This window comes from Cetorhinus maximus, chromosome 14 (genome assembly GCF_964194155.1).
Source record: "Cetorhinus maximus chromosome 14, sCetMax3.hap1.1, whole genome shotgun sequence".
Lineage (NCBI taxonomy): Eukaryota > Metazoa > Chordata > Chondrichthyes > Lamniformes > Cetorhinidae > Cetorhinus > Cetorhinus maximus.
This window is the reverse complement of record NC_135892.1, coordinates 53,517,640-53,589,728: the sequence shown is the minus strand read 5'-3', so window position 1 is coordinate 53,589,728 and position 72,089 is coordinate 53,517,640.

Here is a 72,089-nt window from a genome sequence, read left to right as displayed (position 1 = left end):
TTATATAGCACTTGTCACAACCACCGGACATCTCAAAGCGTTTTACAGCCAATGAAGTACTTTTTGAAGTGTAGTTGCTGTTGTAATGTAGGAAATGTGGCAGCTAATTTGCACACTCCCACAAACAGCAGCGTGATAATGACCTAACAATCTGTTTTTTTGTGATGTTGATTGAGGGGTAAATATTGGCCAGGACACCAGCAATAACTCCACTGCTCTTCTTCAAAATAATGCCACGGGATCTTTTATATCCAGTCAAGCAGACGGGGCTGCAGTTAAACATCTCATCTGAAAGACAGCTCATCCAACAGTGCAATGATCCCTCAATACTTAGGTACTATTCAGTACTGCGCTGGAGTGTCAACTTTGATTGTTGTGTTCAAGCCCTGGAATGGGACTTGAGCCCGGAACTTTGTGACTCAGAGGCAAGTGTGCTACCAAATGATCTGTGGCTAACATCTAAGCAAAGGTAACGGCGCTATTTAATTGCGGCTCGAAGCAAGCGCAATGGCCTCACTGCTGACTGGAAAATCTGGGCCATTAGCTTGAAAATGATTAATTGCTATGAAGGGAATATAAGGAATTGTGTAACACTGGAATGCACAACGGTAAATTTAAATTTACCACTGGAGTATAAAACTGGCATTGTGGGCTGGATGCCTGTTATAGAAACTGTGTGATTTTCCTTTCTCTTGCAGTCGTTCCACCTGGACCACAGAAGCATAGCTTCTACACTTCTAAATTACAACCAATTATGAATAAAGACCAGCATCCCATCAGCCTTTTTAATTACCTTTTGTATCTCTGGACAGGCTTTTAGTGGTTTGCGTACCTGGACACCCAAATTCCTTTGCTCCATCACAGTTTCAAGTCTTTTGCCATTAAGAATTTAGCATTCTCAGATCCAAAGTTGGTGATCCCACGCTGCCCCCATTGAACTCCAGCTTCCATAATTTTGCCCATTATCTTCGTCAATCTATGTCCTCTTTTAATTTCTTGTAAAAACGATTTTTAAGACAGAGATTGATATGTTTTAATTTGGTAAAGTTATTAAGTGACATGGAGCAACAGCAGATAAATGAAGTTGAGCTACAGATCAGACATGAACTAATTGAATCTGATTAATTGGAAGAGGCTCGATGGGCTAAATGGCCTATTCTTGTTCCTATGTTCCTACTTGCAAAGTTATAAGATCATAAGATCTTAAGAAATAAGAACAGAAGTATGCCATTTGGCCCATCAAGCCTGGTCTGCCATTCAAAAATTCATGGTTGATCTGATTGTGGCCTTACTTCCACTTTTTTGCCTGTTCCCCATATCCCTTGACTCCCTTATCAGTTAAAACTCTGTCTAACTCAGCCTTGAACATATTCAATGACCCAGCCTCCTCTGCTCTCTAGGGAAGAGAATTCCAAAGACTAATGGCCCTTTGAGAGAAGAAATTCCTCTTCATTTCCATGTTAAATGGTAGACCCTTTATTTTTACACTCCACCCCCAGTTTTAGATTCCTCCATGAGAGGAAGCATCCTCTCGGCATCTACCCTGACAAGACCCTTCAGGATATTATATGTTTCAATAAGATCACCTCTCATTCTTCTAAGCTGCAATGAGTATATGCCCAACTTACTCAACTTTCCTCATAAGACAATCCTTTCATCCTAGGAATCAGCCACTATCTACAAGGTACAAGTCAGAAGTATGATAGAATATTCTTCACTTGCCTGGATGAGTGCACCTCCAACAGCACTCAAGAAGTTTGACACTATACAGGACAAGGCAGCCCACTTGATTGGCACCCCACCCACAAACATTCACTTCCTCGACCACTGACGCACAGTAGCAACAGTGTGTACCATCCACAAGATACACTGCAGAAATTCATAAAACCTCCTTAGGCAGCACCTTCCAAAACCACGATCACAACCATCTAGAAGGACAAGGGCAGCGAACACATGGGAACACCACCACCTGGAATTTCCTTTCCAAGCCACTTACCATACTGATTTGGAAATATATTGTTGTTCCTTCACTGTTGCTGGATCAAAATCCTGGAATTCCCTCCCTAACAGCACTTTGGGAGTACCTATACCATATAGACTGCAGCGGTTCAAGAAGGCAGCCCACCACCACCTTCTCAAGGGCAAATAGGGATGGGCAATAAAACTGGCCTAGCCAGCGATGCATACATCCCATAAATGAATAATAAAAAAGAAATGGCTGAAGGCACTGGATACAGGAAAGGCTATGGACCCTGACAACATCCTGGCAGTAGTACTGAAGAATTATGCTCAAGAACTAAACATAACTGTAGTCAAATTGTTCCAGTACAGCAACAACACTGTCATCTACATGACAATGTGGAAAATTGCCCAGTGCTCTTGAGCAGCACTTACACAACTCACTGTTGCTCAGTTTGGGTTTTGCTAGGACCAATCAGCTCTAGGGCTCATTACAGACTTGGTACAAACATGGACAAAAGAACTGAACTCAAGAGGTGAGGTAAAAATGACTGTTCTTGACATCAAGGCAGCATTTGATCAAGTGTAACATCAAGGAGCCTTAGAAAAGTTGAAGTCAATGGGAATCAGGGAGATAGCACTCCACTGGTTGGAGTCATACTTAGCACAAAGGAAGACGGTTGTGTTTATTAGAGGTCAATCATCTCAACTTCAGGACATCGCTGCGGGAGTTAGTGTCCTAGGCCCAACCATCTTCAGCTAGTTCATCAATGACATTCCCTCCATCACAAGGTCAGGAGTGCGGTTGTTTGCTGATGATTGCACAATGTTCAGCACCATTCGCAACTCCTCAGGTACTGAAGCAGTCCATTCCTGCATGCAATAAAACCTGGATAACATTTAGGCTTGGGCTGATAAGTGGTAAGTAACATGCATGCCACACAAGTGCCAAGCAATGACCATTTCCAACAAGAGAGTGTTAGGGAAGAAAACAATTAAAGAAGTTCAATTGCTAATTATTAGGTTGTTTAACTATGTACCTATTTGGTTATATAAAAGGGATAACAGCTGAGACTAGTACTATATGTGGAGAGTTTTGTGACAAGCAATAAAAATCTGTTTTGATTTTGGTCTTCATTTCTAAACAACTATTGGAACTTAACAGTGGTAGCAGAGGATGGTTGCTGCTTGTAAGTAAAAGATTGGAAACTATGTTTTCTTCAGACAAAAGACTGTATGCGGATTTAACTTTAAGAGCGGAGTGGTTTGGAGTCACTCAAAGAGAAAAAGAAAATGGCTGAACCAAAATGTAGAGTTTTGGGATATGATTACCCTCCAATGTTTTCTGAGAGTGGACCCTATGAGCAACGGAAGAATGAAATAACTATGTGGACACTGGTTATATCCTTGCCAAAGTAAAAACAGGGATTGGCCTTTGCACTTTTGTTACCATACAAAAGCAAAATAAGATGCTCAGTATTTTCGGAGTTGAAGCCTGAGCATATGGAAACAGATAAAGGTTTGGAAACATCATTAGATTTTATGGATAAGGTCTATCAAAAAGGTGATTTATTAAGTGCTTACAAAGCAAGGTCCAATTTTGACAAATTTAGAAAGTTGGAAGAAAATTCCATAGAAGATTACATAATGGCAAAGAAGATTACTAAATGCAAGATTGCATAAGTTCTATCCTCAGAGATTCCTCAATCGGTGCTGGTGTTCAAGTTACTAGACTGTGCTAAGGTATCGAATATGGACAGGCTTCTAGTTCTAACTGGAGTTACATTTGCAGAAAGACACACACAGCTAGAACAGACATCAGAAGTTCTTAAAAAAATTCCTTGGAAAACATTCCTTTCCAGCAGTGTTCATGGCACAAATGAGCCATTCAGCAGCAAGAGGATACAATGTTAATGGAATGGCGAGATAGTTTAGAAACAGGATGCAGGCATCACTACGAAAGGATATTTTTAACTAGAAACAATGGGGATTGTAACGTCTTGGACAATTATGGCAGGAGAAGAATTAAGGATTTATGACAAAAGAATAAGCCCCAAAAATGTCCAGGGTGTGGTCAATCGGTGTTTTAGATGCGATTCAAAATACCATTATGCAATGAACTGTCCTAAACGATATAATAAGGTGTTTGACATTAAAAATGAGACAGAAGACTCAGAGGATGGAAATATTGACCAAAGAGAGGGCACTGTATTAGTTACAAGAAGTTTCAGCCTGGTGATGAATGTCTTGGTGGCAGAGTCCTTCAACTGTGCGGCCCTAGATAGCAGATGTTCGACTACAGTCTGGAATAGTGGTTTAAATGCCACTGGAATCCTTAAATGACAAGGGCCAGAATAAGGTTAAAGAATTTGAGAATTCCACCAGTTTTAGATTTGGCGATGATAATACCTTAAATCTTTAAAAAGGATAGTGATTGGCTGTAAGATAGCTGGAGTCAATCATTTCATCAGCACGGATGTAGTGTCTAGCAAAATGCCATAACTGTTGAGCAGAGCATCAATGAAAGTGCAAATGAAGCTGGATATGGAAAATGACAAGGCCATTGTATTTGGAAAACCTGTGGATTTACAATTTACGCAACCTGGACACTACTGTATTTCTTTAATGAAACCTACCTTTTCTACTAAGAAGATTAAAGAAGTTTTATTAGCGTCAGGGGATAGGAGTTTAGAAGACACAAAGCTAATTGTGTTAAAGTTGCATCGGCAGTTTGCACACCCTTCTTCACAAAGGTTAAAAATTTTGCTAAGAGATGCAGGAATAAGGGATGGAGAGTACACTAAGCTTATACAGGAGATAAGTGATAGATGTGATATATGTAAGAAATACAGAAGGACACCGTCATGCCTGATTGTGAGTCTACCTTTAGTGAGGGATTTCAATTAAGTTGTGGCGATGGAACTAAAGAAAAGAACATTTTTATTTTACATTTTGGTAGATTTGGCAACAAGGTTTAGCCAGTTGACAATCATATACAGTAAAGAGAAGAAAATAATTGTGGATCAGGTAATGGAGAAGTGGATAGGGACTGGATTGGGACCACCAGTGAAATTCCTCACTGATATTGGGGGGGAGTTTGCTGATGATGAGTTTAGGGATAGGCGCAAAAACATGAATATAATAGTTATGAATACTGCAGCTGAAAGCCCCTTTAGTAATGGAGTGTGTGAGGAATCATGAGGTTATAGATGAGATACTTCATTAAAATATTGGCGGATAGACCAAGCTGTAAATTAACATCAGCTATAGCATGGGCTGCCCATGCCAAGAATTCACAGCAGATGGTTGGGGGCTATAGTCCATATCAGTTAGTTTTTGGTAGAAACCCAAAAATTCCTTCAGTCCCAACTTGAGAGGGAACTACGATTAGCTTTACCTTTTCTGAGCATTTTAATGCACTACACACAGGTAGAAGAGTGTCCCTTAAAGCCGAAGTTTCAAAGAATTTAGCGAGCTCTAAGACACAATGTACATCCATTGGAAACTATTTTCAATCAGGGAGTCATGCTATACTATATACGAGTAGAAAGGCCTGGGAAATATTATAGGTAAAGATGGTGAAATAGTCATTTTACGGCATGGGAACCAGGCCATTCGGGTACACATCAAGGTTAGTTGGCGTGGACTGCAAATTTGCGGGTTGTAGGAAGGGACGAGGGACCAGGCAATCCTCATACCCATATGTTGCATGATTGTGAGACCAGGTAGTTGAAGTTGACAGGGCAACTGAAGTAATTCGGATGAAGAAGATGGGGCAATTTGTCCCAGAGGACAACTGCCGAAAGCTAGCACTAAAGTTACGTACTTGACAGAAGGAGCCAGTCAATGCTGGGAAGTGACAATTGTAGGTAGAGCAGGGAAGGCCACTGGAAAATATAAAAACTGGTTAAATGTATGAGATAAAGGACAGGAGGTTAGGCCTATGGATTGGAAACATGAAGTACAAAAATGGAAGGCAGTATCAGTTCAGACAGTGGGTCTGGGAGTGAACATCTCTCTAGGAAGAGATCGTTAACTGTTGAAAGAATCTATAAATGGGAGAGGGAACTGCAAAAGCCTGGAGTGTGATAGAAGGGAGAATAGAGGACGTAGCTTAACAAGGTCAAGGAATGTGGCACAGACTGGTAATGCTACAAGGAGCAGAAACCCATGTGATCGAGAAGTCTTAGTAGCTTCAAACAAATTAGACGATACATTAATAAAGGATGCCAAACAGCAGAAACTACATAGTTGGAAAGAATTTGGGGTATACACAAGAGATGCCGGATAGGAGACAACCAGCTCTGTCTCATAGATGGAAATGCACGGAAAGCATGCTTCCTGATGGAACTTATAAAGCTAAAGCCAGGCTAGTAGCATGAGGGTTTGAAGAAAAATTGAGTGACTGATTGGGATATAAGAGTAGATTCACCTATGGCAGGAAAGTTATGCTGAAGATCTTTTTGGCTCTATTAGATACAAATGCTTAGGAATGTGAGTCCATGATATTTAAAGCTACTTTTTTGAGGGACACCAACTCAAAGGGAAGTTTTTCTCTGTCCACCAAAAGAGGCGCCAAACGCAGAAGAGACTCTCTGGAAGCTAAATAAATGCGTATATTGTTTAAATGAGGTCTACAGAGTTTGGTATTGCTCCTTGAGGTCTGTTTGTTAAAGTTGGGCTGTCTTCAGTTGGAAGTAGACCTGGTGATGTTTTATTGGCACCATGGAGGGAAACTTGTGGGCATCTTTATGGTGCATGTAGATGTTGTTTTTTTTTGTGGGGTGGTAGTAGTGAATTTGAAACAGTTGCCATTAATGGGTTCAGAACAGAATTTAAAATTGGAAGTCTGGCTTCTGGTGTGTTTAAGTACATTGGATTGGAAATCAGGCAGAGTGGATCACATGTCCTTTTACATCAGCAATCCTACTTGGAGAATGTTAATCCCATTGCAATTAGTTGTGGTAGGGCCTCCCAGAAATACAATGGCTTCTGAAATGGAAAAAGTGTAACTCGGAAGTCTAATTGGGCAACTCAGTTGGTGAGGCAAACAGCAAGGCCAGGTCTGAAGAAGAGTCACATGGACTTGAAATGTTAACTATCTTTCTCTCCACAGATGCTGTCAGACCTGCTGAGTTTCTGCAGCATTTTTTGTTTTTGTTTCAGATTTCCAGCATCTGCAGTATTTTGCCCTTAAACAAGGCCAGACGTCAGCTTTGACGTTTTGGAATTGAGCACTAAAATGAACAATCCCAAGGTTGAAATCATTCGGGCAAACAAAACATTGACAAAACTAAAAATGGAGCAGTGTGTTTTGAAATTCCCATCTTTGGGTGATGTTAGAAAAATGAAACTGATGCATCATATGCAAATCTATGTGATGGATTTTCTAGTGCAGAAGGATTTCTAATATTTCTTATGGGGTGGGGGGAAAGGCAAATGCTGCCCTTTGGCATGGGAATCTAAAGATATGAAGAGTTGTAAAAAGTACATTAGCAATGGAGACTCTCATCCTTGTTGAGAAGGTAGATATGGCATTCTTTATATCAAAGATACAGCCAGAAGTTGTAAATGGTAAAGGGTATTCAGGAATGGTACCTATTGAATGTCTTGTAGATAATAAGTAACTTTGGGAAAATGCTCACTCTATGAAGCGTGTTAACAAGAAGAGATTACAAATTGACATTGCAATCTTAAAACAGATGCTTGAGAATAAGGAGATTGCCAAGATCAAATGGATTGATAGCAGCTACCAATTATCTGACTGCTTCACCAAAAGAGGAGTGAGCTCCAAGAAGTTATTCGAGATCCTCAAAGAGGATAAGAAAAAAAAACTCCTTTGTGTGGACATATCTATACGTGTGTTTTTTTTTAAAGAGGGGAATAAAGTGAATTTATTGCATTGAAGAAAAATATATATTGAGGTTTGTTATTACCACTTTTTTGTATGATTATATAAAATTAATTGTTACTTTGCTTTTAAGAAGAAGGGAATCTATTAGGGAAGGAAACAGTTAAGAAGTTCAATTGCTAATTATTAGGTTATTTAACTAAGTACCTATCTGGTTGTGTAAAAAACCAGCTGAGACTAGTTCTTTCTGCAGAGAGTTTCATGACAAACAATAAAACTCTGTCTGAAGGAGTCAGTCTTGGTTTCGGTCTTCATTTCTAAACAACTATTGGAATTTAACAGGGAATCTAACCATCGCCCCTTGACATTCGATGGCATTACCATCACTGAATCCCCCATGTGCAACATCCTGGGTGGTTACCATTGACCAGAAACTGAGCTGGATTAGCCATATAAATACTGTGGGTACAATAGCAGGTCAGAGGCTAGGAATCCTGCAGCGAGACATTCACCTCCTGACGCCCCAAAATCTGTCTACCATCTACAAGGCACAATTCAGGAGTGTGATGGAATACTCCCCACTTGCCTGGATGAGCGTGGCTCGAACAATACTCAGGAGGCTTGACACCATCCAGGACAAAGCAGCCCACTTGATCGACATCCCATCCACCACCTTAAACATTCATTCCTTCCACCGCCAATGCACAGTGGCAACAGTGTGTACCATGTATAAGATGCACTGTAGGAACTTTCCAAATCTTCTTTGACAGCATCTTCTAAACCCATGACAAGGGCAGCAGACACACAGGAACACTACCGCTTGCAACTTCCCCTGCAAGCTGCACATCTTCCTGACTTGGAACTATATAACGGTTCCATCAATGTCGTCGGGTTAAAATTCTGGAACTCCCTTCTTACCAGCACTGTAGGTGTACTTACACCAGGTAAACTGCAGTAGTTCAAGAAGGTGGCTCAGCCTTCTTGAGCAATTAAGGATGAGCAACAAAGGCCACATGGGGTATCATGGACCTGAGGCTTTAGAGGGGTTGGGTGGAATCAAAGGCCTCAAATGGGAGATTTTGGGTGAGCTGGGGTTGTCCGATCATGGGGGATTGGCGGCACAAGTATGCTAGACCCAGTGAGTAAGTGGAAAGGCACTCACCTCCTGGGTCTAGCAGTTCTCACTTCCCTTTAGCTTCCAGGTTCCCCAAGGCTCAGGAAACCCAGCTGTCCAGAGATAAATGTAATATTGGTGGTTATTTATGAAGCATGCAGCCTCATTTGTGTATTCAAATTGACAACCTGCCACCTGCAAGTGGATTGGCTGCCCATCCTCACCCTGCCTCTGTTAAGACTGAAACTGGGTGGGATTCAGATTTTTATCGCTTTAACCTCCCACCCAACCCACACCCACCATTTTTGGGGAGTTACAATTCCCCCCCAATATCTCAATGCCAAAGAGGCAGGTTTGTAACTGACATACTTTTAAAAGTTCTCTTTTAGATAACAGTAATAGCTAGTTTGAAAATTAACTGTAAAATAATTACACCTGTTGTAATATATAGTTTGCAAACTGAGTATATATCGATTAGCTAGTTCAGTGTGCATTGTGTATATCGTGTAAATGAATATAAAGTAAATAATGTATGAAGTTGTACATTGTATTCTAACTAGGAATATATACATTCCATTAGTGATTACTGAATCTGACTTTAGGTTAGATATTACCAACAATTCATCAAAAGCTTTACATGTGTTATTTTCCATCAAAATTTGACACAGTTATCCAGGAGCCTTGTTAATCCATCAGTGTCTACCTTTGGTAATGTAGCTGATTTATTTATTCACTACTGTGATAGATCATGGAAGAAGAATGTTTATGGTGTTTGATGCAATGGACCAATAATTAAACCAGAACCAAGTATTTGCATTTTACTTGCCCATAAGCATACTTAGAAAATCAATTTAAATGTCTGCGTTGATAGAAATTTCTGTTACGAAAGGCAAAACAGTAAATACAGTTTAGCTTCTTGGCAATTCAAGGTCAAATTGGATCCAGTTGTTTGGTTTCCAAAATATGGATATTTCCAAACAGAAAAAGCAATGTTTTTTTTCGTACTCATCAGTTGCCCTTTTTTTTGACTTTTTTTGACCTGTTATCAGGTACTTCAATGACAGAAGTCGTATAAGATTGAAGGTGCCCCTGCTTTGCTTCAACAATGCAACTAAACTCCAGGGACTGGCACACCAAATTTACAGAGAGACTATCAGTTTAATTAAATTAGTGCAGCATTATGGCCAGTGTTTTGACGTTAGGCTCCAACATATGAAGAACTGGGCTGTAATTATCTAAACTCATTTCACTTGGGCAGCAGAATGATATTTTCAACCCATGTGTTTGCACTGAGTTCAAACTTAAGCCTGAGAGGTAAAAGGACAGAATTCTGACAGTCTTCTACCTAGAAACAAATGATTTTATTTTCAAACATATTTTCAAAGATTGGGCTTTCAAAACTGTTCAAGTTATTGTGAATGTTAGAAAGAATTTCACTGTCAATGCCATTGTGTAGTAAAACCCATTTGGATCTGCTGAAAGCGTAGGTGCAGTTATTTCAATTTGGTGAACATTATCCTTGACAAGAGTAAATCTTCAATTCTGAGTGTTACCCAACTCTGTCAACTATAAGTTTACTGAACTTTGAACTAAAGGCATGGGGTAAATAGTAAGAGGGGATGCAAAAATTTACAGATAGGTAGCCACTGAACTGATAATACTACAACTAACTCTACCCTACTGTAATAGTAGACATTTTATACATTCCACCCAATTTTCCCTCCCATGATTTCAATGTAAAAGAAAATTAATCATTGGTTACAATGGTGGCTAATTCAATATCACCCATTTTACACTATCAGCCAAAGTTAAGATTATCTCCAATACCTTTTTTAAGATATACTGCTTAACAGATAACACCTCTACTTGTGCCAATATAAAACATGATCCCCTACTGTATAATTTATTTGGAAATTAAAGAACAAAAGGTTGAACTGTTGTCAAAGTGTGTTTTATTTTTCTGACTTATATGGAATGAGAAAGAAATTGGTTCTATAACATATCATTTAGCGATGCACAAGGGGAGATAGCCATGGCTCTCTGACTTTCCATCCCTGCTTTAGAGCAGTGCTTTATTGGTCTTTGGTGTCAACCTGCTGCTACAGGTCAAACTGGGAGCTCATAGTGTGGAGAATCCTGGCGACAAAGCTGCCTTCTACCAGTATTAGTAAAAGAAAATTGAGGCAGATTTTGTAACATCTATTGAAAATAAAAACATGAAGGCTTCATTAAATATCTCCATCCAGCATACCATGAGCATCAATTGAATCTTGTTATTGGTACTAAACAGAGTGGCATTTCATCAGGTAAGAAGCATTAAGTTGTCTTTAGACTACTACATCACTAATGGCCACTGTTCCATAATGAAACGGTAATGGATTGGTTTTTTCTGGATATATACTACCAATCCTATAAAACATAATAGTGTTATTCTCCTTTTGTTGAGGTTTCTACTGAACAAATTGCCCTGCACTTTGATTAAAGACCTCCGCATTTAATCAACAGCAAAGGCATTTACTGCTTCGTATTCTTCAGACAAATGGCGGATATCACTAGGATATAAAGAAGGTTTTATGTCACTGTCAAAAATTGACATTACAGATTTTCCCTCTTCATGGCGTTTGTAGCATGCTCCCCTTGATGTTATTCCACAAGCATCTGAAGCTGAGCTGAACACCAGAAGGTCACCAGAAATTTATAATTTGAAGAAGTAAAAATATTTGGAAAAATAAAGGGGCATTAAAAGCAAAGGTACCTTGTGCTTTCAGTAATGTGCAAGCTGCCTGATATATGACATCATTTGACCCACATGACTGCGCTGGTGTTTTAAAGCCCCCAATTACCCGCCCCATATGTAAATATAAACGTGAGTTGCTGGACCTTCTCGTGAAAGGAAACAAAAGTACTGATTTGAATCCATTTTTGGTCTACAGTTCCAGGTCACATAACTTAAGAGATTCTTTTTCAATGTCAGTGTCTTATAATCCATTTATGGCTTACCGTTTGTTAATTGCAAAGTTCATTCACCAGTGCAGTGTTTGTGACAGTATCAAGCAACCTTATGACCCCTGATGTCACAAAATATGTTCAGAAATTGTGCTGTGCTCTTTTCTTTTTTTTCTTTTTCTTTATTTTGGCATTTTGTGGAGTCCTGCTGCTTTTATTACATCCATGACACTTTTGTTAATAAATCATTGCAAAGTTAATGAAAATTGCATTCAGGCATGTCAAAAATAATTGTGTCCTTTGTCATGCTAATAAATTGAAAGATGTTGGTCCAATGGGTGAATGCCTGCCCATTATCATGAAGTTTCTGATGTGTGCCTGTTGCACCCATACTTTTCATCCGGCAGCCCATTCTGCAGGAAAAATTTCAGCTATTTCCTTGTTAGTGTTTGAAACTTTATACACTGGAATGAAGACATAGAACTCAGCAGAAACCTGAGAGTTACAGAATCTAAGAATGTGTTGCTTCTGAGACAATATTCAGTGCAGTTATCTCCCGAAATCTCCTTCTTTGGCACAATGTTAATTTCTTGTCTCTTTACATTACTGAGAAATCCCTTGGATTGTTTTCCTCCCATTAAAGGCACTATATAAATGGAAGTTGTTCATCTTTTGTGCACTTGATAGCATTTATGAATTTCAATGAATTGCTGTTTTAGAGCATTCACCTTAATTGTTATAAGAGCTTTTGTACAAAAACTACATCAAGTACCCAAGATAACACATTTTGCAGGAAGATGAAATCTGTATGGTTAATTGATGATAATGAATTAGAATTTGCTTTAGTAATGCAACATGTATTTATTGTGTACACTGTTTATTTAATTGCTAATAAAGAAACTGTTTTGTAGTTTCTCCTCTGACTCATTTAACCTACATTCAGTATAAATCCGTTGTGACTTGTCCATTTAATTACATGGTATTTGTTTTTGTACAGTAGTCTTTGTCATTAACTAATCCAGCAGTTTGGTAGCAGTAACCAGCAAGAACCTGATGCAATATTGAACAGCTAGTTTTCATAATACAATTAGAATGAAGAGTAAAAATGCACACTATTCCTGGTTTACCAATCATAGGCTGAATTTGGCGGGAGGCATATTGCTTGTGCTCCCCACCCCAGTAGAAAAATCAGTCTTGAGCTGACCGACTTTAAAGAAGGCTGCTCCACACAATAATACACTGGTGTTGGCCTTAGCATGGGGAAGAATTTTCTATCTGTTGGGTGCGTGGGCCCGACCCAATTAAGGCCCGCCCAGTGTGATGTTCGCCGGGAAGCACTATGTGCTCCCTGTGCGGGTAGGGGGAGGAATCCCTGAAATCAAGAGTGCACTCTTTCGTGCATGTGCATGCCTTGCAGTTCATTGTTATTGACACAAGATGGTCTTCCAGCAATGCTTCAGGCCTGGTGACTAAAAATAACAAAGACCAAGTTAACACTATGTCTGCGATGATCCCGACAGCATATAACAATGTGCTGGCCAGGTGGGGGAATAATGAACAGACGTAGCTGGGATTTTCTGTGCCCGCTAGCATCGGGCATGTTCAGTGGCGCGAGTGGACAATATGGCAAGAAGACCAAAAATTGGTTTCATGACGTTGTGAAACCAGTTTGCGATCGTCTGCTCTGTATGCTGATGGCAGGCCACATTTCCCGACATCGGATGTCGGGAGCCTCATTGTAATACACCGGCATCTAATTATAAGGCTAGCCCATCAAATTCTTCTCCCCTGCTGGATTGTCTGCCCATGTGACGCCGATGTGTTTAACAACAGCACATAAAAAGTGTACACTTGGCGGGCTGCACTTTGAGGAGAACTCAGGGGTGAGTGCACAGTAACATTGTGGATATCTCATCCGGGTTGCCTGTTGGACTTCAAGGTCGAGGTCTGCTGTGGGGGGGAGGGCAAGTGTTGCCCTGCGATTGGTGCGGCTTGGTGGGGAGAGGCAGGGGCTGCCCTCTGCGGTTGAAGGTAACGCACAATCATGTGCGGGGTGGGGGGCGAGCATGGGTGAGAGAAGTGGCCACAGGTTAGGGACGCTTTGAAGAAGTGACCATTTTGCTGCAGCTGAGACAGTTCATGTGCAGCCACATTGATATGATTGGAGTCGGGCCTCTAGCTTATCTGCTCACTCATGCAATGCAGAGGCATTAAAATGCCACTAAGTGCTCCAGAGCTTTTCACCCCTTGGGCACAGATTACAAACTACTGAGCATTTTAATGGGCTGCAGAACAGTTGGACGACTGGGCACATTGTACAACCTCCTTGCTAAAGCTGGCTGTGCAGCAGTCACTGGTGGAATTGCTCACAGACTCTTGCATTGTCATCATCCCAGTTTGGACCAGTATCCTCCAAGGTTCAAGCTAACAGCGCGGCCTTGCAGTGCGGGTTAGGAGAATGGCTGTGCCTGAGCTAAGAGCACAGTATGCAGTCCAGTGGACAAAGCTGCTGCCAATTGGTTGGGTGGAGTTGGGAGGGGTTTCGGATAGCCATGGAGCGTGCTAATCTCTGGCCATCCAAGTGGTGGCCAGCGCTCCCAGGAATGCGTTAAGGGGCCTTCAGACTTAACCAAGAGAGGTTTTTAGTACACTCATGGTAACCCATGCAATTCTATCTTTCATCCAGCAGGAGAAGTACATCAGGATCATGGAACCCGGTGACCTAGTTGAATGCCTCATGGCTGACAGAGAGTGAAGACGATGGAGAAGAGAGTGACTGAGGTTCCTGGCTGCAAGGAGGGAGGAGCAGCACTCTCAGCTGCCAAAGAGCCACAGTGAGCCATTGCTGGTCAGTGCCTAGCTAGACCCAGGATCTAAAGACACCACCTTTCATCCCTGCAGATGATCGAGAACCAGTGTTGTCAAAGACTGAGCATGTCTAGGGAACTGTTCGCTCACACCTGCTAGCTACCGCAGGATTTGAGCCACAGGGACATGGAGGGCATCCACTGCCAGTGGCCATAAAAGTGACCGTGGTGCTCAATTTCTATGCCTGTGGCTCCTTTCAGGGCTCCACAGTTGACCTCTGTGGGATATCACGAGTCTCAACACTCAAATGCTTCCATAAAGTCAAGGATGCCATCTTCGTAAGAGCACACAACTTTGCATTTCGCCCGGGACCAGGGCAGCCACAATGCAAGAGTGATTGGAATTGCCCAGATCTTGGGTTTCCCACCGATGCAGGGTGCCATCGACTGCACTCACATGGCGCTCAGATCTCCATCGCAACACATGGTCAACTATGTCAACCGCAAGGGATTCCATTTGCTGAATGTGCAGCTGGTGTGCGACTGCCAGAAACGCATTCTGCAGGTCTGTGCCCTGTTTCAAGAGGTTGTGCATGACTTCTACATTGTCAGTCGGTCACAGATCCCTGAGGTCTTCCAGGATCCACAGAGGCTCAAGGGTTGGCTCCTCAGGGACAAGGGCTATCTGCAGAGGATGTGACCGATGACACCCGTGCAGTGGCCTCAGGCTGCAGCAGAGTGACGCTATAATGAGGCTCATGCTGCAGCTCACAACTTGGTGGAGCAAACCATTGGGATGCTGAAAATGAGGTTCCGGTGCCTGGACCGGTCTGGAGGAGCCCTGCAAAAGAGTCTGCAGAGGTTGCCACGCATCATCATTGCCTGCTGCGCCCTTTACAACTTGGCGCTGCAACGGGGAGAGGAGCTGGCTGAAGAGGAGATGGAGGAGCTGGAGGTCTCCTCCGATGAGGAGGACGCCGATGGGGATGAGGGTGAAAAGGTCCTTGAAGGCGATGATGATGGGGATGAGGCCCTCGCACTGGCTAGACGAGGCAGGCGTGCTCGGGAGGCCCTCATAGCTGCCAGATTTGTGAAGGGTGATGACAAAATACAGTGAAGAGGACCATAGATTCTCACATTGCATCTGTGAATTTTTGACTTCAGTCAGGCTTATGACAACACAAATACTTTCTGTCATGGAGATACAGCGCAGGAATGAATAGTCACTTGCTTGCAGGAGGATGATGATGACATGCAGTGAGGACACTCCATAGATCTTCATTTAGCCTCTGAGAATGTCTGACTCCTGTCTTGCTGAGGGCAGCTCACTTGTGCTCTGTGATCAGGGTCATATCATAGAGATGCAGCCATGAAACTTTAAAAGCATCTGGTCCTTTGTCCGCCTTCAGCATCTGACCCTTCAGGAGCACAGCATCACTGGTCACAGATGCTGAAGAGATGGGGGCCAGCCTCACCTTAAAGAGAGCACACAGAGAGAATGACGGAACTCTGTGATACCTGCCCACAACATTCTGGCAGCAATGACAAGCACCGTTGAGGTGCAGGCATCAGCAATGTGTCCAGGGAGTGTGAGGCCGGACCATCACTTTGGTCTGAAGGCTGCACAAAGCACAGGGAAGAGGCCCTGGACTGAGACACCTGCCTTTATCTTGTGCAAAAAAGTTTCACATCTGAGTGACACGAACACTGCTCATCAGAGCAAGGAGCCATAGGCAGAAAGTCATTCTTGGCAGTTTATTGACAGTAGTGAACATTACGTACAAATGATTAACACCCAAGCCCAGGCTGTGCAACTACACCTTCTTAACTTTCCTGACACTTCTGCTACGTCTTGGTGCTCTCTGGACCCACAGCGGAGGTGGAAGCAGCCTGCTAACTGCTACGCCCTGTCTGTGATGTCCTTGGCAGGCATCCTCTGGAAGGCCAAGACCTGGAGTTCCCTGACCTGCTTTCGGGGCCCTGCTGTGTGGTAGTGGCATCCTCCTCGGCCTCTGGAGCTGGAGCTGCTGAGGTCACAGGAAGAGGGCATTCGGATGGGTCAGACACTCCTGAAGTCACCTGGATGGATGGTCCTGGGGTGGGGTGGAGCGGTACACCTGCTGATCCTCCTCCTCATAGGTTCCCAAGGGCCCAAGGGCCCCAGCTGCCTCCTTGAGGAGAGGGGGTAGCTGGAGTGAGATCGAACTGCCCGGCACCCCTCTCGCACTGACACTGTTGGAGGCCAACTATGGCGTCATTGATCGAGTTGAGCCTGTGCAGTAGTGCAGGAGCGACATCTGGACCAAGGTCTCCATGGCGGCCACCATCCAACCAGTGTTGACCTCGGTGGGTTGGCATGCCTGCACTATCACCTCAGCCTGAAGGCGGACGGACTCCTCCATCGTGCCTTGCAATCTGAGGAGTACATTGGACATCCCTTCCTGATGTTCCTGAGCTTGCCTTTGCAGCTCCAGCAACTGTGACATGGCCAAGTCCAGAGGCTCGTCATCTAACATGGACTCAGCAAATTTCTGGCCTCCAGCAGTCCTTCGAGTTCTGGACACCTGGGAAGACCCTGCCACCACCTGCTCTGATCCAGACAGTGTGACGTGCTCACCAGATTGTATTCCCAAGGCTACTGTAAAGCTAGCTCCCACCGATGATTGTGTCTCTACACTGGTGGAGGGTGTGGGTGAGCTCTATGATGGGACTTCAGGGAGAGTGCCTTCAGATTCCTCTTCAGAGATTTCTTCAGGGCTTGAATGGAGACCCTGGGTTGTGGACTCCGCCAGCTGTTTCCCAAATGTGCCTGCAGAAGCAAGGGATAAATAGTACATGGCAGTGGCCTGTGAAACAGCTCACATCACTCACGGCATGGTTGTCTGATGGATGTTGCACTGCTGGATCCTCACTTGGTAGAGCACTGCCCACCTCACCATCAGCATAGCACTGGTCTAGATCATCGCCAGCCAGCTGGATGGCTCTGTTTCCAAAGTCCATGAGGACCTTGAGTTCAGGCATTCCTCCACCGGTCCGCGACCTCTCCCTCTTGTTGTGAGCCAGCTTGTCCTGCATGGCTAGAGATAGAGAGTGTAAGCAGGACGCCTGTCAGGCCAGATGATAAGTATGCCTGGCATTTGTTGGTGATTAGTGGTCCCATGGATGGGATGAGAACAATGACAGTGAGTGTGAGAGAGTGAATGGGGATGTTCCTTGAACAAGCAGTGAGTGAGATCCCTGTGGCTGTGTGATGGGTTTGTGAGTGTGTGAATTGAGCGATGAGAAGAGTGACTTAGCCTGGCGGAACAGAGGAGATCATTCATTCTCTTGCGGCACTGGGTGACTGTCCTCTTTTGAAGGGCATTGGCACTGATCACCACTGCCACCGCCTCCCAAACCTGATTGGTGACACTGCTGCCCATCATGCGGCCAGAGCGGGGATATAGGACATTGCGGCGGGTCTCCACTGCATCCAAAAGACATTCCAGTGATGTGTCATTAGTCCTGGGGGCTGCAGTCTTTTTGCCTTTCTTCCATGCAGTAGTCCTGGGCTGGATGCACTGCGATGTGTGCGTGCGACTGGACTTTCAATATGGCGCCCGGTGTGATGATGCGACGAGGTGATGGCATGATAGGCGAATGAGAGGGCCCGCCTCCCCATGGAAACGGTGTGTTTCCCAGGAATGTATAATTGGTGCGGTGGGTTTGATACGGTGTGAAAAGCCGCCATTGCAGCCAGCAGGTAAAATGTCGTTTTACCCACCTGCTGCTGCACTTAGCACAAATCTGGGATGATTCCACCTTTTGACTCATACTTCAGTCTCTAAAGAAATATTGTGACAGAGAGGGCAAAACGTAATCAATGCATTCAAAAACAGAATGAAGGGACTGACAATTTCATCAACGAATTGTACTGTCGAGCTGACTATGGTCAGTATAGAACATTAAAAGATGACATGATCAGAGATAGGATAGTCGTACGTGTCTTAGATGAAAACCTCTCTAGCTTTTTACATCTTGATTTAACATTAAGTAAAGCTGTACAACTGACCAGACAGGCAAAAGAATGGAGGCAGAATATTGTGTTATGATCCCAGCTGAAATTACCCCTGGACAAGCCTGACCCCAGAGCGGAACCCAGCTTGATAGATCCTAACTTTTATTTGTTTGTTTAGATGCGCGGAGAGTAGCTACTGAACAGGGTCACAGGAGTCAGCTGATGAACTTTTAACAAAAGAATAAAACATTTATTCAACAAGAAAAGATGAACTATATTACAATACTCCTTTACCCACAACCATACCTTTACAGATATATACAGATTTTTAAGGATTACACAGGTTACAAAAGCTATCTTATACTCTAATGTCCACAAGAAGTGCACAGTCCATGTACCAAATGTGGTCAGAAACACCACACTCTGAAACCAAGTGACAGATGCCACCTCAACTGCCCCCAGACACTTGTCACACCGTGAGCCAACTGGTCTCACTGAACTCCATCTTTCACACGAGGGTTTCCAATCTCCACTCTCCAAGATCTCACCTTGGAATCTTCTCCCAAGCTGACACTTTCTCTCAGATGTCTTCCGCAAGGGTTCACCTCCAGTGTTTCAAACTCTCCTTCTGATGATCCTCTCCCCAGGGTTATCACATGCATTCAAGTTGTCTTCCACACATTCTCTCTCAATGACTCAGCTGTCAACAGTACACCACTGCATCACATGCCCATAGCAAAGAGTTACAGACATTCAGTTGTCTCTTTTGGACCTTCTTGCCTCTTCTCAAGCCTTTATCTCTTTAAGCTTGAAGCTTTAAACTGGAAGCTTGGAACTTCACTCTTAACTTCACTTAACAGGACTTTTTCCAGGTTCCTGTCCTTCCTTTGACTAGAAGGTCTTCTTGGGACTTTTCCCATTTCTCCCCTGGATTTTGTGGTCTTCTCTTTAGCTTGCGACTGACTATCTGTCCCCTTTGCTCAAGTCTCTCCTGGCAGCTACCTTCAAAACCAACTGAACTCAAGCAGCTTCCAAAATCAAACTGCTCTTTCTAGCTTTTCTGTGTGTGTCTGTGGGAAGGACCTGACTCTCTGGACCCCTGTTGCTAGGCAACAGCCAAATTCTTCTACTCTTGTTTGTTTACCTTAGCTGCAACAGTCATAAAAATGTTACTAGAAATGCAGGCACCTTTTTAAAGTGAAACTAAAACTCAATTTTACCCTTTCTTAACACAGAAATACAGAAACACAAATCAAACTTAAACTTTAAAGCTAAAACTCCTTCCTAACACCTACAAATACCAATATAACTGGCTTAAAGTGTCTCTATTTCCAAACAAGTGTCTTTGTCAGAGATGTAAGGGAAACCCCGCAGGACCAGCCCAATGAAGTTGTTCAGTTTGTGGATTGTAAAACCAAAATTATAGAAAGTCAGCAACCAGGAAAATGCCCTGAAAAGGTGCAACCACCATTTTCCAATGTGCTTGCTTTGTGGTAAGATGATGTTATGAATTCAATTCATTATGTCTGTTTGTTCAATTTGCAGTCTATGGACATTGTAACGTTTAAAGACACCAAGTGTCCTGATGCTGTTACAGTGGTTCCTGTTGAGTAACAAAGGTAGGACCCTCTGGAAGTGTATTGATAGGTTCCCAGTCGAGTTCAAGGGTCAGTGAACAACTCTTCTTCAGGGAGTCAGTTTGAGGTGGTCTGCTAGCCAAGAAGTGTCAGAGACACAGGGACAGGATTAGGCCCTGTTAAGTAAGTTAAAAGAAGGGAACAAAGAAATAGGCTTTGAATTAAAGAAAAAGCCGCAGTTAGCACACTGACTCCATACTGTGGGCCATTAGGGCAAAAATACCTCTTTGGAGCAGTGGTGTTCTGCTTGGTACGGACATAGTCTGAAAGTGTGCTTGTGAGCTAGTGTTGAGTCACTCAAGGATCTAGGGAGAAGGAATCTTGGAATGCGAGATTGAAACCCTGCGAGGTGGGCCATTATTAAAGCTGTCTGAGTGGGAGAGATATTTGGGGAGAATTCCAAGGCAAGATCTTCAAAGGTGGAGATTGGAAACCTTCATGTGAACGATGAAGTTTCAGTGAGATTGGTTGACTCACAGTGGGACTAACGTCTGGGTGATTTCTTGAGAAATCTATGGAATCTGCCTTGGTTGCATCTGTCATTTACTCTATAGTGTGTTGTGTTCAACCACAGTTTGTCTGTCAGCTCACATGTACCTCATACTTACCCTGAATGTTAGAGTATAAGGTACACATTGTAAATTGTTTTATTCTTCTAAACTTGCATAGTAAATTTGGTTTTGTTTGTTCAAAACCCTTGAAATCTTGTGGCTTTATTCTAAACTTTTATCTCAAATCTTTAACTACTTTAAACAAAATGTTACTGGTCCCTAATTGGACTTCCTCCCACATCCTGGGTCTGGCCAAGGATTGTAACAAAGGCCCACAGGTGCGAAGAATGCCCAGCTCGAATTGTGCAGTGCCATGGGCATGGCAGGACATTTTAAAATGGTCTGCTGTTCCTGTAAATCTACGTTTACAAGGCAGAGGGAAAAACTTGTCCAAGGAACTTCCATTCAAGAACTTCAAGACCCTGACAATCAGGAAATCACCTTCCCAGGGGAAATAAAAGAAAATAAAAGCCATTATTGAAGTGCTAACATTGAAGTCAATGAAGTCAATGTTCCTACTGAATTCAAATTGGATACAGGGGCTCGATGTTTCATGGCTGAACAAAATAACTCAGCAAACCTTCTTCTGTTCAACTCCAAGGTCCAGGAGGAATCAATCTGAATGTTAAAGGTCAGGAACACTGAAGTACAAAGATAGGAAAGACACAAATAACTTCCCAGAAATGTTAGGGAACCAATGTTCTAGTGAGAAGGAGGAATTGAAGGAAATTAGTATTACTAAAAAAATAGTGCTGGAGAAATTAGTGGGGCTGAAAGCTGATAAATCCCCAGGGCCTGATCATTTATATCCCAGAGTACTAAAGGAGGTGGCCATGGAAATATTGGATGCGTTGGTTATCATCTTCCAAAATTCTGGAACAGTCCTGGCACATTGGAGGGCAGCAAATATAACACCACTATTTACAAATGAAGGAAAGGAGAAAACATGGAGTTACAGTACGGTTAGCCTAACATCAGTCATAGGAAAAATGCTAGAATCTATTATAAAGGATGTGATAACAGGACACCCAGAAAATATCAACGGGATTAGACAAAGTAAACATGGATTTATGAAGGGGAAATTATGTTTGACAAACCTACTGGAGTTTTATGAGGATGTAAATAGCAGAATAGATAAGGGAGAACCAGTGGATGTAGTGTATTTGGATTTTCAAAAACCTTTAGATACAGTCCTGCATAGTGTGCAAAATTAAAGCACAGATATTGGGGGTAATATATTAGCATGGATTGAAAATTGGTTGGCAGACAGGAAACAGAGAGTAGGAATAAATGGGTCTTTTTCAGAATGGCAGGCAGTGACTAGTGGGGTACCGCAGGGATCAATGCTTTGGCCCAGCTATTCACAATATATATCAATGATTTGGATGAGGGAACCAAATGTAATATTTCCAAGTTTGCTGATGACACAAAAGTGGGTGGGAATGTGAGTGGTGAGGAGGATGTTAAGAGGCTTCAAAGCAATTTAGACAGGTTGAGTGAGTGGGCGAATACATGGCAGATGCAGTATAACATGGGTAAATGTGAAGTTATCCACTTTGGTAGCAAAAACAGAAAACAGAATGGCAGAGTATTATTTAAATTGTGATATATTGGGAAATGTTGATGTACAAAAGGACCTGGATGTCCTTGTCAACCAATCACTGAAAGCAAACATGCAGGCGCAGCAAGCAGTTAAGAAGGCAAATGGTATGATGACTTTCATTGAGGGAGGACTTGAGTACAGGATCAAGGATGTCTTACTGCAACTATACAGGGTCTTAGTGAGACAACGCCTGGAGTATTGTGCAGTTTTGTTCTCCTTACCTAAGAAAGGATATACTTTCCATAGAGGGAGTGCAGCGAATGTTCACCAGGCTGATTCCTGGGATGGCAGGATTGTCATATGAGGAGAGATTGAGCCAACCGTAAAGGGTTAACTCATATAATAGATACTGAGCATATGCATAAGGAGCCACGTCATAGTGATGTCACTCACTGAGAGAAGATGAGTGAGCAGCACCTTTGCGAGGGGCTGTAGCTATGTTCTGATGTTCTCTGACCTTGTAAAGAGTTAGTGATGTAATTAAAGGTATTGTGAATGAAAGACCATTGCCTCCACTAAGATCTCTCTAGAGTAAGAAGCCAATGAATCCCAGGCAAACTCACAATAACAGGCTAGACACTCATCCTATTTTATGTGGCCCCCCCTGCCCAAGCCCCAGTAAATACGCTGGCTTGGGGGTGGGGGGCATAAAATTCCCCCATGTCTGTAAAAAGAACACAAAAACAATGATTATTTTCAAAGGACAGTTTTGTTGCAAATGGCACTAACAGATCTATTATGATATTGATTAATCACTGACTGGTTTATTGATGTATAGACAAATGTATACCACAGGCACGTTGAAAACGGTGGGATTAACTTCTTCAGTATCATTCCCATCTGGGATACTAACAGATTATTTAAACTGACAGCTTTAAAGTTTTCATTAGGTTTGTTGTTTATTTGAAATTGTAGACAAACAAAGCTGTTTTGCGTTATCAAACAAATTTAGGACTTGTGTGTATGGTGAATGATTCTTCTTCATGGAAAAGAGGAAAGTAACATTAAGTAGGGCTTGTGAAATAATCTATTTTGTTGAAGGGGCCCAATTTCCCAGCATTTTTTCTTAATTTTAAACATTCTTCTATGACATCAAAAGATCCCCAATATAATTAGGAACTTTATAATACTTTTTTTACTTGTTGCAGTTCATCGTACTTATATCCAAGGAAAGCCCCACCCCCATCTAAAACAAGCCTCCGATGAATCATTCACAAAAGTGGAGCTTCATTGTAACAAGTTGGATTTAATTTTTGCATTTGCCTTTATAAATGTCCATTTCAACATAGCATCAAAAATAAAAGTCTAAGGTAATCTGTCCAACCAGGTAATTTGAAAAAAATATATAAATTTGGTTTTTGATGGATTAAGTACTTTCTAATAACTAAATTGGATTCCTTGGATGGTAAATCTGAATGCTCTGATATCCTTAAAAGAATCAGGAATAGGTCCAATGTAAAAAATACACCGGATATACTCTACCTGATTTTTAGTCATATTGTAAATATATTACAGCTGCTCAGTCTGAAAAACCTTTATCCTCACATTGTGTTTTGTAATTTGTAGTTCCACATTTAGGAGAGTGTGATAGTCAGGATAAGTGTTAATTGCAAGGTACTTTTGACATTTTTTTAAGAAAAGAACATTTTCTTCAACTGACATTTTCTATGCAGTTCAATTATAGGTAATTTGTTCAAGTCATTTTCTGTCTTTTTTACAACTAAATGCAAAAGGGATACAAACTACAGTATAAAAATGTGTTACTGGTATGACATTGAATTTTGCAGCAAAGAATGACTGAATGTGAAGATGCAAATTATAAAAAAAAGTAAAGGCTTTTCAAATCTGAGGAGTTATATATTTATCGCATGGCTAAAAATCAGGTGTAGAATATTAAAAACTGCATCTCCTAACCCAGATCGATATTTTTCGACTGAATAAATAAGATGCTACATTTTATTAAGTCCGATCATGGTGTCACTGGAACTGGTGAGCAAACGTATTTAATTGTCTTTTAATAATAGCCGATTATACAAATCAAATCAAAACTAGAATTGGTGACAATGAAATTACCAGGGTTGATCTTTCTCTCATAGTACTGTCTGGGAGCAAATATAGAGCTACAGATATTGTGGGACATCTGGGAGGGCGAGAGTCACCAGAAAACTTTGATCCAGGAAGCAGTCACACCCCTTAGGTTAGGAAGTGGTACAGGTCTGGTTAGTGATCAGGGACAGGAGGATGTCACTGCAACTCAGGCAGGTTAAGGGGATCCCAGATGCTGTACTGGAAGATATTTGGCCTTTTCCTTTATCCACCAGTACAAGGTTTTTGCTGCCTGTGTCAACGAGGGCAAAATACTCTGGAGTAGATGAGCAAAATGTCATGGCAACCAAGATGCCATGGAGGCCAGTCGAGTGGGGAAAGTGCAAAGGTATGTGTTAGTGTTAGGGGACAGTATAGCTGGGGGGTAGATATTGTTCTCTGCAGCCGCATCTGGGATTTCCAAAGGCTGTGTTGCCTGTTTGGTGCCAGGGTTAAATACATCTCCTTCAGGCTGGAGAAGAACTTGGAGCGAGAGGGGGAATGATCCAGTTGTCATGATTCAAGTGGGGATCAATGACCTAGGTAGAACTAGGAATGATGTTTTGCTGAGAGAGTTTGAGGGATTGGAATCCAAATTAAAAAGCAGACCCTTAAAAATAACAATCTCTGAATTGGCACATAAGCCACCCACCAAATGGCATAGGGATAAACAGATTAGAAGGTTAAATGCATAGCTGAAGGAATGGCATGAGAGGCAGGGCTTTTGCTTCATGGGCCATCAGTACTGGGGAAAGAGAAAGCTGCTCCTTTGGAACAGGCTGCACTTAAACTCAGCTTGGACCAGTGTCCTGGCAAATCAAATAACTAAGGCATTAGATAGGCCTTCAAACTATTAAAAGCAGGAGGGCAGTGTGTGGAGGTAGGTTTCAGGAAAGGCAAATTAAAAAAAGCAAGGGAAGAGAGAGCATTGTTTTGGGTAAAAAAAAACAGTGTAGGCCAGGAAGGGACAGTGAGAGTAACAAAGGGAACATGGCATTAATGACTCATGTTAAACTCCTGACAGTCAGTTGGTGAAGTAGGAATCCAGAAGCCAATCTTTACTCAGTTTTAGATATCTTCATAGTGTGAACTGTCACACATTCCTAACTCTACTCCCACAATAAGGGGGGTGACAATAAGTGTCTCTTCATATGTGCTCAAGTGCCATGGTTATAAAATTATTATTTTCCTTTTAAAATGGACAAATAGCTGGACTGATAAAATGGCTGCTGCTGACCACATTCTGGTAGCATTGGAAGTTTCTGAGCAACTATTAGGAGACAAAAACTAACACATCAAACTCCTGGAATGTAACACTGTTTGCATTGTATAAGCATTCCAGTCAAGCCAAGACAAAGGACAGTGGATGAGTTGTCAGCACCAACCAGCTATGGACAAAGGCAGAGTTATTTGTGACTCCTCATCTCCAACATTGTGTTAATGGTTCTACAGTAACCTGCTCAGAACACAATGGACTTTAACATGAGGTCTTGTTAGATGAATAACTCGACCCAAAACCACCCTGTCCCATGACCGAGATTGAGCTAATTGAATTGCTTAATTATACAGCTTTCAGATTCCATCTTCAGTCTGCTGTTTAATATCTGACTGGCAGGCCAAACAGAAGCAAGCTCTGGCCAGGTGGGACAACTGACCAAAGAAGATTTTTTACTATTGCCTACAGAACTAATTCAATCTTTGCATGCCTACTTCGTCTTAACTCCTTTCTGTGTTTTGTGTGTGTGTAAAATATGCTATTCCTCTTTTTTTTGTTCATTCATGGGATGTGGGCATGGCTGACTAGGCCAACATATATTACCCATTCCTAATTGCCCTTGAGAAGATGGTGGCAAAGTGGCTTCTTGAACTGCTGCAGTCCATGTGGTATAGGTACACCCACAGTGCTGCTAGGGAGGGAATTCCAAGGTTTTGACCCAGCGACAGTGAAGGAACGGTGATATATTTCCAAGTCAGGATGGTGAATGGCTTGGAGGGGAACTTCCAGATGGTGGTGTTCCCATGTGTCTGCTGCCCTTGTCCTTCTAGATGGTAGCGGTCATGGGTTTGGAAGGTGCTGCCTAAGGAGCCTTGGTGAATTCCGATTATGCATCTTGTATGTGGTGCACACTGCTGCTACTGTGTGCCAGTGATGGAGAAGGTGAATGTTTGTGGATTGGGTGCCAATCAAGCAGGCTATTTTACCCTGGATGGTGCCGAGCTTCTTGGGTGTTGTTGGAGCTGCACCCATCTAGGCAATTGGAGGGTATTCCATCACATACCTGACTTGCACCCTGAAGATGGTGGACAGGCTTTGAGGAGTCAGGGGGTGATTTACCCGCTGCAGGATTCCTAGTCTCTGACCTGCTCTTGTAGCCACAGTATTTATATGGATAGTACAATTCAGTTTCTGGTCAATTATAAACCCCAGGATGTTGATAGTGGGGGATTCCGCGATGGTAATGCCTTTGAATGTCAAGAGGCGATGGTTAGATTTTCTCTTTTTGGAGATGGCCATTGCCTGGCACTTGTGTGGTGTGAATGTTACCTGCCACTTGTCAGGCCAAGCCTGGATATTGTCCAGGTCTTCCTGAATTTGGACATGGACTGCTTCAGTATCTAAGGAGTCGCAAATGGTGCTGAACATTGTGCAATCATCAGCGAATATCCCCACTTCTGACCTTATGATGGAAGGAAGGCCATTGATGAAGCAGCTGAAGATGGTTGGACCTAGGACACTACCCCGACAAACTCCTGCAGTGATGTCCTGGAATGGAGATGATTGACCTCCAACAACCACAACCATCTTCCTTTGTGCTAGGTAAGACTTCAATCAGCAGAGAGTTTTCCACCTGATTCCCATTGACTCCAGTTTTGACAGCGCTCCTCGATGCCACACTCAGTCAAATGCTGTCTTGATGTCAAGGGCAGTCACTCTCACCTCATCATTAGAGTTCAGCTCTTTTGTCCATGTTTGAACCAAGGCTGTAATGAGGTCAGGAGCTGAATGACACTGGTGGAACCATAACTGAACATCAGTGAGCAGGTTATTGCTAAGCAAGTGCCACATGATAGCACTTCCACCACTTTATTGATGATGGAGAGTAGGCTGATGGGGCAGTAATTGGCTGGGTTAGATTTGTCCTGCTTTTTGTGTACAGGACATATCTGGGCACTTTTCCACATTGCCGGGTAGATGCCAGTGTTGTAGCTGTACTAGAGCAGCTTGGCTAGGGGTGCAGCAAGTTCTGGAGCACAAATCCTCGGTACAATTGCTGGAATACTGTCAGGCCCATGGACTTTGCAGTCTCTAGTGCCCTTAGCCGTTTCTTGATATAATGTGGCTGAAGACTGGCATTTGTGATGCGGGGGACCTCCATACGAGGCTGAGATGGATCATCCACTCGGCACTTCCGGCTGAAGATTGTTGCGAATGATTCAGCCTTATCTTTTGCACTGATGTGCTGGGCTCCCCCATGATTGAGGATGGGGATATTTGTAGACCCTCCTCCTCCAGTGAGTTGTTTAATTGTCCACCACCATTCATGACTGGATGTGGAAAGGCTGCAGAGCTTAGATCTGATCTGTTGCTTGTGGAATCACTTAGCTCTGTCTATCAGTTGCTGCTTAAGCTGTTTTGCAAGCAAGTAGTCCTATGTTGTAGCTTCACCAGGTTGACACCTCATTTTTAGGTATGCCTGTTGCTGCTCCTGGCATGCCCTCCTGCACTCTTCATTGAACCACGGTTGATTCCCTGGCTTGATGCTAATGGTAGAGTCGGGTATATGCCGGGACACGAGGTTACAGATTGTGGTTGAGTACAATTCTGTTACTTCTGATGGCCCACAGTGCCTCATGGTTGCCCAGTCTTGAGTTGCTAGATGGAGGGTATTCTCGGTATGAAGATAGGGCTTCATCTCCACAAGGACTGTGCAGTGTCACTCCTACCGATCCTCTCATGGGTAGATACATCTGCAGCAGGCAGGTTGGTGCGGATGAGGTCAAGTATGTTTTTCCCTCTTGTTGGTTCCCTCACCACCTGCCACAGACCCAGTCTAACAATCAGTTAGCTCGATCTGTAGTGGTGCTACTGAGCCACTCTTGGAGATGGACATTGAAGTTCCCCACCCAGAGTACATTCTGCACCCTTGCCACCCTCAGTGCTTCCTCCAAGTGATATTCAACATGGAGGAGTGCTGATGCACCAGCTGGGTACATCAGCTGAGGGGAGTGGGTGCATGGTAATCAGCAGGAGGTTTGCTTGCCCATGTTTGACCTGATGCCATCATGGGGTCCAGAGTCGATGTTGAGGACTCCCAGGGCAAGTCCCTCCCGACTGTTGCCACCTCTGCTGGATCTGTCCTGCCGGTGGGACAGGACATACCCAGGGATGTTGATGGTGGTGTCTGGGACACTGTCTGTAAGGTATGATTCCGTGAGTATGACTATGTCAGGCTGTTGCTTGACTAGTCTGACTAGCCCCCAAGTGTTAGTAAGGAGGACTTTGCAGGACTGACAGGGCTGAGTTTGCTGGTGTGGTTTCCAGTACCTAGGTTGTTGGTGGTTTCATTCCTTTTAGCAGTTTGTTACAATTGAGTGGCTTACTAGGCCATTTCAGAAGGCAATTAAGAGTCAACTACATTGCTGTGCATCTGGAGTCACATGTAGGCCTGACCAGCTAAAGACGGCAGATTTCCTAAAGGGCATTAGTGAACCAGATGGATTTTTTCGACAATGGGTAATTGCTTCATGGTCATCATTAGACTTTTAATTCTAGATTTTTATTGGATTCAAATTTCACCATCTGCCATTGTGGATTACCAGTCCAGTGACAATGCCACGACATCACCGCCTCCCCTGTTTGCTGTGGGGTTATTAATAGATGATTGGATCACTCCAAACCAAAGGGCTGGGGAACATACATCACCAGTTATAAAAGGAGGAAATCAAAAATCAAAAACACCTTTCTGTTTACGGACAGGTAGTGAGTGGAGAAACCAGGGCTGATCTAAATTAAACCCACTCCTGTCCGTAACGTAAAGTAATCATCCAATCAATACTTAACCTTAATTTATACAATTAACAACATCAGGGAAAATGAGAAAATAAATCTAAGCTTAAGGCACCATATCTGAATGTGTGAAGCATTCATGACAAATTAGATGAATTCATAGCACAGGAAGAAATTAACAGTTTTGATGTAATAGCTATTATGGAGATGTGTTTGCAAAGTGACCAAGGTTGAAATATTCCAAGATGCATAACTTTTTGAAGGGATAGCCAAAATGGAAAAGGAAGAGGAGTAGCCATTATAATAAAGGATGGAATAAAGATGATAGAGAGAAAGAATTTTATATTTGGAAAATCAAAATGTAGAATCAGTTTGGGAGGAGCTAAGAAACAACAACTGAGAGTAGTTTCTATGCCACCAAATAACAGTACAGGTTTTGGACAGACTATACAATCAGGAAATTAGAGGTGCATGTATCTAGGGTAATTCTGGGGCACTTCAATCTTCATATAAATATTTGCGGTAATAATAATCAGGTTGAGTTCAGGGAATGTATACAAGATAGTTTTCTAGATCAGTACATCAAGGAACCAACTAGGGAACAGGCTATTTTAGATCTAGTATTGTGCAATAAGAGATGGTTAATTAATAACGTTCTGGTAAAGGAGCCTCTGGGGAAGTGTGATATATATATGTTAGAATTTAATATTGAGTTTGAGGGTAATCTATTTAAGTTTGAAATTAAGTTTTTAAACCTAAATAAAACAAACTACTTGGTATGAGGGGTGAGTTGGATAAGGTAGATTGGGAAACAACATTACAAAGTGTGATGTTAGATAGGCAATGACAAACATTGAAAGGAATAATTCAAAATTCACCATGATTATATCTCCCCTCAAGAAATAAAATTGAAAATGGAATAAGTGATCCAACTGTGGTTAATAAAGAAGTTGAAGATGGTAGCAAATTAGAGGAAAAGGCTTAACTAAAACAAAAACAGAAAATGCTGGAAAAACTCAGCAGGTCTAACAGCACTTGCGGAGAGAAAAACAGTTAACATTTTGAGTCTGTATAACTCTTCTTCAGAGCTAAAAGAGGCTTAACTGTTGGCAGAAAGAGAGGTAAGCCTGACGATTGGAATGATTTTGGAAGTCTTATGCTCTTAACTGCAGTGTTGTCAATACGCCACCTCCCAGAGATACATCTATTACATTCTTGAGTGATTCCAATCACACCAGAGGCAAAGCATCCTTCAACATTTTCTGTTTGAGAATGTTCATCGTTTGCCCCTTTGTCCAAGCCATCTCCCTTCTCTTGAACCACAATTGATTATCCAATGACGGATATGTTGCCTGATAGATGGAGCAGTTTATGTTTCATATCAAAGCTGACCACACCATTTCCATCCGCCTCCACATTGCCAAGATCATCAGCATGTTTTCCTTGGGGGAGTACCCTTGATGCCCCAAGTCATTCTTCACAGAAGGGGGGTCAACAGCAATAATAATAACTTGCATTTATATAACACTTTTAATGTAGTGAGACATCTCAAGATGCTTCACAGGAGAATTATCAGACAAAATTTGACACTGAGCCACACAAGGAAATATTAAGACATGTGACTAAATGTTTGGTCAAAGAGGCTGGTTTTAAGGAGCATGGCAACAAGCAGTCAGCTAAGCCAATTGCAAGGGCTTCCACTTACTGAATGTTCAGCTGCTGTGCAATCACCACAAACACAGCCTACAGGTCTGCATATGATTCCCAGGAAGCATCCATGACTCCTACAGCCTTAGCACGCCTCAGATCTTTGACATCTCCCAGGATCCAGAGGGGCTGCAGGGTTCGATGACAAGGGCCACAAATAGAGGACGTGGCTGATGGCGCCCATGCAACAGCCTCAGACTGTAGCACAGTGATGGTATAATGAGGCTCATGCCGTGACCCAGACTTTGGTGGACCAAGCGATAGGCATTTTGAAAATGAAGTTCCAATGCCTCGACAGGTCCAGTGGAGCACTGCAATACTGTCCCCAGAGTGTGTCACGCATCATTGTTGCTTGCTGCACACTCCATAACCTAGTGCTGTCATGGGGGGATGTCCTGGTTGAGGAGGAGATGAAGGAGTTGCATGTCTCCTCCGTCGAGGGGGACACTGAAGGAGATGACGATGATGAGGCCTTCAAATGTGAGGATGCCAGCAATGAGCCAACACACTGGCCAGACAAGGTAGGCACTCTCGGGAGGCCCTCATAGCCAAATGATTCGTGAGGATGATGACGAGATGCACTGAGGACAGTCCTGACATCCTCATCTTGTGTCTGTGAACGTTTGACTCCTGTGTGGTTAATGACAGCACACATGGCCCCAGTGATCAGGCTCATGTCATGGAGATATAGCAGAGGCCCTACTGGTCACTAGATTCCAGGAGAATGATGATGACACATGCAGTGAGGACACTCCATAGATCTTCACATTGCCTCTGTGAATGTTTGATTCCTATGAGGCTGAGGGCAGCTCACTTGTGCACTGTGATCAGGGTTATATCATGGCGATGTAGCTGTGAAACTTTAAATACACCTGATCCTTTGTCAGCCTTCAGCACCTGACCCCTTCAGGAGCACAGCATCACCGGTCACAGATTGTGATCCCGAGGCTACTCTAAAGCTAAGTCCCACCGAGGTGTGTGACTCTGCACAGGTGGGGGGTGTGGGTGAGCACTGTGATGGGTCTTCAGTTAGGGTGTCCTCAGATTCTTCTTCCGAAGTGTCTTCTGGGCTTGAGTCGAGGACCTGGCTTGTGGGCCCCCTTGGCTGTTTCCCAATTGTGCCTGTGAAAGCAAGTAGAGATAATCAGTGCATGGCAGGGGACTGCGGAATAGGGGAGCTCACTCACAGCATGGTTGTCTGATGGGTGTTGTACTGCTGGATCCTCACTTTGTTGAGCACCACCAACCTTACCGTCAGTGCAGGAACAGTCCAGATCCTCGCCAGCCAGCTGGATGACTCTATCTCAAAGTCTGTGAGGATCTTGATATCGCGCATTTCTCCACCAGTCTGCAACCTCTCCCTTTTGTTGTGTGCTAGCTTGTCCTGCATGAACACAGGTGGAGAGAATGTAAGCAGGATGCCTGCCAGGCCAGATGAGAAGGGTGCCTGACATGGGTGGTTGATGAGTGGTGCCATGGACGGGATGAGGACCATGAAGGTGTGTGTGAGAGAGTGAGTAGTGGTGTCCCTTGAACTGGCAGTGAGTGAGATCCATGTGGATGTGTGACGGGTTTGTGAGCGTGTGAGCTGAGAGTCATAAGAAGAGTAACTTACCCTGGCGGAATGGAGCAGGAGATCATTTATCCCCTTTCGGCACTGGGCGGCTGTCCTCTTTTGCAGGGCGTTGGCACTGACCACTGCTGCCACCACCTCCCATGCTGGATTGGTGACCTTGCTTGCTGGCCTTCACCCAGAGTGGGCGTACAGGACTTCACGGCGGGCCTCCAATGCCTTCAGCAGGCACCTGAGGGAGGCGTCACTAAACTTGGCGGCAGCATGTTATAAGGATCATATCTATTTATTTCTGCTGGACTGTTATAAAGAACATATCTTTTTATGTTCTGTTTTGTGGGTTGGAATTACAATAGCTGCAGTTTGAGGGACATGTCCACCAGGACACGATGAGAGATATATACAATGTTGCATTCCTGGAACAGAGTGTGCCATGAAAGACAGGATGGTGCCAGAAAAGAGTCCTGGACCAAGGGAGCTGCTTGACAACAGCATTTTAAATGGTTCCTGACCAGGTGACCAGGGTTTTGTATGAAGAGCTGTGCAGCTGAATAGCTCCTAGCCTGAAAGGAACAAGACCTAATACCTCTTACTCCTGTGTGTGGAAGATTCCAGTAATTCTACAATAGTTAGCTGGCTTTTTTTCTTCTCATATCTCTATATTCTGCTCTCTCTCTGAGGAAACCACTGTCAAGAGGCAAAGGGGGAAATCATTGTTAGAGACGTTGAAAGGCAAGTGCTTAACCAGTGAGCTAAATACTGAAAGTGCTGGAAGACCTCCTCGTGTCATCAACAAGAACTGAAAGGAATTTGGAAGACATCGATCAAAATCAAACCATCAAATCCTGTACTCTGGATTGATGCTAATGAACTGTTTTATCCCACCCTTAAAATCCATGTTTTGTGAGTCTTATGTGTCTTGTGTGTGTGTGTGTGTGTATAGGGATTTAAGAAGGGGGTATAGTTTAAGTTATAGTGTTAGAAGTTGGCAGTTCATGTTTCTTTCTTTTGCCACTCGTTAAAGACAATTTGTCCAATAAATGGTTATTTACTTATCAAGATTACAAACCTGGTGCTCGTATTCTGTTAACCTAAATGAAACAGTTAGGTAGAATTGGGGCAATCTGGTGGTTTGGTCAGATTTTTTACATTTGTCATGGCTCGGGGAGCAGAGGGGCTTGATGTTACAGTGCACTATCCCCAGTGAGTCGCGACAAAGTTTAAGGGCTCGGGTCCAGGATATTTTGGAACAAAAGACAACAACGATTTGGGTGTAGATTTAGTGAGTAATAAAAGCTAAAAGGAAACACCAGGTTTGTACTGTCAAAAATAAGATGGCACTGGAAACTGCTAAAGCTTTCCTGCAAGTGGAAGAGATATCCCTGACGATTTTACAAGGGATCCCAAAAGCCAGGCTAATTGAATTGGCAAGTAAATTAAGAGTAGGATTGCCTGCCAAAGCTAGGAAGGCAGAGATACTCAAAGAGATGGCACAGCATTTGAAATTGGAAGGGATACCCGAGAGACCAAGTTCTCCAAGGGGTGGTTCATTGGAATGGGCTCAAATTCAGTTGCAAATTAAAAAATTGCGACTAGAGGCAGCAGGAAAGGAAAGAGAAATGGGAATGCAAAAACTTGATCTTCAAAGAGAATTAGAAATGGCAAAGTTAGGAAAGGAGGAAAGAGAAAAAGAGAGAGAATTCCAGCTTAGAATGCTGGCAGCTAAAAAAGAGACCCCAGTAGGTGAGGCAGGGCTTATTTCCAGATCAGAACCCAGTGGTAGATGTTTAAATTTGTGCAGGCTCTTCCAAAATTTGAGGAAAGGGATGCTGAAGCATTCTTTATTTCATTTGAGAAGATAGCTAAACAGATGAACTGGCAAAAGGAAAACTGGACATTACCCATGCAAAGCAAATTGGCAGGTAGAGCACAGGAAATTTATGCTTCACTGTCAGAGGAGGTTTCTAGGGATTATGATGTGGTGAAAAAGGCCATTTTGAGTGCATATGAGCTGGTCCCTGAAGCATACAGACAAAAGTTTCAAAATTTAAGGAAACAGCCTGGGCAAACTTACATTGAATTTGAAAGGATTAAGCAAAGTAGTTTTGACAGGTGGATACAAGCATTAGGAGTTGAAACTACCTATGAAGTTCTCAGAGAGACCATTCTCTTGGAAAAATTAAAAAATTCCCAACCTTCTGTAATAAGAATCCATGTTAAAGACCAAAGGGTTGCAACTGCTGGACAGGCAGCAGTAATGGCTGACAATTATGAGCTAATCCATAAAATTAAAACTCTTTTCCATCATCCTCATAACTTTGAAAAGGATAGAAAGTGGGAGAGTGAAAGGAAGGCAGGTAGCCAGGGAATACCTTGAGATCTCCTCCCTAGATCAGGAAGGAAAGTATTGAAGATGGAGGTGAAACTCGAAGGCCTAAGTGTTTCCATTGTAATAAAATGGGACACATTCATTCAGAATGCTGGAAGTTGCGAGGGAAGCCCATGGGACTTATTGGAGTTCGTGAGAGTGAGTCTGAAAAGGGAACTCAAAAAGAAAATGCCACGGATCAAATTGTAGTTTTAACTACAAATAAGGGGCTGGAAGTAAACACTGCTGTGAATGCAGATAAAGTGAATAAGGTAGATGAGAGATATAAAGGATTTTTGTCTAAAGGAACGATAACCCCTTTTTCATCAAATGTTGCAGCTAAACCCATAACTATGTTAAGGGACACAGGAGCTACTCAAACTCTTTTGGTGGAGAAGGACTTAGTTTTCCCTCCAGGGATTCAATGAAAGCTAAAGTATTGGTAAACGGGGTAAGATGGAGAGTATATCCCGGTTCCATTGTACAAGTGCAATTGGAGTGTGATTTGTTGTCTCGATTGGAGGTTGGAGGTGGTGGTTGGAGGTGGGGGGTGTGGGGAGGCCAGCCTCAGAAGCTGTCTGGAGTTCTGGCCACCCAGTTTGCCACCAAGAGGTCACCTCTAAACAGCTGCCATGCTCCCAATGCCATTGGGGTCCCTAACTGGAAAATTCTAGTCAGCCTTTGATAATTGGCCTTAATTGATCTTCAACATAACTCAATGGGCTGGCCGCTGGTTGTGAGCAGGCAAACTTTCATCCTTGAATGAGCCTTCAGGAAAATGGCTTGGGGTGGCACGGTGTCTGCAAACCAATACATCAACTGATGGCTGAAATTATGTGTCAATTTGTCTCAGTTCTCACCCCATATTGGAGCAAAGATTTCTGCCAATGTTTCAGGTTGGTATCCTTTCTTCAGAAGTTTGTGATTTATTCGTTCTTTCATGGCATGTGGGTGTCGCTGGCTAGGTCAGCATTTGTTTCCTATCACTAGTTGCCCTTGAGAAGGTGATGGTGAGCTGCCTTCTTGAACCGCTGCAGTCCATGTGGTGTAGGTACACCCACAGTGCTGTTAGAGATGGAGTTTCAACTTTTTGACCCAACGACTGTGAAGCAATATATTTCCAAGTCCAAATGGTGAGTGGTTTAGAGGGGAACTAGCAGGTGGTGGTGTTCCCATACATCTGCTGTCCTTGTCCTTCTAGTTGGGAAGGTCGTGGGCTTAGAAGGTGCTGTCAAAGGAGCCTTGGTGAGTTGTTGCAGTGAATCATGCAGATGGTACATAATACTGACACTGCACATTGATAGTGGAGAAGGTACCAGTCAAGTGGACTAATTTGTCTTGGATGGTGTTCAGCTTCTTGAATTTTGTTGAAGCTGCACTCATCCAGGCAAGTGGAGATATTCCATCACACTCCTGATTTGTGCCTTGTAGACGGTGGACAGTGTTTGGGGAGTCAAAGGGTGAATTACTCACCACAGAAATCCCAGCTTCTGACCTTCTCTTGTAGCCACAGTGTTTACATGACTGGTCCAGTTCAGTTTCTGGTCAACGGTAACCTCCAAGTTGTTGATAGTGAGAGATTCAGCGATGGTAATGCTGTTAAATGTCAAGGGGAGATGGTTAGATTTTCTGTTATTGGAAATGTTAATTGTCTGGCACTTGTGCGGTGTAAATGTCACTTGCCACTTATCAGCCCAAGCCTGAATGTTGTCCAGGTCTTGCTGCATTTGGCCATGGATTGTGTCCATATCTGAGAAGTTGCAAATAATGCTGAACATTGCGCAATCATCTGCGAATGTCCTCATTTCTGACATTATGATGGAGGGAATGTCATTGATGAAGTGGCTGAAGATGATTGGGCCTAGGACACTACCCTGAGGAACTCCTGCAGTCATGTCCCCGGACTGAGATGATTGACCCCCAACATAACACAACCATCTTCCTTTGTTCAGGGTATAACTTTAACTGGTGAAGAGTTTCCCCCGATTCCCATTGACTCCAGTTTTCCCAGGGCTCCTTGATGCCTGTTTGGGTTTTGAAATGCAACAATACCTCATGTCCTCTCTGGCTTACTATATTCATATGACCTTTGCCATGAGGGAATCTCTCTATAAGCTGCCATCATACGGTCAGTTCAATAAAGAACTCACACTGAGAAGGACACGAAGAAGCATTGCTGTCTTTGAACTCAAAACATGGGCCAGGATGTTCCCGTCGTTGGGCGGGCTTGGCAGGGACGAGTGGGAGTGGCCGCGAAATGGACTGCCACTCGCAATCGGGCCCCGACTGTGATTTTACGCTGCCTGGCCAATTAACAGCCGACCAATGTGAAACGCGCACTGCAGCGCTCAGCGCAGCTGGGGTCGGCGGGGGGGGAGGAGGATAAGTATGGAAGTTTGTGCGCACAGTAAAAGCTCCCTAAGACATACGGTGCCTCAGAGAGCTGAATATTTTTTACAATAAAATAAAAGAATCTAAAAATGTTACAAACATGTCCCCTCATGTGACTCTGTCACATGAGCAGGGACATGTTAGAAATTAGTTTGAAATTTTTTTTTTAAATCACTGATCAAAACCTCATCCCACCCATAGATGAGGTTTTGCAAAAAATCCAAAGGTCACCTGGCTGATTTGCCTGCCCGCCAACCATAAGGTTGGCCAGGCAGCAAATAATTTCTTTTAATTATGACTTTAATGGCCTTAATAGGCTACTTAATTGTCAGAGGGTGTGCTGCCAACTCTTGCACATGCCCACCGGCCAAAATATCATGTGAGTATCCGATGACGTCAGGACGCTCGCCTGGCATCGTCGCGTGTCATTTTACGCTTGTTCGAGTCGAGCACATGCCCACCTGATGAGCGAAATATTCTGCCCATTGTGTCAGTAGTGGAACTAAAATAGAGTTGGGAAACCCTGAACATTCTGCAGAGAGGCCACAACTCAGAAAGACACACAGAAATGTTCAGATCTGCTAAAAGCTACCGAAAAAATGACTAGGAAAAGTAAACTCAAACCGAAGGCTACAAATAAAATATTGGGTGAGTTAACATGGCTGTAAACTTTTCCATCCCTGCTCCGGTAGAAATGAAAGGCAACATGTGGCAGCACTAGCTGTTTTGCCACATGCAATAGCAAATCTACGAACTTGCAACAGATTTAGTTAACAAGCCGGAGCCGATAAGAATAGCCACACTTCTAACACTGTTGGGGAAGGACTGCTGCAAAGTATATTCCACCTTAAATCTACCGATGAATGAAGAAAACAGACAACAGAGATTTTGAGCGCCTTGAATGCACATTTTGAACCCCGAGTGACTATTACTTATGAATGTTATATATTCAATACTAGAGCTCAAGCTGCAAATGAGCCCATTGAACAGTATGTGGCTACAGTAACACAGCTTGAACAATCATGCGAATTCAGGCAACTAAAAGATGATCTGATCATCAGTGAGAATAAGTCTACTGCAAGAGGAGAAATTTACGCTCAGGAAAGCGATAGACATGTGCAGAAATGCAGATGTAGTAAAACGTCAGTTAGAACGTATGTATGGCAGAGCAGACCAGGAGATACATTATGCTGAGAGACAGTCCCGAATCAATCACAGACAAAGGGCAGGATGCAAATACAGTGAATGACATCATTCAAAGGAAAAGAAGGATTGCCCAGCATAAGGAAAGCAATGTTTTAACTGCAAGAAGCCAAATCATTGCGCACACGAAGTGTTTGGCTAGAAAGAAGCACACCAAGTCTATACAGGTGGCCACTGGAGAGATATAAGCAGAAGAGTCTAGTGAAGTGCTATACACAATACAGCTGGCTGGTTCCATCAAGTCTATAGGTGAAAAATAGTTTGTGACAATTATAATGATGAGCGCAGAAGGAGAGTATCAAGTGCACATAAGTGTCAGATAGACACTGTTGCAGCATGAAACATAATGACCTTCACGGGCCTGTGCAAAGTGGCTCAACTTGGTGATCCAGAGATGAAGCCCTTGAAAGTAAGGCTGAGGCTATATGATGGCATCATACTCATACCGAGAAGATAAATTAGTCTGTGAATCCAATGCAATGGCAAGAAGGAAAATCGAGAGTTCTGGATTATGGAAGTATGCAACAGCCACTCATCTCAACTGAAGCAAGTTTAAAGTTTGGACCTGTAACCCTGAACGTACCAACAGTAACTTACAACTTGTAGTAGCACACAAAACCATTGACTACCAAACAGATCCTAGAGGAGTACGAAGATGTGTTTACAGGGTAGGGATGTCTACCAGGAGAATATCATCTAGGAGTAGATGAGAGTGTAAGAGCAGTTCAGCATCTGCTGAGAAGAGTTCCAGCTGCCCTCAAGTCAAGCCTAAAAGACAAGATAGAAGAGCTGGAAAAGAAGGGAGTAATCAAGAACAACTCCTACAGACTGGATTAGCAGCATGGTAGCAGTGAAACAACCTGGAAAACCAAGAGTATGCTTAGACCCAAAGGATCTAAATAAAGAGCTGAAGAGATCAACAATTGAAGGAATTTTGCCACAATTTGCCAAGGCAAAGATTTTCACTAGCCTAGATGTGAAGGATGGTAACTGGCAAGTGAAGCTGAATGAAAGCAACAGTTTTCTAACGACATTCTGGATGCTGTTTGGGAGATACAGATGGTTGTGCGTGCCGTTTGGCATTTCCACGGCTCCAGGAGAATATCAACGCAGACAGCATGAGATGGTCAGTGATCTTCGCAGAGCGGAAGCCATAGTGGATGATCTACTAGTCTATGGGTGTGGAGACACAATGGAAGAAGCCATAATGGACCAGAATTTAGTATGACTGCCAGAAAGAACTTGTCAGATGAATCTGAAGCTAAATTTTAAAAACAATTGCAATTGAAGATGCCTGAAGTCAATCATATAGGTCACATACTGACAGCAAAAGGTCTTCGCCTGGATCCTGACAAGGTGAGAGCTGTAGTAGTGATGCAGCAACCAACAGATGTGAAAATAGTGCAAGGATTTGTTGGATTCATGCAGCATCTAGCAAAGTTTTTGCCCAATCTGTCATCGAAGTTTGAACCATTAAGCAAGCTCACTGCCAAAGAACAAAGAAAAGTACAGCACAGGAACAGGCCCTTTGGCCCTCCAAGCCTGCGCCGATCATATTGCCCGTAAACTAAAACATTTTGCACTTCCGGGGTCCGTATCCCTCTATTCCCATCCTATTCATGTATTTGTCAAGCTGCCTCTTAAACACCACTATCGTACCTGCTTCCACCACCTCCTCTGGCAGCGAATTCCAGACACTCATTACCCTCTGCGTAAAAAACTTGCCCCGCACATCTCCACTATAGTTTTCTCCTCTCACCTTAAATCTATGTCCCCTAGTAATTGACTCTTCCACCCTGGGAAAAAGCTTCTGACTATCTACTCTGTCCATGCCACTCATAATTTTGTAAACTTCTATCAAGCTGCCCCTCAATCTCCGTCGCTCTAGTGAGAACAATCCGAGTTTCTCCAAACTCTCCTCATAGCTAATAACCTCCAGACCAGGTAGCATCCTGGTAAACCTCCTCTGCACCCTCTCCAATGCCTCCATATCCTTCTGGTAATGTGGCGACCAGAATTGCACGCAATATTCCAAGTGTGGCCTAACCAAGGTTCTATACAGCTGCAGCATGACTTCCCAACTTTTATACTCAATACCCCTGCCAATAAAGGCAAGCATGCCATATGCCTTCCTGACTACCTTATCCACCTGTGTTGCCACTTTCAGTGACCTGTGGACCTGTACACCCAGATCCCTCTGCCCGTTGATGTACTTAAGGGTTCTGCCATTTACTGTATAATTCCTGCCTGTATTAGACCTTCCAAACTGCATTACCTCGCATTTGTCCAGATTAAATTCCATCTGCCATTTCTCCGCCCAAGTCTCCAACCAATCTATATCCCGTTGTATCCTTTGACAATCCTCTTCACTATCTGCAACTCCTCCAACCTTAGTTTTGTTTGCAAACTTACTGATTACATTTTCCTCCAAATCATTTATGTATACTACAAACAGCAAAGGTCCCAGCACTGATCCCTGCGGAACTCCATTAGTCACAGCTCTCCATTCAGAAAAGCACCCTTCCACTGCTACCCTCTGTCTTCTATGACAAAGCCAAAAAAGTGCAGTGGTATTGGGGCATGGAACAAGAAGCAGAGTTCATTAAAATCAAACAACTAGAGACGACAATACTAGTGCTGAAGTGCTATGACATCAATGATGAAGCCACCTTGCAATGTGACGCCAACGAGACAGGTGTTGGAGCAACCCTAATGCAGCAAGGACAACCAGCACATTTGTATCCAGGGCACTAACACAAATGGACCAATATTACACTCAGATCGAGAAAGGTTGCCTGGCTATTGCTTTTGCTTGTGAGCATTTTCATCAATACTTGTTTGGGAGAGACCAAATATCAGTGGAGTCCAACTACAAGCCACATCAAAGCATTTTTCTCAAACCGCTACTATCTGCTCCAAATCACCTGCAAAGAATGTTACTTCATTTACACAGATATCATTTGGACGTGACATACAAGCAAGGGAAACAGTTGTACATCGCAGACATGCTATCAAGAGCAGTGCTCCCCATGAAGAAAGTTGAGGATGCTCCAACAGAATGTGAAATCTTCCAGATTCAATGTGAAGCAGCAGTTCAACATGATCTGGAAGTCATCAATCCAGCAGAGACATTGAATCTGACAGACACATGCCTCGCTCAAATCAAGCAAACTAACCAACACGATGCAACTCTCCAAGTGCTACAAGAAGTAGTGATAAAAGGATGGCCTGAGAGCATCAAGGACACACTTGTGGTTATAAAAACATTTTGGGCATAACAAGATGAATTGACAGCCCAAGATGGCATCTTGTACAAAGGAAATAGAGTCATCATCGCTAAAGAGATGAGAAGAGAGATGCTGAAGCACATCCATGCAACCCATCAGGAATTGAATTGACTCTGAGAAAGGCAAGAAATGTGCTCTACTGGCCAAACATGAGCAATGAAATTGAAGACCACATAGGCTGGTGCAGTGGCTGTAACGAGTACCAAGCTAAACAAGTTAGAGAGCTGTTGATGATGCATGACATCCCAGACAGACCATGGATGAAGCTGGGATTAGACCTCTTCACTACAGCAGGAACTGATTATCTTGTCACTGAAGAATACTATTCTGACTACTGGGGGTTAGACCAGCTGACTACAATGATGACGGTAGAAATAGTAGAATGCCTGAAAGCCCACTTCAGTGGCATTCCAGACATTGTGATCAGTGACAATGGCCCTCAGTTCACATGTGAAGAATTCAGCTATTCCACTAAGGGTTGGGAAGTTCAACATTAAACATCACTGCACTATCCCCAGTCGAATGGAAAGGTTGAGGTGGCATTGAAAATCACCAAAGGAATCATCAAGAAATCAAGCAAAGCTAGCACAGGTGTATACAAGGCAATCCTCAAGTGGAGAAACACACTGGCTGAAGGCATGGAAAGTAGTCCAGTCCAAAGGCTAATGTCAACTTGCACCAAAACTATTCTTCCAAAAAAGCTACTGAATCCTGAAGTAGTAACAGGCATGAGTGCAAAATTCCAGGTGAAACAGCAGAAAGCCAAATTTCATTTTGACAAGACTGCCGAACCATTGCCAGAGCTGAGCATTGGAGAGCCAGTCAGGGTGCAAACAGTCAACGCTCTCAATAGGAGTCAGCCCATGTGGCAACTTTGGTCATAGAGCAGTATGCAGTGGACATGAACAACTGAATATACCGGCACAACCGCAGGCATATACGAACTAGCAAAGCTGTTTCATCACCACAGTTGGTCAGTCAGGGAGAAGAGATCTCACCAGCTGTACTGAGTACAGAACAACCATCAATCCCAGAGGCCCACATAATGGAAATGGGACAACAACAGATACCACGGCAACAATTGCCACGGGAACAACGCTCCACAGAGAGGGAACATCATCCAGATGAACAGCCAATGACAACACGCATGCATACCATTAAGAGACCTACATGATTTAATGACTATGTATGCAATGCAAGTGCAGTGACAGGTGAGAATAATGAACAATTTGTTAATGCCATACAAACTGTGGTGGTATTGTGGGTAACTTGGGTAACACACGGATACACATGATCATGCATGCAAATGTGTCTATTGATTGTTATGAGAAAGGGGATGTTTGGTTTTTGAAATGGAACAGTACTACATGTCCTATCTGGCTTGCTGTAGTCATGTGACCTCTGCCATGATGGAATCTCTCTGTAAGCAGCTATCATGCAATCAGTTCAATAAAGACCTCACACTGAGAAAGACACTAAGAAGCACTGCTGTCTTTGCACTCAAAACAATGTTACACTCAGTCAGACGCTGCCTTGATATCAAGGGCAGCCACTCTCACCTCACCTCTTGAGTTCAGCTCTTTTGTTCATGTTTGGACCAAGGCTGTAATGAGGTCAGGAGCTGAGTGACCCAAACTGAACCAGTGAGCAGGTTATTGTGAGTAAGTGCCACTTGATAGCACTGTCAAGAACACCTTCCATCACTTTGCTGGTGATTGAGAGTTGACTGATGGGATGGTAATTGACTGGGTTGAATTTGTCCTGTTTTTTGTGGACAGGACATCCCTGGGCAACTTTCCACATTGTCAGGTAGATACCAGTGTTGTTGCTGTACTGGAACAGCTTTGCTAGGGGTGTGGCTAGTTCTGGAGCACAGGTCTTCAGTACTATTGTTGGAATATTGTCAGGGCCCATAACCTTTGCAGTATCCAGTGCCTCCAGCCACTTCTTGATAGCATGTGGAATGAATCGTATTGGCTGAAGACTGGCACCTGTGACGTTGGGGATTACAAGGGGAGGCTGAGATGCTCAGCACTTCTGGCTGAAGGTGGCTGCAAATGCTATGAATATTCTACTTGGAGTTTCTTTTGTATTTACCTGTTTCACTATTCAGTAAATATATTTGTTGTTTCCTAGCCTGAGCTGTGCTCTGATAGACCATGACAGTGCGTGATATATGTCTAGCAAATCAGAATAGAGTGATGAATGTCATCTGTTTGATCATCAGGTCTTGCAACATTTATGCATCCAATGTGCAGGTAAAAGGTATTGAACCTGAAGAAATGCCTAGCATATCAGTTTAAAAATATATGAGTAAAATAGGACTCTATCACTTGACTGTATTATTTTTATTATGTTAAATACCAAGGTGGTGGGGGGGGGGGCGGAAATCGGGCTCATAGTATCTGTTTTTTAGGTGCTACATGGCTTACTATGACTCAAAATGGGTCTGAAATGTATGTGCATACCTCCAATGGGAAGAGTGCCAGACGCCATCTTGGTAAAAAAGTTTTTGCATCTAACAGTGTTCAGCAGCATGCAAAGTAAGCAGATTCTTATGCCAGTCAGTGTCCACTCCATGCTTCAGCCTGACTTCACTTGACACTACTGAACATGCATTAAACAAGATGAAGCATCCCCACCAAGTGTTCCTGGAAGATATCATGAACTCCTTATAGGTTCATCGTTGAATTATTTCTCCTGGCTGCTGGTGCAATTGTATTTATTTTTGGAGCTTTCCTGGACTTGGCTAAAGCTTCATTGTGCACAGGGAGTGTCTGGCTGGTGCTAAAGTCCATTTTTCTTCATTGAAAAGCTTATGCTGAAACAAGTTGCCTTCAACCATGGCTGGCCTGGATTGGCTTCCTTTGGGAAATGAGCATGACTGGGAAAATGAAGAGAGAATATCCAGAGCAGGAAAAGCTGCTGAAAGAGGGAGGGGAAGGGGGAAGGGTGAAGGGTCCTCAGTAGGTGATCCAATCCACTTTAGGGAGCAGTTCTTTAACTCAATATCAGCAAGGACCAATGCTTGAGACATCTTCACTTCTGAAAAGAGGTTTTGACTAAAATCTGCCAACAACTGTAGCCTTAAATATAAACAACATTTCCCAGTTTGCAGCCCATTGTGGTCACTGAGATTCGCTGCACACAGAGGGACAATTCCATCCCATTCCCTCTTACCATAGACAAGCAGGTAGAAGTAAGCACAAAGGTTTACACAGATTGTAGGCTTCCCCACGGTGCAGGGTGCCATTAATTGCGTGTGCCCATTGTGAATTTGGCTATTTTCATGAAGTGAAAGGGATTCCACTGTCTAAATGTGCAGCTAATATGTGACCAAAATAGCTCATTATATAGGTGAATGCCCAGTATCCTGGCAGCAGTCAGAATTCCTTCATACTGCAGCAACCCTCTGTGACTCCTGTAGTTGACCCACCATGGCAAGTCAAAGGCTCGCTACTCATTAACAAGGGTTATTTACTCATGATGTGGCTCGTGACTCCAGTCAGGAATCCATACACATATGCACAGCAGGACTAATTGAGAGCCACATTCCCACAAGGAACAATATAGTGAATACCCTATTGTGGTCCTCAAACAATGCTTTTGCTGCCTGGGCTGCTCTAGAGGAGCCCTGCGGTGTTGAGCTGAGTGGGTATCAGCATTTGTGGTAAAAAGCTGCAAGCTGCATGCTGCATAATCTGGCCCTAATGTGGAATCAGGCCTTGCTACCACCTCTCAGGTGACAAGCTAAAGAGCAGGAGCATGAGAAGGAGAAGGAGGAAGAGGAGAAAGTGCAAAAGGGATGGATGAACAGAAAGAGGAAGGGAGGCTACAATGTAGACAGCCCCTTTCTGCTCAGGCTCTAGATTATCAAAGAATTTATCAGTAATACCAGTAACTTCGGCCACAATCTTCCATTCACCAACAGTCCTTACCTTTCCTCTCACTGACCATCACTTTGTCCTCTTTCATACAACACAAAAACGAGAAAAAAATGCACATTCCAATTCAATTTTAGAAATCCAATTATGACATAATGGGCTGGAACTTCCCAGCTCCTGGGCAGTGTATCTGGGGGGGGGGGGGTTACCCCAAAAATGCACTGGGGAAATCCCACCTAGCACCCCACCCCACCCCCGGAAGTTCCCAGGTAAAGATTGCATGGAAATTCAAACTTCCGATGGGCAATTGCCCAGCACTCGGAACCATCCGAAAATGCGATTTAAATCACAAACTTTGGGTGGTTCCGACTGTGTTACAGAAATAGTTACCCAGAGAAAGTTAGAAGAATTAAAACCACTTCTGGCTTCTGGGTAACTATAGCATTGACCCACCCTGCCTCCCCAGGGGACTCCTCCTACTGCCCCTGGCCCCTAGCCCCCTACCCTGCCCTGGATCCCCCTCACCCTCCTGACCCTCCCCCAGGGCTTTCCCCGACCCCCTCGGGGACTCCATCACCACTGTCCTGGGACTCCCCCATTCCCCCCTGGGACTACACCTCTCTGACTCCCATGGGACTCCCCCACCCACTCAATACCCTCCTGACTACCCTCCCATGCCAGGCCTAACTCCCGACCTCCCCCATTCCAGCTTGACTCCTGACTCCACCCACACCCCCTTACTCCAGGCCCAACTCCTGATTCACCACATCCCAGATCCAACTTCCAACCGCACGCTCCCCTCCCCACAAGCCAGGCTCGACTCCCAACTCACCACCCCTTCCACCCAGGTCCAATTCCTGACTCTCCTCCCACCTCGCAGGCCTGACTCCTGACTCCTCCCACCCAGACCTGACTCCCAATACCACTTCCTAGGCCTGGTTCCTGACCACACACCCCCAAATCTTATCCACTTACGTTATATATTTACCTTCTCCCTGGATTACCAAAGACCCTTAAACTTGGCTGGACCTTTAAAATTACCCAGCTAGTGCTGTAAAAAAGGGGCCATGGCTAACCTACCTTCGGCTGAGCTGCTCTTGACAGTTGGCCCTGGGAGTGCGCTGCAGAGATCTAGCCCGGTCTGAGTCGGAATGTCAGATGAATTAGAATTGTCTGGTAAGTAATTTTGAGCAGAATGGCAATCCGGCTCAATTGCCACTCCATCGGAAATTACGGCCCAATACTTACAAAATTAACCTAATTAATCCTGTGCATTCCCTTACTGCCTTTCTTTTGAGTGCCTTTGCCAATTCTAGGATAGCTGGTGAAAGGCTGCTTATCTTCAATTGCAGATGGCCTTGGGGAGCGACCTTGAGTAGCTTTGAGCCTTGAAGGGCTGAATTCAGGCAGCACCATCTCTGCAGCTGGACTAATGTACAACCTCAACTCCTGGTGAGCTGGCACCTTAACTATCCTTTCCTCCTGCCCTGACTCCTGCAGAATTGTGTCCAGTGTCTCACCATATGCAGATCCCTCTTCTATCCTCGCCAGGGTCAATCTCTGAGCTGGTGCTGTGAGTGTATGATTAAGTGACTGTGACTGTTCATCTTCACTGTCTTCTTCCTCTTCCTCTTCTGACTGGGCAAGTTCATGTTCCTGGGTTTCTGATTGGATTGTGATGAGTAAGAAGTGTGTGCTAACACCATCTGCAGCTTATCAATCAGAAGAGATTGTGGGAGGAGGGAGAAGTGGGATGAGGGAAACTCTTTTCGAGTTACCAACAGTCACAGATTGCAACTCTTCCGAGTACAATCACAGTTCTTGGTTTCCGGGAGTGGGACACGAACCCACAACCCTCTGATTCAAAGGCGAGGGTGCTATGAACTGAGCCACAGCTGACAAGGAGTAGGTTTGTAGATATCTACATTATTGATCCCACCAGCACTGCCAGTCGCCATGGTCTGAATGACTCCTCTTACCATGATAGTCCTCACTATATCCACTATGGGGGTTAAAATTTGCAGGTATCATTGTTCTCCTCCAACTCTTTCCAGCTGCCAACTGTTATGCATCAGTTTCTCCATGCAAGAAAGAATAAAGTGCATCAGTGAGTGCTCTGTGATATGCTTGTGTACTGAATAGCTGCTCATGTGTACACACTGTGAATTGAGATTGTGAGGCTTGAAAGTACCAAGTGCATCAGGGTGAGGCAAATCATATGAAAGGGTTAGACGATAAGACCATAAGACATAGGATCAGAAATTAGGCCATTCGGCCCATCGAGTCTGCTCCGCCATTCAATCATGGTTGATAAGTTTCTCAACCCCATTCTCACGCCTTCTCCCCGTAACCTTTGATCCCCTTACCAATCAAGAACCTATCTATCTCGGTCTTAAATACACTCAATGACCTGGCCTCCACAACCTTCTGTGGCAATGAATTCCATAGATTCACCACTCTCTGGCTAAAGAAGTTTCTCCTCATCTCTGTTCTAAAAGGTCTTCCCTTTACTCTGAGGCTGTGCCCTCGGGTCCTAGTCTCTCCTACTAATGGAAACATCTTCCCCATGTCCACTCTATCCAGGCCTTTCAGTATTCTATAAGTTTCAATCAGATCCCCCCTCATCCTTCTAAACTCCATCGAGTATAGACCCAGAGTCCTCAAACGTTCCTCATATGTTAAGCCTTTCATTCCTGGGATCGTTCTCGTGAGCCCGGATTGATAAAGATTGTTAGTATGTGGGTGATGAAAGTGTAGTGAATTGAGCAATGGCAAAGGCTATTGGTGTAATTGGTAGGATATGACATTTGAAGATGAACTCACCTATTTTGACAACTTGTGTCAGATTGTTAACTTCTTCCTCATTGCATCCATGTTTTTACAACAATACCCTGGGTTTTGACCACTGCCACTATTTGTTTCCACTGCATCCTGAGCATCTGCCTGCTGTCTACCTCACTCCTTCTTTACACTTCTTTAACTAAGACAGTGCATAGTCTGAAAACCTTAGCGCTTATTCACTCTCACATGTTTAGCCATTGTTCAAAGTATCACAGCCTAGCTTGCCTTATGAAAACAACTCGCACCATTTTCTTGCAGTCACACTGCACCTCCCCTTTAAGAGGTGCAGGTTACCTTTAGGTATGGAAAGCCACTTTTGACATTGGATCCCCTGCTGATGCATACAACCAACAAACACCGGAGGTGTTACCGGCTGCACAAAGCAATTATTAAAAAAAACAGGCAGCATCAATTTAACGTGCTGTCTGCAACTTACTGAACAGGCACAAGTCAAACAACTACCATATGATGTCAGAGGTTAGCTGATTTAATCCCTCTGCAACACCCCCCACTCCCCCCACCAAACAATGAATGTCCAGAGACCCCCCTTTTGTTTAATAATTTGCTTTTGTCCTATTAACATTTAACATGCCTTGGAGAAGTTTGCAGATGAGTTTGATCAGGCATACATTAGCAAAATGACTGCTTTGTCGGTAGCTTTCTCTCTTTTACAACAATGATTAACACGGTTATGTCTATGAACCTTTAAATCAATTGACTGTAACACTAGAGGCAGAATCGTCCCAGGTTTGCACTAAGTGTGGTAGCAGGCAGGGAAAAGGACATTTTACCCGCTGGCCAAAATGGTAGGTTTTCACTCTGCATCGTCCCAATCCCGCCTCATTAATCATGCATTCCCAGGAAACGTACCGTTTCGCTGGCGGGCAGCCTTCGATTAGTCCACCATACCATAACCACACCGCAACCTCATGCTGGTCGCCATATTTAAATACACACCCGCACACCTCTCAGTGTTTCCACCCCAGGGCTGCTGCACAGAATACATGGTTCCGAAAGGTAAGAAGACTGCAGCCTTCCGATTCAGTGACGCATTCCTGAGGCACCCTCTGGACATTGTTGGAGCCTGCGGTGATGTCCTCTACCCCCACTCTGGCCACAGGAGGCCTATCAGTGTCACCAGTCCTGCTTGGGAGGCGGTGGCAGTGGTGGTCAATGCCAAAGCTGCACAGAAGAGGTTCACCATCCAGTGCCGAAAGAAGATGAATGATCTCATCTGTACTGCCAGGGTAAGGCAACCATATCATCACTCTAAACTCACACACTTACAAGGCCATCACACATTCACTGGCACCTCACTCACTGCCAACCCAAGGGACATCAGCACTCACTCTCTCATACACACCCTCACATCTCCATCTGGCCTCATCTCCTCTGGAGCCTGCTTCCTCTGCCCCCACCCTCTTGAGGCCACTTGCACAGATCAACATGTGCTGCCACACACACCCTAGGATACCCTCTTTCCCAGTAATGCTCTACCCCTGCAGCGTCTTCCCTTGCCTGAGCCCACTTCTCCCCTTTCTCCAAGCAAGCCATAGCGCTACAGCAGTTGAAAAGCCACCCCCGCCTTACGGCTGGTCTTGTAAGTAGAGACCTACCCATGAGGCCCCTAAAAGTGATGTGGTGCTGCCTGCGAAGTTGGTGCTTATGACCGCGGCTGGTGCCCAAAGCAAGGTAGGAAAACAAGCCTCGCCACTGCAGCTCGCCAGGTGCACGTCGCTTATGTTCAGTTGTGAATGCTGACTTGCTTGGGTGATCCAGCGTGGGGGGGATGATTCTGGTGAGTTGGGCTTATAATGAGATGAGTATTACAATGAAGTTCCCGACGTGCGGCGGAGGGAAACGTGGCCCACCACTGATGGGCGGAGTGGACGATTGCAAGCTGGTTTCACGATGTTGTGAAGCTCAGTATTAGCCTTCCTGCCATATTGTCCACTCATGCCCGCCATGACGTCTGACGCCAGCGGGCACGGAAAATTCCACCCTAGGACCTGTGACTCGTTTTTAGCCGAACATGCGGCCACTTACAAAAAAGGTTCTTCAGACTGGGCTGTGCGAGTGGGGAAACAGAAGAAAATAATGAATTATGTCAGGGGAGAAATGTAAAATTAATCTAAATAGGAGTGGATGGAGAATTTGATTTTAAAAAATGTTTAGATGTGTTTAGGTTTCATGATACAGTGTGAAAACTAGTCTTGATATGAGCTCCAACACTTAAAATCTGGCCAAACCAGGTCAGGGAAAGATTGGATCCAAGTTAAAAATTTGCATTGATTTTCCTTTTGGAGATATATAAAACATAATTTACACATCAGAACAAATATTTTCTTTATTCACTTTTTTTAATGACCTTTGATACAATGAGGTACTCAAGTGTCTTAAATTACAGTGTCAAAGAGAATAGGAAGGGCTGAGTTTAATCTCAGGCATCTGTTGAGTATTTTTCTTATCAGTCACACTGCTACAATTAGTCCCACTACCCTTGGGTTAGAGAGAGGAAAATTGCTTACGGACCTTGCTCCTGATGGTTCTCAAATGATTCCTGTTGGATCTATGCATCAAGGGCAGGTTCATGCTTGAATCATCAAGCTCACTCTTCACTAAAAGCCACAGGAGCGAGGTACCCATTGAACCATGTCCTAGTAAGGAAAGGGAGAAAGTTGTAAAGGTTAAAATAATTTAAATATATACCATAGATTGCGGCATATTAGTTGATCTGGCATATAAAATGACCCCATTTTATCAGTGCCAAAATGCACGTTTAGGCCTATACTTGGTGTATAAGTCAACACTCCCATTTTTCAGCTAATGAATATGTGTTTAGGGCTATGCTCATAATAGGAGTTGGCCTCAATTTTTCAATTAAGGTTATACTCACCTTATAGGTTGCCACATGCGGTCAAGCAGGTGATACAAGCTGTGTTACCAAGAAAATGCATGAGGTTTAAGACACACTCACATAAAGCAGGCTGTGCATGGTGACTAATGAACAGAATGCGCCTCCTGCAAAAATAATGAACCAGAAAGCAGGTTTCAAGCTAAAAGTCGTAACGTTTGCTAACTCATCAAATAACTGTGCTGCAGCAAGGGGATTCGGTGTTAGTGAAAAACTGGTGAGCGTATGGAAGGAGGAATCCGCCCTGAAAAAGATGCCCAAAACCAAATGTGCCATAAGAACAGGGACCAGCCACAGGCCTGATCTTGAGAAGCATGTATCGGAATGGGTCCTCAAAAATCATCAGAATGGTTACGTCACCACCAGAAGTGTAATACACTTAAGTGGCCCAAATTAACTCATGAGTAGAGCAAGGATTTCAGAGCAACAGCTAGTTGGTGTAGTCGCTTTATGGAATGAAAATGCCTAGTGTTGAGGCAGGAAACCAAGATTACTCAAAGACTACCAAAAGATCTCAATGCCAAAATGACCAGTTTCCAGTGATACAACATTAGGAAGCAGCAAAAACACAAGTATCAATGGTACATATATTGGTATGAAACTGAGAGCTCCACATCTGATCCAAAGTGGGATCCATACGATAACGTCATAGCCAAAGTCATTCAGGATGAACGCGATGAACTCTGAGTCAGATGCTGAGGACGACGAGTTTGACGTTTTTTTTAAAGCTGTGATTGTGGTTCAAACTATCCTTGTAGAATAATTTCATTAAATAAAACTTGACACATTGATTTAATTTGAGTTACTGGCGATTTTTTTTCATATTTCAACAACACTGGCAGTTCACATTTTATACTTGGCGTGTAAGCTGACCCCCATTTTTGGAAGGATCTTTCAAAGGTTGACTTATTTGCTGTGATCTATGATACTTTCCAACAGTAAATGCCGATATATGCAAGGAAATTTAGAATATAGTGGATCCTATTGAACAGGCGAGTGGTAAGAACGAGTTGAATGATCTAAAAGGCAATAAGCAACTTATGGAAAAAGTTAGACATTGAAAATGGTTTGAGGTGAACTTGACATTCTGCAGACGTTCCATCCTCATGTTGACTACAAAAGCTAATGCCCTAACCTGGAACTGTGATGTACATGGGAAAATATTGTGAATCTTTACAGTCTTCCTTGTTTAAGTGCCCTTTGTGACCTTTAACCAATGATGACAGAAGTTCCTTGAAATTCAAATATCTGTCAGTGAAGACTATAAACTCTATATTAATATAATGTGTTCTTAAGAACATTTAATATTTACGATACAGGTAGTGTTTCAGTCTTTAAATTGTCAAGAGTTAAACAATATTGAATGGCATTATCCAATAATAAGTGAGAAAGCTAGACTTTTTTTATCTATCATTTATAGGTCAGTCAATTATGCAATTATAAATCTGTTGCAATGTTGCTCAATAATGATACAAAACAAGTATGCTTAAGATCTTTAAAATATACTGATTACTTTTGTAATATAATTTCTATACGTATAATATTGGACCTTCAATTTAGCATGTTGATAATCTTTTCATCCTACTGCTGTGAGGCAGAAAATTACACTTTCAGCAGCAAGCATACTTTAGGAGTTATGCTGCAATTTCCAGAATTTTTTTTTTGTTGCAATTTTTCTAATTGTATGATGACTCCAGGCACACTTGTTATTGGAATCTGTCACCAGGGACAGAGTAACAGAGAGCCGGCATGGATTTGCCTGATGAACCTAGTTGAGGTCACGGGCACCACGGACAGGAGATTGCCTATGAATAGGTTCAGTTATCTCCCTGAGATTAAACAGAAGAAGTTAGTTTTATACAAAACTTTGTGATTGAAGGTTTGGCCAGAATTTGGGGCACGGAGGAACTTGTAGAGATACATTTGCTGTCAGTCAATTTAATGGCCGTTAGATTTTCAATCCCTCATCATGCAGTTACCCATAAAATTATGGGGGCTTAGTATGCCAGTTAACACCCAGAAAATTGCACACTCAAATTAATAGGTCCCAGAATATTCACAGCTCATTAGCATTGAAGAAAGCTCTTGTAATTGTGGTTATAGCTATTTGTAGCTGTTTTGGTTATTTTTTGCCTTGTTTCTCCAACGTTTTTCAGCTTCTTAGGCCATTGGTTTTGCTTTTTCTATGGTCTGCGTTCTCTTACTTTTGGTTTCATGTGTTGCAGTCCATCCTGCTAACTATTGCTCAGGTGTGATTGGGGTTCTCATGACTTACCAGAGCACTTGGATCTCTTTTCTAAGTGACATTTGGATGGGCTCTTTGACACAGTTTAATAAAATCAAAAGGGAAGGAGGAGAAGCAGGATACAAATTAACAAAGAGGGAAAGCTCTTGAGACTTGAGAACAATTCATACCCAGGCTAATGGTTTTCTAATTGCTGTAAGGTTTCTGAGTGAAATGGCCACTTTCTAATGAAGCCACTCACAATTGACAGTAAATTGGCACTCTTCCCCAAAGCAGGCAGTGGAAGTCAAGACTGCCAAATTTGGAAGTGCTGGTTTCCTTACAGCAGCTGGTTGCAAAACTATCAGTTGTCCTCAGGTTATTATCCTTTCTGGATTGGGAAAAGCATTTTTCCAAGAAAAATCCTTGTTCGTCCAATTTCAAAAAGATGCCTTCGCCACCAATTTACTACCCTTCCAGTTAGAAGGAGCTCCAGCTGTACCACCAATGGCAAGAGCAAATGTGAATTTTATGGAAATATCCATGATCCTGGAAATCTGAATGGTCAGGGTCATTTCTCTCCCATGCCATTCACTCTGTTTCCCCACACCCCCCCCCCATCACTCCCCCACCCACCCCACAAACTTGAGCCATTTTGACTTTGGGTGATAGTGTAAAATGGGCGAAATCTGATCAGCTGCCCATTATCCATCTTTCTCGAACCAATTAATTAATAAATTGGGAGAAACATTTACAAACTTGAATAAATTTGCAAACAGATATTTAACTGTAGGAACTTCGAGTATAAGAAATTTGCAACCAGAAGAATTTGAATGTAAAATTTAAGTAAATGACACTGTGACACTGAGGTGTAACAGGAAAGGTGATAGAGGGAGTGCGACACTGAAAGTATTATGAAAACAAGCTGAAGAAACTTTTTAAATATATTTTACAAAAAGATCTTCTATGACATTAATCAGGGTGGGTCAGGTTATATTATGTTCTACAGTAATTAGAGTCTTATGCCATGCTACACACAATGGTTGGAATTTAATGGCCCCACCCCCTCAGAAGTGATCTGGGAGGTGGTGGGGGTGGTGCTGTATAATAGGGTGGGAAGGCTTGGGCTGGAAACCCTCACCAATTTAGGGCCTCAGTTTGCCGCTGCTGGTATTTAACCAGCTGGTGGGGAGAGGGGGCACGTCATGTGAATAAGTTCCCATGTATACCCTGGCGAGCATGCCTTCAGAATAGGGAGGTGTTCAGGCAGTCTGTGCTCAGAAAGGGAACCAATGGTAGTAAGGACTGCCCCCAAGGGAAGACCAGCCCTTGCCCTTTACCTCCCTCCACCGTGCCCCGCATCAAACCCCCCACCCGCCATCCTGCCAAGCTTGCCTATATTCTGGGGCTCCAGCGATGATCCTCCTGGGGCCTACTGTAGTACCGGCAGTGGTTACTGCCCCCAGTGGCCCTGCTGGTACTGAAAAAATTGGCCAGCAGAACCCTTGGAAGCAGGGTATCTGCCCTGCAGGCCTGGGAACCCGGATAAAAGACAGCGGACTGCCTAATTGGGATATAATCCCATCGGGGCTTCCAGGAGTGGCAGTGGTGGGATCGCTCTCCAGTCAGTGGACAGCCTCGCTGCTGCAGCTTTTCAATGTTTGCTTTGCAGGTGCAAGAACAGCAGAACAGAATCCCTAACCATCCTAGCCTCCTCTTTCCCAAATCATGGATTTGAGCCATTCCCAACTGGAAAAAAATCCAAATTACAAGTGCCTTATGGGCACTTGTAATTTTTGTGAGTTTTATTGTCCTATTGCCCAAAATAATGGGACTGATTAATTGCTGGTGTAAGTATTTGTACTGAAAAAATTCTGAAAGTCAAATTAGATGTAAGGGGAAAAAAATGTGATTCCTCCTGTTTTCTGACATTGAGGTCATGATTCAGGATTGCCCCATGCCCAGTGCCATTGAGACAGGCAACATGCAAAGTTTGTGCTACCTCCTCATTTCAATGGTTTCCGTGTGCAACCCAATACCAAGCATGCTGTTGACTGGCTGCACCAACAACAGCGGATCCAACAGTATGTGTGGCTAACATGTATTTCAGCCAGACTGCACATCTTAAAGGCAGCCTGCCCCTCTTAAAGGGAAGCTGCATTCAGAATACAGAAGATGCTGCTGAGTGTCTGTGGAGGAATTGGCTACGTGGGGAAGCACAGATGATGAAGCACCAGAATAAAAAGAGGCCTCCCAGGTCTTCTGATGTGGCTTTGGGGGTATTAGTTCAGGAGGTGTAAAGGGGGAGAGAAACAAATGGGTGAAATTTAATGCCCACCCCTGTGGTGAATATGGTGGTGGGCAGATATCTAATCAGGCAGGAGGGTGGTGGGTGGGGACCGCACTGCTTTCCTGCCTTCACCCCAATTAAGTCTATGGCAGGAAAGCCTGCAGATGCCCTTCCTACCCCGATGTCATTTGAGGTCCTTAAGTGGGCAATTAAAGGCCACTTAAGGGCTTCATATCAGCGACGGGAATGGACTTGCTATACAGGTAGCATGATAAGCAAACCCTTACAGGGTTCTTTGTGGGCTCTGAGGGGGTGGGTGTGGGGGAGGGGGTTGGTGGTGGTGGTGGTGGGTCCCTCGTTTGAAGAGGTTCGCAGCCAGATTGAGGGACCCCACTGAGAACCAATGCCCTGCCCTTGCTGTTGATCCCTCTCCTGCGTGGCCCTCCCTCCTTCACTCGTGGCCTGGGATTCAACGACAATCCTCAGCCTCGGGTCAGTGTCATACCAGCAGCATCCACCACCTCCCCGGTTGCGTTGACGTTCATTGGAGCTGCCAGCCTCTGATTGTCCGGCAGCTCTCAGCGGGCAGGACTTCTGCCCCTGGGGTCCTTGGTCTGCTGTCCAGTATATGACTGAAGGCACTTAATACAGCAGGCCTTATCCAAACAAAGCAACACAGAGCTCTTGCTAACTCTCCAGCTAGTGGGTGAAATGCCTGTTGCCTCCATTAAATGCTGTCCATTGTTTCTGCTGGGGTCAGGAGGACCTGAAGACAAACCCTGAGAAGCAAATGGGAGTAAGTGGCCAGGAAGATCAATTCCTGGAGGATGATGCCAAGGAGCTGGCAACCGTGCCATAAGATGTTCACTGATCTCTCACGGGTGGTCAGGGCCAGCGAAAGAACCTTCAAAGGACATCCCTTAACCGCCTCCCCATCAACCTACCATGCATCTCACTCCCATCACTCACCCAGCAGCAGTCTCTAGCAATCAGAACTCAGGCCTAACATTCAGATGCTCCACCTCACCCTCTCATACTTTCTAAATCTGCCAGCCTCACTCACTTTTCTCTGCTTTGAAATATATTCAGCGATTCACCCAAATGCAGTTCAAGACTACCACTGACATTCTTCCCTCTCTCTTGTGGGACAAGAAGGCCCATAACCTCAGGGAGAAGAACAGATACAGAGGGTGCCTGCACCAACCCTCACCTTATACATTTATGTATCCAGATACCCAAGGACTGGCAGCTATACCAAGCCACTGCAGCCTCATGTGGAAGGGCGAAAAAAGCACTTGACTTCAGATAAAGAAACACCATCACTTGATCAGACACTTGCAACCACCAACTCAGATACAAGCCCTGTGGATACCCTAGAGGGTATTATAGGGCAGAATTATACAGCCCTGTCACAGTGGGGTGGAGCAGTAAAATGCGGTAAGCCTACATCTTTCCATTCACACCTGGGCCCCACAGGACAATGTAGGTACATTAAATGGCACTGTTACAGAACAGGGAGGGGTGGTGTGATAACTTTTCCTCTTTTTTTTTCTTGCCTCTCAGCTGACCGCAACAAGGTATATATTTGAGAGGGGGTGTTTTAAACCTTTTTGATTGCTGAATTGACATGAGCAGGCTTTCTGGTAAGTTTAAATCAAAAGAAAGGGTAAACATTTATTTACACAACACCCAGATGTCATGCTGCAGTCCAAAGGAACTGTGACTACAGCTCCCATAACTCTGGCAAGTTTTCTGTTGACTGGGCAGATAAGTTCTCTGGCCTCCCTGTCAGGATGCAGCGGTACTCCCTTCGAACTCGAACATTTCACCAAAACTCCTCCAAGATCACAGTATTTCCACAAACTTTGCAACAACGGAAGTCAGAAGTATCTCATCTGGCAGTTAGATGGCTGGCCCTTTAAATAATGCAGGTGAATGGTCTCCACTTGCAGCTGAATGCATATTCAGTTGGAAAAGATGATGAGATGGCATTAACTGGACCTGTGCAATTTATATTGGCAAAACAAGTGTCTAATCTACTGTAAAGGCTGTTTGATGTCATGTTTTTCCTCACTGTGTGCTTCCGGCGCATGCATTCTGCCCCTGTGCTACAGCCCTTACAATCATGGACCACTGCGCAGGCTGCAGTAGATACAGCCAGAAGCAGTGAACTGCCAATTTTAGCTGCTGTGGCTTCTGTGGTGCCAGCTCCAGTGGTGCTACAGAGCCAAATTTCATGGTCAAGTTTTATTCTCCTTGAGGTTCAAGCACCTCCACTGGTTGTTAAGGAACTGTGTTCAGGGCGAGATAGAAGTATATTGTGATTTGAGTACAATAACAACGTTAGATTGTACTGGTGAGGGTTGACTCGAATAATACAATTTGATTGTGATAACAAGATTCAACTGTAGCCAAAAATGTAGACATAGCATTGAGATTTGATTATAATAATTAGCATATTAATGATGCTCTAATGATGTATCTATAATGCATACAACTTGGTTATTGTAAGTAGCATCAAATCAGGGTGGTTGTATCAAAAAGGTGGCACAAAAGTGAAAGTTTGTTGAACTAATGTAATTGTTAGCATGTTGAATCTTCTAATCTTTACAAATCCCTTAAGGCACTTTAATAAAATTTTAAACATTTGAGAATTCAAGTACATATCATAACTGAAATTCAAAGAACGACTCAATTTCATACTTATACACTTTTATTTTATTTTTGATGTAGCAAATTGAAATTGCTGTACAGAAGTTAAAATTATGTATTTTTGAGACTCCGTTTTGCTTTAAAACAACTTTGCCCTTAATCTGTCTAGGCTCAGCTTTGAATTTGGTGAAGACAGATGGAATACAGGCATCCGACCTCTGCTATACCTGTAATGGGCACATTTGATCTACTCTGCAGTTGAAAAGGAAAGAAAAAAAAGTTGCTTTATTCACTGTTCACCTTGTAAGAGTGGTCTGCTGCTGCAAATGACACACCTATAAATTAAACTCAGAGAAAATATTTGAGTTATTGACTCACAACTTTTTTATTTTAGCAATAGGTGAAAAGTACACTCTTGTTAGAACAAACGTTCGGATAGTGTCTAACACAAGGTTTGGATATGAAAGGGCTGTAGTTCCTTATAGAATAAACAACTTGGGTTATCTCAGTGGAGTTTGGTTACTATGAAGAAAGGCTTGTCTTTATATAGTGCTTTTCATGATCTCAGGAGGTCCCAAAGCATTTTATAGCCAAAAAACACTTCGAAGTGTAATCACTGTGTAACATTGGACAGCAATCACAAAGTTGTAGCCATGCACATTGTACGGGAATTGAATGTTTTGCTTACATAAAAAGAAAATGCAGAATTTTCCATGCCTGTTGGTGTTGGGTGTGATGGCAGGCGTGAGCGGACAATATGGCAGGAAGGTCAAAAATTGGTTTCACAGTTTGGTGAAACCAGTTTGCGATTGTTCGCTCTGCCTGTCAATTGCAGGCAGCCGTTCCCACCACTGGACGTCAGGATTTTCATTTTAATACATCTGCATATTATAATAAGCCCTGCTCGCTGGAATCATTCCCCCATGTTGGATCATCCGGGCACGTCGGCATGTTTGCACACTGATGTGTTACAAATATGAACATAAGCGACGTGCACCTGGTGAGCTGCACTTCACTTGGGATTTTGAGGTTTGTTTGTCTACCTTGCTTTGGGCAGCACTCATGGTCATCAGCGCCAGGCTTCACAGGCAGCAACACATCACTTTTAAGGGGGATCACAGGCAGGTCTCTACTTACGAGACCAGCCGTAAGGCGGGGGTGGCTTTTCAATGGCTGCAGGGCTAGGGCTTGCTTGGGGAAGATGGAGAAGTGGTCTCAGGCAGGGGAAGAGACTGCAGGGCTAGGGCTTGCTTGGGGAAGATGGAGAAGTGGTCTCAGGCAAGGGAAGAGACTGCAGGGCAAGGGCTGTACTGGGGAAGGAGGATATCCCAGGGTGTGTGTGGGCCACATGTTGATCCATGCAAGTGGCCTCAAGATGGTGAGGGCTGAGGAGGCAGGCTGCAGAGGAGATGAGACCAGCTGGAGATGTGAGGGTGTGTGTGAGGAGTCAGTGGTGATGTCCCTTGAGCTGGCAGTGAGTGAGATGACGGTGAATGTGTGGTGAGCTTGTGTGTGAGTTTAGAGTGATGAGATGGTTGTCTTACCCTGGTGGCATGAATAAGATTATTCGTATTCTTTCTGCAACTGGATGGCCAACCTCTTCGGTGCAGCATTGGCACTGACCACCATTGCCACCACCTCCCAAGCCAGAGTGGTAACATTTGTGGGCCTCCTGTGGCCAGAGCAGGGGTAGAGGACATTGCAGTGGGCTCCAACAGTGCCTAGGAGGTGTCCCAGGGAATACGTCACTGAATTGGGGGGGGGCTGCAGTCTTCTTGCCTTTTGGGGCCGTATCTTCTTTGCAGCTGTCCTGGGCTAGAAGCAGTCAGAGGGGTGAATGCAGTTCCACTTTAAATACGGCGCCCGGCGTGAGGAAGTGGTGAGGTGATGGCCTGGCGGGCGAATCGCGGGCTGCCCGCCAGTGAGACGGCATGTTTCCCGGGAGTGCATGATTAATGCAGCAGGATTGAGACGAAACGGCATCAAAACCTGCCACTGTGGCCAGTGTGTGAAACATTTTTTTTCCCACCCGCTACCGCACTTCGTGAAAAGCTGGGACAATTATGTCCAAACTATTTGCATCCTCACCTCCATCATTGTAGACTATTGGAAATAAATATCTTAACTTTAATTCCTACTAAATGTTTCATTACCTCTAACTCTCATTTGGGAAACAATGCTTTCGAGGATATAAGATTTTCTTCGTTACCCAGTTTTACTTAATGTATAAATGTGGAAAACACCTACATCATTAGCCTCTTAAAGCTATTGATAGTTGTAGACAAACAATTACTGATGTTGTTTGTGTTAATGCTTAACAAGAACCTCAGATAGAAGATTGCACGTTAATGCAAATGAAGAATTGAAACATGCATGGATACGTGTTTACTTCTCATTATGCAGGTGTCAAAGTGTCTTTGCCCATTTGCTCCTCTTCGTACTGTAGGGCTTTGCTCCCCCTTCTCTCCTGTACATGTTGTGACCTGTTTAAGTTCATTCTTATGCAACATACTGATCTGACATTTGGAGAAACAAATTCAAATCCCTGAGAGAGAATTTTGTAAAAAGAAAACACCACTGATTTGACAGTTCACACTCTGGGGACAGAATATTGTGGGCAACATAATGGACTTAGTATTGCTGAAGTCCTTTATCACTGTTGGTCCCAAAGCAGAAACTAGGGATTTGGGCAAAGCAGGCTGCGATGGTGGCAGCTGGGAGTTTGACAGTGCTATGAAGAATTGCAACTGTTGATCAGTGAATTGTTACTCTGCTGATGACAGCATTTCAAATTGCTTTAGAAATTAACTAAAGGACATAAATAGTTTCCAGTGATTATTTATGAAGAAAGAGATGACTGTGAAAATTACAGATGTATATACTGTTGCAATTCATAACACAATCCTTATTTATAATCGCACCTTGTTTAGATGTTCAAGATGTCTGTTTAAAATATTCTTTTGTTAGCATGTGCTAGTTTACACCGTCCATTAGCATATGCAACTCCAGTGTTTGTGTACTTATTCAGAGCATGTGCCTTTTACAATGCTGAACACAAGAGACTTGTTTTGTAAGATTAATGAAGGTCACTAAAATTCTCAGAAGTATTCTGATAATTAAGGCTTTGTTTATCAAAAACAAGTTATATTAAGAGCAAAAGATTCATGGTAATTATTCATAATCTTAACAATTCAAGTGTAGCCACCTCATTTGTGCATTTAATTCTTCTTGTTAATGTTTTGCATAAATCTGCATAATTACTTGAGTTGCCTGTTCTAATTTTGACAGCTACTCAGTTCATGTGCACCAAAGTATATCATAAGCTTGATGTACTGAATATTTATAATTTCACGTATGTGCTCATGATAATATTTTCTCAACAAAATTTGAATTTTTATAAAGTTGATTTGGTAGATTTGGTACTGCTATCATACACTACTCGCTTTCCAGTTCTATGATTTACAAAGTGCCTCCTGGAAAATCAGCTAAAAGATAGCATGATGTTCAATCAGTGCATTGAAAGCATGATGTTGGATCAGTACGTTGTTTGTCTGTTTTTTCTTCCCCCTGCAGAACGTTCAACAGACAGGCATGGGTGTTGTAGAAAAATTGAACAGCTTGGGTTTTGGTATTGTTTAGATAGTCACCAATTAGCATAATTTGCTTCACAATGTACGCTTCTATACAGAAAAGTAACATTTTTTATTCTATGCGTTAAATGAAAGTTACAAATGTGATGATGACATTAAAAGTCATTTTAGCTACTCTGCTCAGTTCCGTATTTTTTTTTCAAATTGTTATTTTTCTTTGAAAATTACAAAAATCAAAAGAACATTGCTGTACAAGTCTGCCTATTATTTTCAGCTGAAGGCTAAATTGATTTGTGATTGAATTGGTTGAATGTTCCAATTTCACTCTTCTGTTATTTATTTCATATATTTAAACATATTCAGGAACACTGGTGATCTTCAAAGGCTATATGTAGAATTAGTTTTGTTAGCTCAATGAAAACCTTCTCTATTGAGCAGGCTCAACAATGAGTATGACTAGTTCAATAGCAAAGGTTTGATGCTTTGTTTGATACTTAATCTAATCTCGAGTGACCTTTGAGTCTAACAGGGGCAGAGGTAAAAACCATTTCAAGCCGTGTTCGAGTATTTCATTTTATACATAAATTATCCATTATTATCTTAAATCAAGTAACATAAGTAATTATTTTGTCTATGATGATATTTTATTTCAATATCAAATACCTTATTTTGCACAGTATTTGAATAATTTTAATGTTTTAAAGATGAAAGAAATCACTGTATTTTCAACATTTTAACATCGATGTTGAAACACATGAATGGGGATTCACAGAAAGATATCAATGAAAGCACTGCCTGTATTTTGTCATTCACACACTTTCTGACAGACTTCAATAACGTTTATTTTTAGTATATTAAAATGGTGGAGATATCTATCTATGGTATTGTAGAGCAAGGAGAATTCATTAATAGATACATTTTAGATCACAGAATTCAACTTCATGCAGCACCTAAACCTTTTATGAGTGTATAACCCATTGGTAGAAAACTAAATTTAAAAAAAATGCATCACAGAGGAGATGGACTCTTGGAGGCACTATAAAGAAGGACAGATAAGCCTTCTCAGGTTGACAGAACACTTTTTTGGGCTGGAGTAATCTGTTGTGCTAAATTGTTTCAGAAATGCCTTCAGATGTTGTTTACCCAAAAGTCTTTGCACTCTAATTTAAATATGATAAACATCTGGACTAAGAAGATATTAGAATCGTGGCAGTAGTCAAGCAAATCTTGTGGAAAATAATGAAATTAGATCCCTGGTGTTGTGACAGAGTAAGGGCAGGAAACATCAGTTATATGTTAATAAAATTTCCATGAATGACTGAATACAATTAAGAAATTGTCAGTTGCTACAATGAACTTTTGTAGCTCATAGATGTTTGCATCATTTGATTATGCCAGCAATTTAAATTGTTTATTAGTGACTGTGGCAGGATATTAATTCTGACCTTTATTATGGCCCACAATTAAAACAGTCAGTTTAAAGCTAGTAAGCTTTTGTCATGATTTTGATAGTTCTGCTCTCTGAGTAGGACAAACGTCCTTGCTGAGCCAGTACCATTAATCTAAAGTCTGATCATTTCTACGTAATGTAACAGTCATTTGTTACTGGTTTAAAGCTGCACTTTCCATAGTTGTCACAACACATTTTCTCTGACATAAAGGTAAAAGCTAAGGCAACCTACCTGTCTTTGAAATAAACTTTTTATCATAAACTATGATGGCTATTACAAGCATAGGTTAGTTTCAGAATTGCACAGTTTGTGTGCTTATGCATTGATTTTTGCTCTTTGTTGCTGTATTTGGACTTTAATAAGGTTTGATCCATGAGTGAAAATCATTGACGCAAGTATGAAAAACCTATTCTTCTGCAATTAGTGTAATGATGGGTTCTTCAATCTCTACCTTCACATCAAGGAAAATATTTTGCTATTGCTAAGCACTCCAGATTGAAGCAAACTTCCAGGAAATGTAAATAAAAATATTAAAAATTAAATCTTCCACATGATGGACATAAAGTATACAGTTTAAATTGTGTGGTACTTAAGAAACACGAGTTGTCAAGAGCTCTATACTGTATCTTAAGGCTTCTAGTCTAAATTGTTTCAATGCAAAATGGAGACCACATTTATGGGTTGACATTAAAAATCGACAAAATAAAACACACACATAATAAATCTCAACTAATTTTCTCAGTCAGAAAAATAAATTGGATCAACTGTTTATATCCTCTTTAGGCGTCAACAAATACTGACAATACATTTGTTAGTAGCTGAGTTTTGCACTTAATGGCAAGGCACCTTTGCATTAGTCTCTGGTGACTAATTTCTGTGGCCCACTATAAAATGTTGGCTTGATGCAATAAGTGCATTAGTGGACTGCTCCAAGGAAAGCATTTTGACAAAGGTAATCTGGAAAGTTAAGGTCATTTATAAAAATGTTAATGGATTTTCAAGAGTCACAGTTTTGACAGCTGTACCTTTCACCATGTGACACTATTTATTTGCTGTATGAATGAAGGGGTGCTTTTTCATTGCTACATGACTGGATTCCCCAGCAGTTTCCAAAAATTTTCATTGCTGAAAAGGACCAGGTTCCTCTTCCTAGCTTAATTAGGATAAATAATCTGTTAGCATATTGATTCACTCTGCAGTTTCTCTCTCATAACAACCATCTGTAGTAGTTAAATCTCCTGTGTCAGTTGTATTATAAAGCTTCACAGTAATCTATGTGGGACAGCAAATCTCCAGAGTATATAAAGAATGATTATCATACAGAGTGGTCATTTAAGAAAAACACAGAGACTAAGGTGAGCTAGATTTATGAACTGATTAAAAAATGATGGCAATAAACAAAATGCAATCGATATAAACTTGGGGGGAGTCAGCAAAGTAATTCTTATCAGGCATTCATCTTCAGGAGATTTCAGTACCTTTTCAGTTTCAGTAAAACTCTGTTGAGATCACTTTTAATGAGATTTACAAAAGCAATTTGTTTAAGAGGAAATTAAGAATTACATTAGGAAAATAATTTATTGAAAATATTTAATGGTATATTTCACTTTTGGAAACTCACCATTTGTTTAGGCAATAATGTATCAGTTCTCAACTGATATAACGAGTTTGAGATCTCTGTACTTGTATGCCCTGTCATATAATGTGTCAATTTGTGGCTTTGATGCAAATGTTACTTTGTAACTAAAAATACTAGATTGAAAAAAATGAAGGTTGCATTTTACTTTTTTAAAGAACTAGTAATTTAATAGATGCTCTTGGTATTTGCTGTTGTATAATGTTAAAAATAATTTTCATTCCCATTTTAAGTGTTAAGTTTACTTGCATAAATTAACTCAATAGTTAATGTTTGCTATGGGAATTGAGCAAAGACATTGTATTACTAAAAGTCTTGTGTTTAAAGCTGAAATTCAAGGAAGGCAATTGACTGTTTAGAAAGAGGGTGCAGTTCTTTTTTTGCTCTGATATTTGAGTGATCATTCTTTTCAAGAAATAGAATGATACTAAAAAGAGCTTGGAGCTTTCAAAATAATCTACTTTACATTATGTTAATAATTAACAGTTTTACCATGTAACAATGCTTAGGCTTTTCCATTACTGACTAACCAAAGTTTACTGATAAGAAACAGTAAAATATAATCGTAATTATAACTTCCAAATATAACTTTAAAAGAAACTTATTAATAGTGAAGTATTTGATCATTTGTATTCTTTACTGACTTATGGCAGGGATGTCAGAAGGTTAAAAAACAGTTCGGACCAGTACCCTTATTTCCCAGTTTTTATTGGTATTCCATTTTAAGGTACACAAGACCAGTTCAAAACTTATTTCCCAGTTTTTGCTGTTTTTTCATTCTGGGTGACCATAGATTTCTGTTATTTGCCATTGTGGTGCAGCTATATTTTCCACAAATGTGCTCCTAACTCAGCCTGACCAGTGTCAGGTGTCAGTGAATGGTGCATGAAAAAGATGCCATTGAGCTTAACGTATCAAATCTCAATCAAAAAAGGGCTAACTCCATTGAATGTGTTTCAGTGATACTGAGAGAGCTCAAGATGTTGAGTGTCTGACTTAACTGACGTGCCTGAGGTTGGACTTTTGGGGCTCTGTGACACTTTTAACAGAGTTAGGTGAGTTGTATTAGGTTTTAACAATTTGTTTCTGGATTAGGAAGTATGAGAATGAGGTGCTGTATTTCAAAGAAAAGAAAACTGATGCTGGTTACCTTGTTGCTCTGGAATAGAAACCTTCAACTGGGCAATCATCATTTGACATTGGTGATAGTTGTTCAAATGTTTACGGTCTTGACCTTCTTACTCTGCTTAGTGAAGAAGGCTGTACAGTCTATATTGAAAAGCTATATTGAAGAGAGGGATTCATCTGCAAACAAATCTCTTTCTTGTTAAATATTTCATACTCAATTTGGTCATACTATATTGTGTATTAGTGATAAAGAACACCAAACATAATGTGCAAATAACATTCATAATTCTGCTTTTAGCTAGAAATGGTTCTGGTGACAAGAAATTGTAGAGGCACACTCTTTACAGTAGATTGTCTTCTAGGACATGATTTATTTAGGAAAGTGACCTTGTAGTTAAAGAGAACACAAAGCACATTCATCAAGTTTAAGTCAAAGCCTATGGTACCTGACAAATATGACACATCTAAGCAACAGGAGAGCACTTGGATAAAAAGAATCATCCTACTCCCTATATTTTCCTTGTCTAGTATATCCCAAAAATCAATGTACCTTGCATCTCCATACAGTACATGGAGTTTCTGCTTGACAGTACAATAGCATTAGGAATAGTTTCTATTGCACAATGTACTCAGTGCTTCTCTCAACACGGTTTAATTTGCAGCAGAAAAAAAGGGAGACTTGATGTGATGTGATTTGGGTGTCTTCTCTATTTTAATCTATACTTTGTGAAAATTCAATTCACATTTAATTATCGCAAGCGTCTGAAATCCCCTTTTGTGGTTCTTTCACACAAGCTAAAGAAAATCTTGTGATAGCTGATGCATTCCCTGGCTCAGGAAGCTGCACTGGCTGAAGAATGATCATTATCATTTTTACTTTGGTATTTAAAAAAAATCATGTTGTGTGCTGTGAACCTACTCATAACATATATTACAGTATATAAACCAGAGATAAATAGTTCTTGAAATGACTCTAGGTATAGGGAAGAGATAAAAAGTGCACCATGTGAAAGGATGTTTCATTAGGAACTGTAGGCTTTCATCATACCTCATTGCAAATGAAAAATTAACTTGAAAGTGTTAAGAACAACAGTAGAGCAGGAGCATGTGTTCTCGCTGGTGATGACCTAATGTAGCCTACCATTCAGGTATGTATGATGGAAGGCTTCAGTCTCAGTCAGACTAGTGAAAAAGAAAATTGAAAAAATAATATCGATGTATTGCAGGTAGACTTTAAGTTGAATCAGGTCTAGACACAATAAACAGCATGCAATAGACCAAATGTACCCCAGGCACTTTACTGTTTGGAAGGAAACTGCATGAAAACAGAAAAAGAGCTTGTTCAGTATATAACTCAGTACACATTGAGGTAGTAAGAGGTTGTACATAATGATTAAAAAAAGGCCTAGCTATCAGGAAATGTGCTTGCCTGCGGCACTAATGATAATAGTACTGAGAACAATTCTACATAAAGGATAAAATAAACAAAACCTCTTTCAGAAGAAGAGTGCCTGAATTGTTTGTCCTGACACACTTCCAGCTGTTGTGTTTTTGTTCTTCTGTAAGTAGTGTCTAGGTAATTGTTGCCATGTTCCAAACAATAAATAGCTTTTGGCATTTCAATGCAGCTGAGGTATTCAATCCAGTTCCGTTTGTGGACTATCCACTAAAATAGGCAGGGAGTAGAAGGGATTACCATGATATTTTAGATATCTTACAAGTAAGTAAAGCTTCATGCATTCACTTCACATTATGCATGACTTGCTCAAGCCAGTTATGTTAGCAAGAAAGACTAAACTGAGGCTTTGACCGTGGAGCGAAGATGCCTTTGAGTTTAAATAGACTGTATATGGACCAGCTTTCTGTTCTGCTCTTCTATTTGGATCACTTTCTTAGTTATAGATTATGAAGAATTTGAAAAAGCTGCCACTGAAGAATGTCAATTGTAGGACACAAGGTTACATCATAAAATTTCTTACGTGGTGAGTTACCAATCTCTGTCATTTGAGAATAGTATATATGGACATTAGGCATAGACTGGAGGGGAAAATACTGGGGACAGATTAACATGGGTTATGTCCACGCACCTCCTAATGCCCGATATGAAAACGGCACACGGGTGCATAATAAAGAGTACAGGAAGATAGAAATATAGGGTGGAATTTTACCATCATGCAACTAAGTGCAGTGGCAGGTGGTTTTGGCAATGCCCAGCCCGCTGTCCATAATGGTGGTAACTCATGCCCGATTCTGTGCTTGGAGGATGGTTAATTATGCAGAGGTGTGTATTGATCCGAATCGCCTGGAGGGCCGGGAGCTGATTCGTCCGCCCGCCATCAGCTGGTGGGCTCGAATGTCTGGACACCATTTTTAAAGGCCAGCCCAACACATAATGTCACTCTCTCCAGCCCACCAGAGATGTCTGGCAGCCAGAAGAGGAAGGCCAAGAGCCTGAAGAGGAGTGCAGCACCCGCTTCACGCACCAGACCCTCCAGGCCTTGATCAGAAGAGTGCAGGAACAAACTCCTGTGCTCTATCCCAGGGATGGCTGTAGGAAGCATAGCAGCCTCACCTCTCCAGCCTGGGAGGCCATTGCAGAGCAGATCAGCATGGCTGGCAACCACATCTGAAGTGCCACCCAGTGCAGGAAGAGGATGAATGATCTCATCTGCTCCACCAGGGTAAGTCATCCTTCAACTGCCTCCCGTATCAAATTCTCATCATGATATCATGCACTCAAACAGCTACTCTCTTCAGGTGTCTCACATAACCATTAGTGGGGGACACATATCAACACTCATTCTCTCACTGACACTTTCACATCACCACCGTCCCATCTGTCATGTTGCTCATACTCCATCCTCTGACCCTTCTGGGGAGGGCTCACCACACACAGGGGACATGTACCTCACCCAACCCCTGCTCCATCCCTTCTCATTGCATGCCTTTCTTTTTTCTTCATACAGGCCAAGCTGGCACACAACAGGCAGTGTGCAGGCTCGGGGAGGGATGGCTGACATTATTGCCCTCAGTGAGTTTGAGGAGGCTGCAGCCGAGCTGGCTGAAGAGGACAGGGATCGCTCCCTTCAGGAAGGGGAGATCGGCCTCTCCCTGCAACCTAGTACGGATCACAGCTTCATCACTTCTTCAAATCCTGACAATCACAGTGAATCACATGGAGTCTCATGTAGTTCATGCTCATTAACTGAAACTCTATTTTCTATTTTCTAGGCACCAGTAGATCGAGGCCCCAAAGCCAGCCCAGCACCAGCACCAGCCCCAGGACATCATTTGAAGTGAAATCTCTGGAAGAACCGTCACAGTGCTCACACGCACCCTCCACCAGCTCAGAGACACACACGTGGGTGGGGCACAGCTGTAGATTAGGCTCGGGCTCACTTTCTAGGGAACACCTCACTGACACGTCCCCGCAGCAGTCAGAGGCAGGGACAGCCCATATCTCTGACACTCTGCTGGTGACCAGCCAGCTGCTCAGCCCAAGTCGGATGATGAGCCTCTGGAAACAGCCGCCAAATCAATGCTGGAGATGCAACAACATCACGTAGAGATTCGACAGCCACTCAGCAGACTAGAGCGAATGAAGGAGGAGTCCGTCCGCATTCTGTCTGATTATTGGCTCCGACATGCAAGCAACTTGAGGTACGTTGGGAAGCCTGGCAACCACCATGGAGATCTTGGTCCAGCAGTTCTTGCCGGATTTGCACTTGGCCCTGCACTCCATGGCCACGCACTCTGGTGGACACCATCAAGATGTAGGCAATGTGGGGATGAGACACCTTGTCCTCCCTCCAGGTGCACCATCTCCTGCAGGAGTCAGGGTGTGGCCCTGTGCATCCACAGGGAGGATGAGTGTCAGCCGGACACTCCAGAGGCCTCCTCTCAGGACACTCTAAAGGTGTGTAGCTGCTCACAGCCCCCTCTGCCTCTGCTAAGGGCACTTCTGCCCCTGAACCGGTGACCCTTATCAAACCGGGGTCCTCTAGGTCTTGGGCCACCAGAGGATGTCTTCCAAGGTCATTGCAGACATCAGGATGTAGCAGTCAGCAGGCTGCCTCCACCTCTGCTGCAGATGTCAGGGCTGCACCCAGGCGGAGCAGTAGATTTAGGAAGGTTAAAAAAAATTGATGTCACTTTTGGGTCAAGGATGTGCTGGACATATAAATAAATTGCGCTTTTGTTAATACATTTGATAATCATATGAATGTTCCTGTCAACTGAAGGTGTTGTGCATTTCTACTTTGGAATCCTTTTATTTCGAGCTTTAGCCTTCCTCCCACTCAGTGATAGTGCCCCACTGTGAGATTCACATTCCTGTGATGTCAGCCTCAGTTGAACTAATATCTGCACCCCTTGTGTGATGTCAGGGAGATATGGTTCAATCTTTATTTGAAGTGTGTGATGTAAGCATTTCTAACCCTTCTTCCTCAAGGAACATCACTGATTGTGGGCAGCTCATCAGCATCGATATTCCAGTGGCATTTGTGTCTCATCAGTGGTAGCGGCAGAAGGAAAGACATGCACAGGAGGAGGAGATCCCTAGGCACGTCCACATCTCAGTCATAGCAATGTTTGCATAATTAGATGGCGGCGAAGGATTCAAGTCTTCACTCGCATCGATCTTATCCCTAAGTGGACTCTCAGTTCCCAGAGTGAGCTCACTCACAGGGCCCCATGAACTAAAGCAAAGATCATGGCCTGGCGATTCATGAGGCCGGAACGCGCAAGTGTGAATGCGGGACTCATTCTCGCTGCAAGTGGGCGGACACCCCCTGAGGTGAAAGAAAATAGCATTGAGGGCTAGAAGAGATGTGGCCATATTCCCTCACTTAACTTTACTCTTCCTGGAACCTGTCAGCAATTAACTTATCACAGGCACGTCTCCCATGTCTTCCTTCCTCCATGGCATGATCACGGCCATACTGACCCTCAGAAGCCTCCTGAGGTGCCTGGACCTCTGGATCTTCATCCTCTGACGATCTCTCATCCTCCTCCAGTTCATCCTCTGGCAGGGGTTTGCCTCTTTGCATTGCCAGATTGTGAAGGGCGTAACACACTGCGATGGCTGTGTAGTTGATAGTGAAGAGGATAGCTGTCGACTCCAGGATATCATTGGTTTGGTTGAGTGGGTGGAGTAGTGGCAAATGGAATTCAATCTGGAATGCATTTGTGGGGGGGTGTAAACAGAGCAATGGAATACTTAATAAATGGGAAGTTATTGAGAGGGGTTGAAGAAGTGAAAGGCCTTCGGGTGCATGTCCACAGGTCCTTGAGGGTGGTAGGACAAGGTGGTCAAGAAAGCATATGGAATGCTTTCCTTTATTGGGTGAGTTATTGAATACAAAAGCAGGGATGTAATGATGGAACTGTAAAA